The sequence below is a fragment of the Monodelphis domestica genome, chromosome 6 (genome assembly GCF_027887165.1).
Source record: "Monodelphis domestica isolate mMonDom1 chromosome 6, mMonDom1.pri, whole genome shotgun sequence".
Taxonomy (NCBI): Eukaryota; Metazoa; Chordata; class Mammalia; order Didelphimorphia; family Didelphidae; genus Monodelphis; species Monodelphis domestica.
The window spans coordinates 190,053,363-190,125,451 of NC_077232.1; the positions used below are offsets into that span (position 1 = coordinate 190,053,363).

General features: G+C 36.4%; 3 protein-coding genes across 4 annotated transcripts in view; 1 reads left to right on the forward strand and 2 right to left on the reverse strand.

The window, feature by feature from the left end:
* Positions 1-1,320: 1,320 nt before the first annotated feature.
* On the reverse strand, positions 1,321-27,861 carry PLRG1 (pleiotropic regulator 1). 2 transcript variants are annotated; one of them, XM_001375652.4, is made up of 15 exons: positions 27,717-27,861; positions 23,475-23,581; positions 20,454-20,596; positions 19,712-19,765; positions 15,824-15,917; positions 13,203-13,293; positions 10,122-10,223; positions 8,644-8,736; positions 7,687-7,836; positions 7,479-7,580; positions 7,060-7,162; positions 5,979-6,087; positions 3,055-3,194; positions 2,152-2,345; positions 1,321-1,534 (listed from the first exon to the last, which is right to left on the reverse strand). In XM_001375652.4, exons 1-15 carry the CDS (start codon positions 27,723-27,725, stop codon positions 1,475-1,477), a joined length of 1,551 nt encoding a protein of 516 aa, XP_001375689.2. In that variant the 5' UTR covers positions 27,726-27,861; the 3' UTR covers positions 1,321-1,474. The 2 variants fall into 2 exon arrangements, with proteins under 2 accessions (XP_001375689.2, XP_007496273.2); XM_007496211.3 differs by having other exon boundaries at positions 27,170-27,737.
* A 20,244-nt stretch (positions 27,862-48,105) lies between these two features.
* FGB (fibrinogen beta chain) lies at positions 48,106-62,380 on the forward strand. Its single transcript, XM_001375638.4, has 9 exons — positions 48,106-48,245; positions 48,511-48,531; positions 52,839-53,033; positions 55,259-55,442; positions 56,534-56,761; positions 58,080-58,193; positions 59,652-59,777; positions 60,082-60,367; positions 61,710-62,380. The coding sequence occupies exons 1-9, from the start codon at positions 48,177-48,179 to the stop codon at positions 61,939-61,941; spliced, it is 1,455 nt and encodes a 484-aa protein (XP_001375675.3). The 5' UTR covers positions 48,106-48,176; the 3' UTR covers positions 61,942-62,380.
* An 8,156-nt stretch (positions 62,381-70,536) lies between these two features.
* Positions 70,537-72,089, reverse strand: part of FGA (fibrinogen alpha chain) — a 10,399-nt gene continuing 8,846 nt past the window's right edge. The window contains exons 5-6 of the mRNA XM_007496210.3: positions 71,933-72,089; positions 70,537-71,472 (exon numbers count right to left, since the gene is read on the reverse strand). The exon at positions 71,933-72,089 is cut by the window's right edge and continues 1,053 nt beyond it. Coding sequence (XP_007496272.1) covers positions 70,754-71,472; positions 71,933-72,089 — 876 coding nt within the window. The 3' untranslated portion in view covers positions 70,537-70,753. The remainder of the gene's footprint in view (positions 71,473-71,932) is intronic.

A 72,089-nucleotide genomic window follows, 5' to 3' on the forward strand; every position in this document is an offset into this window, starting at 1 on the left:
TACTAAGCTTCTCCCAGTATTGTATCAAGGAAACTCACCGCCAAACCCAGACAATAGCTGCTGCCACGCCAAGATGCCAAGACACTCAGCACCCTGCCACCAGAGCCACCTCTCCACAAAAAGAGGCTAGAGAGAGGAAGTGACGTGAAATATGTAGACCATTGTTATATCACTTTCTTGCGTCTCACATGAACCAATGGTAGCTTAAGCTTGACTTAGGACAACCCAGGGGTCTGTCAGTTGTTTCTGATTTGTCATTTGCTAGCACATGTCTGTCATAGGCCATCCTCCTCAATTCTTAATCCTTAAGTTGGGGTATAGAGATTTCTGTTTTGTTAGACTAAGCAGGGTGGAGTAAATCTAAAGTTCACAGGATGTCAAATTACTATTTTTATATTATCTTTGTTCAACTTTGCTTCAATTTCTTACAGCTTTGATTATGAAGGTAGGGGTTATAACAACATCATTTTTTTCTTAATTCAATTTTTTTTCAAATTCAAAATTCTTTTTCCTAAAATTATGTCCTATGTGTTGTGTACAAAATTGTTAGGGGGATTTTCTGTTTGTTTTTAAAGTTGCATAATAGGATTAATAGCTTAGTGGTTCAAAATGAGAACATCCAGTGGTCAGTTTTGCTCCCATTTCCCAGATAGTATGTGCTACCACTTGAAATCTTTGTTAATAGGTTTAAAACCAAAAATTTTGTGAGCATTAAATTTATTTATTTACTGGTCCAAAGATAGGTTGTTTTCTTTCCTCAACATATTTTTATGAAACTGAGTAAAAGCTCATCATTATCAATGTTATTTTTTAGTCCCCCAACCCCACAATTTTTTTTCAGGTGGCCCTTTTTTGGTGAAGAGGGGTACATAGCTAATATTCAACTTTCAATCAAAATGTTCCAGAGAAAGAAGGTAACAACAATTCAATTGAAGCACAGGGTTGTTGAAAAGTCACTGGCACTGACAAAGCTCATGCTATATAGAATTTAAATGAAGTCTGATAATCCAGACTTTAAAATGCTTTAGTTCTAAAATTCTTTTCTAATTTATTAAGAAAAAACAAAAGGGCTATAGACTAAAGAATAAAAAAGTGTATTTTTATGACCTTGAATAAAATCCTAACCAACCTTTATGAAAAACCCAGCAATTTGTTCTGTGAATTAAAAATGAGTCTTTCAGTGAAAATCTGAGAAAATAGTATTTTGAGAACATAAATGTTCAATGAACCACCTGCACATTTGCCCTTTTAGTGAACTATGTATGCATAACATCTGCATCTTAGTTTCCTGGGACAAAATAAAAAAAAGAAAACCAAAGCCTAAGAAAAAGGGAATTTTATTGTAAAATGTGATGAAGCAGTAATGACTTCTGCCGAGTTTCTGCTTTATCATCTTATATAGAGCACAATGTGGTTGAATGCATTTATAAAAGCCAAAATAAAACAATGGCACAATTATGTACATGTTGCCACTTTAAAATCTTTTTCTCTTGATAATTTCCGGTTTCCAGCTGACTGGATGAGTTTCTTCCGTCTGAAAAAAGCAAAGAGTTAAAAAAAAAGAGAAATATTAGATTACAATGACTTTAGAACTAATGTAAATAAGGATTTAATTCACTGACTGAAATTGTTTGCTTTTTTTAACTGTTTCAACTAACCCATTTTGCATTTGTGAACTTTAGAAGTTAACTATTGATGTTTTTAAAGGATAAACAGAAGATATCTGATTCTTATTCCAATTTTAACAACTGTTTATTATAAGCAATTATTATTGCAAAGTTCCATAGAGAAACTAGCAGAGAAGCAAATATAGAGCACCAGTTTTCAAACAAATATCTTATCCTACAATAGCACTGACCTCCACGTTCATATATAACTGCTATTTTTTGGTGGTAGCCAATCTATTTACATGAATTCTTTGTGCTAAGATTTCCCACCAATAACTGAAAAATTAGGAAAATGAGCAAATAAGTGGTTCAAATGAAATCAGTATCAGAAAAAATCTAAACAGAGACTATTCAAAATTATGGTCACTTTAATGCTATGAGCATTTTTCTATTTCACTATTGCTGAAATTTTAAAATAGGAAAACATTAATACTATGATTTTGTGATGTAAGTTTTAAATGATAAATTTAAAGAAAAAACATACCGCTGAATCATCTTCTCTGTAAACCTTAATTGTTTTATCAGCTTCTGCAGTGAGTAATCGGCTTTCAGACTGGTCGAACGCACATGCAAAAATTCCTGACTCACTGTCCAAAGATCCAGGTTGCACAGCTGCATGTACTCTTTGGAAATTATATCCAGTTCTCCAGTCCCAAAGATGCATAGTGCCATTATCCGCTTGAAGTCAAAGAGAGAAGTGATATTTTAAGTATTAATTATGATGATATCTTTAAGGCAGTTATGCAAATAGAAAAGTACTTGTAAGAAATAATTTTCTACTTCCTTTTACTCATGCCCAGTTCAAAACTCTTTAATTATTCTCAATGCACATGGACCAACTTATCATCCTACTTCACAAATATTCAGTTCAGTGATCTGGATATTGAAACTATCTAGTTCTCTGCAGAGTCCCTGGGCTAACAACCCTGAAGTTATACCAATAAAATGGGCCTCCTAAACAGGTCACTAAACCACCTTCACTTTAAATATGTACAAAAAATTTTTTGAAAGACAATACTATTATAGCAAGCTTGGATAATTCTATAAGCTGAAAAACTTTGCATATGGGCCCTGGAGACTCTGTAGAGGGCCTGTTCTCAGAGACCTGTCTCCTTTATATTGAGAGAGGTTTATCACACAAGGGGCAATTTGGTGATTTTTTTTTTTGCCTAGAATGATTCATGAGACACTAGTGAGACATGCAACATTTGCAATACAGGTTGGTGGAGCAGGTTCCCTACAATGAAAGCATAAGCCTTTTAAAGCAGAAATGTATTTATTTTGTGATAATTCACTAAAATCATAAATGATACTATGATAACCATAATGAAAGCCTCTTAAAAAGTTTATAGATACAGAAAATGTAAAGAAAAAAGTTCTATTTTACCTCCAGATACCAGTACACCATCTGAATTCACAGCTAATGTATTTATTATAGCATTATGACCCGAAAGGTTTTGAATGAAGTTTCCATCAGGGAATTTCCACTGTTTAATATTATCTGGAGAACCAGATGCAAATGTGTAACTGAAGATTAGGGCAGGGAAGAAAAAAATGAAAATAAAAGTCAATAAAGTCACATACTGTGTTGATTTAGTAAATCAGATTAATACAGCTTGCTACCTACTACATATACTAGTATCTATAACTACAATTGGTAGGGGAATTTCTAGTTTTGCTTTGTTTTACTGTTTGGAGGTAGTGGGGAGGAGGGAAGAAAGAAAAATGTCACAAGCTCTGAAGCTAAAGGCATCTTTGTGAAAATACTGTTGACTATGATACTATATTTTCCCTCTTCAGAAAGTTTTCTTTTTATCTTCAAAAGTCCTTTCATATGTTGCTACTATAGTGTTTCCCCATGTTTATATTTCTCTCCTTAGGCAATGGGACTGTCAAAGACAAGAACTCTGTTACGATTATCGATAGTTTTCAGAGCTGAGTACAGTGTCATATATGCAATGATACCCTAGTAAATTCAATGAATTTTTTAAAATAGTATAAAAGTGAAATAAGATGTAGAAATATATTTTATAAATACATAACAAAAAATATAGTTTGGCTAACAGAGCCTTTAGAGGTCAAATCTCTGTGACATTCAATGACCAAAAAAAAGTGAAAGAAATCTTATTTTATTCAGCCATAATCAGCATTTAAATGGATGCTACCCAGTTCTGTTTTCTAGAGTAGATTTTAATGGGGAGGCACCTGAAGAGTGGGAGCCAGGAAAAAGTACAGAGAGGGTAGACTGGGATGGAAAAGGAAGACAAATGTCACATCACAATTTTGCTTAGAGCCAGTTGTGATAAAAATCTTAGTGTCTATTATAATCCCCATGCCCAGACATCATTACCTTCACTGACACTCACAATGCTCTAAGTTTACAAACTTTTATTATATATACTTATGAATATAGTTTAATATCCAACTATAGAGTTATAAGATTAGCAGAAACAAAACCAACATAATTTTCTCCATTCTTTTCCTACAAGTGATTACTCCAATCCTAGGAGCAAGAAATTATTTAAAATTCTAAGAAAATTTACTTCTGAGTCTTTTCTTTTGAAGTTACCCATAAATAATGGTAGTTTTGGAAATATGTTCAAATAATTATTTTAGTATGTTATGTTATTAAATAATTATATTTATTTAATTTTTACACACATACACAAAATCACATTAAATTATATTTGCTTTTAAAATAGTTCTGAGTTGTGACAACCCACAGTTCAATAGAATAGGATTTTTTTGGTTATAAATTAGGTATCCTCCCTAATTAAATGTTAATTTAAACTGATGATTCAAAACAGTTGCTAATTTCACAGGTATTTCATACAAATTAAAATTGAATTTATTCTAGAACTGTTGTTACAGTTTTACACTGTTTTACAGAATTCACACATATCAGAACTTCATAATTCTGGTAATTATAAGAATAGTCTTGGATTTTCTTAGTCTATAATGCATCAATGTATGTCAAGATAAAGGTCCCTGGTTCTCGATTAAGTGCAGAGCATCAAAATGAACACCGTGTGCATTTTCTGGTGGAGTTGTGAATTGATCCAACCATTCTGGAGGGCAGTTTGGAACTATGTCCAAAGGGCAATAAAAGACTGTCTGCCCTTTGATCCAGTCATAGCACTGCTGGGTGTGTACCCCAAAGAGATAATAAGGAAAAAGACATGTACAAGAATATTCATAGCTATGCTCCTTGTGGTGGCAAAAAATTGGAAAATGAGGGGATGCCCATCAATTGGGGAATGGCTGAACAAATTGTGGTATCTGTTGGTGATGGAATACTATTATTATGCTCAAAGGAACAATGAACTGGAGGAATTCCAGGTGAATTGGAACGACCTCCAGGAATTGATGCAGAGTGAAAGGAGCAGAACCAGGAGAACATTATACACAGAGACTGATAACACTGTGGTACAATCAAACATAATGGACTTCTCTATTAGTGGCAATGCAGTGATCCTGAACAACTTGGAGGGATTTACGAGAAAAAACACTAACCACATTCAGAGGAAAAAATGTGGGAGTAGAAACGCAGAAAAAAAACAACTGCTTGATTACATGGGTTGATGGGGATTTGACTGGGGATGTAGACTCTAAATGATCATCCTAGTGCAAACATCAAAAACATAGAAATAGGTTCTGGATCAAGGACACATGTAAAAACCAGCGGAATTGTGCATCGGCTACAGGAAGGGGGTAGAGGGAGGGGAGGGAAAGAATATGATTCTTATAACCAAGGAATAATGTTCTAAATTGACTAATTAAATTTTTCAAAAAAAAAATGAACATTGTGGAATTAGCTCCTTTTTTAAGATATAGAATTTAACTGCAACTGGCTTTATAATCCATTCTAAAATGTATACATTTCTTTACTATTGAAGAACAAAAAATGAAAACAAAATGGAATGGTAGGAAAAATGATGGTGAGTGATAAGTCTAGAGCCATGATGGCAAACCTTTTAAAGACTGCATATTGTGCCCTACCCCACTCCCATCAAGTGCCAGGCACACCCTGACCCCCTGTTATCCCACACAGGGGAGGGAGAAAGCACTCTCATTGTGCTGCTAGGCAGGTAATGTAAAAAAATGTCATCAGGCATGGTGGAGAGGGGGAAGGGAATAGCTCTGCCCTAAGGCCCTCTGCCCACAGAGTGCGCTCTGTGTGCCATCTTTGGCACCCATGCCACAGGTTCACCATTGTGGGTCTAGGGTGAATGCTAAGAGCATACTCCTGTGGATCTTGTAGTATAGAGACTATGTTTTAAAAAGAGATTTCAAATAGCCTGATAAACTTACTGTCTTGGATGCAAAACCACTGCTCTAACAGACTTTTTGTGATTCGTTAAGGTAACACGTGTTTTTCCGGCTACTAAGTCCCACAGTCGTATGGTTGTGTCATGGCTTCCTACAATTAAAATAAATACATAAGTTAAATATATGAATTGTAAGTAATATCACATCAAGTATCTTATAGACACATGCATGCAAAAAATTTAAATACAGACTTGCTGACCATATTATCTCAATTATGTCTCTTCTTGGATCATTTAAGATGAACTTCCCTACTGATACTGGTTTCTAAAGTGATTTTAGCCCAAGAGGACCTGCAACCCTGTCTCAAACACTGAATTCTTAAATAAGTAGCACTATTATTACATATTATTGATGAGAGATAGAGCAATATGTAATTGGTAAAAAAAAAAGAGCTTATGAATGTAACTTAATGGAACACAAAAATGAAAAAGCACTGTTTGAACTATGTTTTGTTGTAACACATTAACAAGTAAGACCATATCCATATCCATATCCATATCAGAAACATAAAATTTGCATTGTTCTTTACATCTACTTATTCAGGAAAATATAAAGTATGGAAATTAGAAATGATGTGAATTTGGCTGAGTATTCCTTAAGAATCTGAAGATGAGTAAAAAAAATTAACCTGTATTCTCACAAAACAATGATGGCATAAACAAAGGCATCAAGAAAGAAAAAACAGAGACTACCTGCCTCTCTACCTCTCCTACATCACTAACTTAGGCCTTTTTAATCTAATTTTTAACATTTGACAAAGACATGAACTCTATCAATAAAAAACTAGTTTTTAGAGTTAAAAACTGAACTGCACTAAACATGTTTTGAAAATTCAATTCGTTACAATAACAGGACAAAGAATTTGTTCATCTTAATTTCTACTATCATATGATTTCAAGTCTGACAACAACTTGAAATGCCTTTCATAACAGTATTGTAATGGTATTTACTCAACTTCTAAACAAAATTACAAATCAAGATTCAGTTAAAAGAAAATGTTCCATCAACATATGAATAAAAATTTAAAGTGTAATGAAGGTCGTCAGTTTAATAGCCATCAGACCTGTGATGATTTGTGGTTCTGCAGCTTGACACTTTACTGTAGCCACTGCATTCGTATGCCCTGCCAATGTGTGTACACTGGCTTTTGTCCGCACATCCCATATCTATGAAAAGTACAAAAAAAAAGTTAAAACATGGAATAAAAGATTTCTACTTCTTAGTTTTCTTAGTGTATGAATTATATGACAGAATCTTGAGATTATTTATTATATGCCATGACACTGGTATGTTGATACAAGATGTCATAGAGAATTTTGCAAAGTTGAAGAGTAAAGTCTAGGTTAAAAAAATGCTCTTCTCAACAGTTTTAAATAATTACAATTACAGACAATTACAATAAATGGTTTTAGAATTAGTAACTTTCATGTAGTATTGGATATAATCTATTTACAGATAAAAATAGAACATTGTTCTACTTACCCGTGCAGTTGAATCTCTACTACATGTCACAAGTACATCAATTGTTGGGTGCAAATCCAAACCATACACTGCACTTAGATGTCCATGATAGTGTCTGATGACCTAAACAAAAAGAAGAAACACTGTATCATATCTCAAGATTTTTAAAAGTCCTTTAGCAAAACTGAGAGGATATGAACATGTTTTAAGCCTACAAGATGAAACTTACCTTATTATATTCAAGATCCCAACACTTCACCTGTTTATCTTCTCCACAGGAAAACAGGTACGGACTCCTTGCACTTACTATCACCCCTCGTACAGTGCTGATATGTCCAGTCAGTGATAATTTTAATTTGCCACTAGCCAGGTCCCAGATCTACGTTTCAAAGGGGGGGAAAATCCAAAATCCAATATTCATAAAATCATAAGAGATTTTGCCCAAATTTTATGAACATTACATGCTAGGATTCCAAATAAAACTAAACAACAGTTAACTGCAAATAAACATGTTATGTATTTTTTTAAGACAAAGTTAAATCTCAATGGAATTAAATCTTTGGAATCAGATTTAAAACTCCAGAACAATACTCAAAAGAATTATTAATATAATAAAATGCATTAAGATAATAACCAAGCATAAAAAAGCATCAACACCATGAATGTCAGTTGTCCGACCACAACAGATGTTGCACTCCCACTATTACTATTTATACACACATATAAACATTTTTATGGCTTCCTGCCTCACCAACTAACAGAAACAGAAAAGAAAAAAATGAAAACAGTGCTTTAACAATCTCCAGTACTACCAAATAATTTAGGTTAATACTCTGTAGACACAAAATAAAATCAAATCCAGGGAATCTGTTGAGACCAAGACTAGCCAAGATCAAAAGGTGTGAAAAGGAAGTTAAATGGGAATTAGGAGGAAACAGAGCATTTAGTGTATAGCAAAAGCTATTAGTCAAATGCTAGGAATTATTCATACACTCATAGACTAGAAGGCATTCTACATTGCGGAAAAGCACTAAATTCTCTCCATATGTAAATATAATAAGTTGGAAGGAACTTTTTATTTTTTAAAGCATACATACTTTAATTTAGTAAAGTTAAAGTTTAGTTTTAGTTAAACCTTTAAAGTTAAAAAAGTTAAAGAAGTTTAGGCTTTTAAATTACTTTTTACCTTTATAGTCCTATCAGCAGAACCAGTAACAAACCACTGATTCCCAGGTTCTACTGCAATGCATCGAACCCAGCCTAGATGTCCACTGATGACCTTTAAGAACAAAATAAAAGTATATGTAATTGAGGCAAAATTCCATGGGTTTTTTTTTTTCAACTTTTAACCATCCTCATTTCTTCCTGTATTGCTTGTTTCTGGAATATGTACATCCTACTATCTGAAAATTTAGCTTATTTTCAATCTTATAAATTTATTATTAACAAAGAATAACTGGCAATACCAGAGAAAATTAGTTTTTAAATCTCCAGTTTATAAGCAGCGTTTACTAACCTCTACTTATCCAGATTAAAAAGCTAATACAACTTACTTTAAAGAAAATAAAGTAAAAGAAAATCATGATGTTTGAGGGGGAAAAAAAATCAAACAAATTTCCCAGTTTTTTAAAACCCTTACCTTCTGTCTCCAAATAGATATTAAGTAATAGTTTCAAGGCAGAACAGTAGTAAAGGCTAGGCCTGGGGTTACAAAGCTGGAAAGAATCTGAAGACGGATTGAACCCAGGTCCTCCCATCCCTCCTAGTCTTTATTTACCAGTAGTAAATAAGCACTTATCACAAAATTTGCAAATAAAAAACCTTAAGAGAAATATTTCAATAGCTAAATGGAAGATCAAAATGTCTTCCTGAAAATTAAATTACATTCTATTAGGCAGTATGTTTAAAGTTTTAAAATTTTTAACAAAAAGTCTCCTGTTATCACCATCTACTTTAGTTAATTTAACCTAATTTTTTTCATAATGTAATTTTTAGTGATGTTTTTTATTATTTATTTATGTATTTATTTTTCTCAGTCCTCTCCCCACCCCACATCATAAAAGGCATCATCTAGCAAACATACACTGATTGTGCTCTCATGTTTCCACTTCTCAGTTCCTTCTCTGGAGGTGAGCATTCACAAGTTATTCTTCAAATATTAAATGTGTAGCTGTATATAATGTTCTCTTGATTCTATTTGTTTCACTCTTCATTATCTCATGTAGTTCTTTCCAAGTTTATTTTTAAATTAATCTGCTCATCTTTTCTTTTGGCACAATAATATTCCATCACAATCATATACCACGATTTGTTTATCCATTCCCTAATTAATAGATATCCCCTCAATTTCCAATTCTTTACCACCACAAAGAGAGCTGTATAAATATTCCGGAACATATGAATTATTTTCCTTTTTCCCTGATCTCCTTGGGTATATACCAGGTTTTATATTTCTTTTGGCATAATTCCAAATTGCTCTCCAAAATGGTTGGATCAATTCCCAGTTCTACCAATAGTGTATTAGGATCTCCACTTTCCCACATCTAAACTAATTTTTATTAATCAACTGGTAATCCAAACTAAAGAAAAACTCGTTTTAAAAAAATCACCTCATAAAAGATTAATTATGCACTACTTATATAGAATAATAGCTTTTTAACTTACTCTGTAGAGTTTCCATGGTGGATGCCACTGTGGTTTAGGCATTGTAGGTGCCTTTTTGGCCATCATTGCAGCATTCTTGGTGCCCCCAGCTTCCATCATAGCCTGGACATTGAACACAAAAGATTATAGTAGTGTTACTTCATATTTCAGAGGTTTCACATTATCTTTAAGGATGGTCTAAAAGAGAGTGGACCAAGAGCTAGGAAACCTGGCATCTAGTCTCCTCATTCTCCCTATTCAGTATCTGCTCCCTTTATGACTTTTGCCAAATTATTTCTCTTATCTGAACCTCAATTTCCTCATCTGGAGCTTGGATGAGAAAACCTACAACCTTTTCTAACTTTAATACTCTGAAATGAAAAATGAGATGAGATTTGGTTCCTGAAAGGTACGTTAAAAAAAAAAAAACCCTTTACCTTCTGCCAATACACAGTATTGGTTCCAAGGCAGAAGAGTGGTAAGGGCTAGGAGATGGGGGTTAAGTGACTTGCCCAGGGTCACAGAGCTAGGAATCTGAGGCCAATTTGAACCTAGGACCTCCCATCTCTGCACCTGGCTCTCAACCCACTAAGCTACCCAGCTGCTCCCCAATGTAAAAAATAGACTCGAATACAGGACTACAATCCCCATGAGCCTTTGCTCCAAAAGGGGACTGCCCCCTAACTGGCTTTCTGTCAATGCGTCCAGTAATTATTGGTTTTATTCTTTTCTTTCTCTTATCCTCAATTATTGTAATCTTTAAATTGATTATGTTTTCATGATCCTTTGGAAAAAAATTAATTTTTTGCAAACGATGAAAGGGGGGTAGTAAAAAATAGACTAGAATACAGGACTACAATCCCCATGAGCCTTTGCTCCACTTCCCCAGAATGCCTTGTAATCTCACCTGGGCCGAGATCGAGAAGGTATTTAAGTTGATTCAAAGGCTTTTGAGGACTTTCGGCTGTTTTGGACTTCCGTTTTGGAGCAGAGGCCTCTCTTCCATGATGTGAGGTTATTTTGTCTAGGCCTCTAGCCTAGGCACATGTTTCTTACTTGTATATTTTTTTAATCTTTAACCTTTAATAAACCTCTAAAAAATATAATACTCCTTGCAGAGAGAAACTAATTTCTACCTGCCTCAGTCTCCCCATCTCCCCTAAATTTTAACTGTTACACCAAAAGGTACTTTTAAATAAATGAATGGAGTTTGTGAAAGAGCAGCAGTAAAAAAACTCTTCCTAGCTTAAGTAATAGATCACCAAACCTTAAATTTCAAATCTGATTTTCTTTGAAAACAGAAAAACAATTAGCATAACACAGTACAGTATTAAGATATTTTACTCAATTAAATCATATGTCAACAAGCTATTTTTCCAATCACCTATGTAATTAGAATACCAATACAAAAAATTAATTTCAATTTTGCCATTCCAAACCATATTTTTAAAGTTAATAACTGTACTGTCTTTAGAAAATCCAAGCAAACTTAAAGATCAAATTTTGAAAACTAAAATATAACTGAAACCAATTTTCCAGGAACTTAAGATTCATGCAATAATCATACTGACAGAATTTGATGATAGTTAAATATGTAAGCATAGTACCTAAAGTTCTTTAATCATTTAATTCAAAATTTAAATGCTTGCCTTTCAAGGTACTAAATTTAGATAATTAAATTAGGTACTAAAATTAGATTATTAAATTGTTAAATATTAGATATGAATATCAGAAATTCTTATATCCTCAGAAAGAAGCAGAAGACAAAACAGAAAAACTTGGGAATTCTTAGGATAAGGAAGGAGGAATAATGTTATAGGTCTAACCTATGGCAGCTGAATTCCTGGAAGAAAAATCACTGGAAGTAAAAAGGATTATGATAAATAAATCAAAGAATCCCTGAAGAAAGTATCTACTAAAAAGGGAGAGCAAAATTAATCTATGGATATATACACATATATAACTCACTAACACATTTTTTAAAAATGTTTCATGGGTTGTCATGGTCACCAAATTCAAATAGGAGCTAACTTGCTAATGATGTGCATCTTTGAGCTTAGCCAGATTAATTAGCCAGGCTAATCTTTATAGCAGAAAAAAGTCGTTTAACTCCTCAGTGGCCCCAGACACCTCTTTAAACTTATAAATTTTAAAACAGCCACCAATCTACATGGGTAAAGGACTTTTGGAATGTGGAACTCCTAATATATGTATCTTTGTATAATTATATATTTTTTTAAATTCAAGAGTTCACAAAACAGAAATTTGAGTACTGGGATATGCTCACAGATAAATATGAAACTGGCATTTACTTTAACATTACCAAAAGAAATTTCATATGAACACAGACTTCAAGTGTCACTCAGATACATTCTAACTTGAACATTCAGACTCAAAATCCATTATTTTTTCCACTACAGAATCCTCTGCTCTATTTTTCCACTTCTTAGCTATTTATAAGTAAAATTTGGAATCAAAGAGAAATGGAATATCAGTACCACAGATGATTATTATTGTTAGTCATAGTACACCATAGTTAGAAAGAGATACTTAGATATCACTTAGCTAACCACCTCTCATTTTATAGACAAGAAATTAACTAAGATGAAGAGGAAAATAAATCTTTAATATATTAACCATAAGACAAAATGTTCAGCTTCATGCATATTTTATTGAATTCCAGAGGTACATTTTAGGAAGGACATTAATGAACTGGAAAATGCCCAACAGAAGATAACTAGGATAGTGAAAGAACTAAAGACTATTTATCAAGCTAGGAAAGAAAATTTTGGATTGATCTGAGAATATCTTTTGAGCTGTCCAAAAGGCAGAATTAAAATACAAGGAATGAAGATAAAGATTTTAGTGGGAGATAAGGAAAAATATCACACCAGGGAGAGCTGTCCAAAAGCAGAATGGGCCACCTCACTATCTCTCAGTTCTCCAGGGGAGACTAAAAGACAATTTGTCAATAGATGGTATAGAAGAGATTCCTGATTAGTAACTGTTAAACTTTGTGGAATCTTAAGCTCCTTCAAACACTTTAAATTATGTGATTTCATAAATGACTTATCCAGGAACTTATGCAATAGGAAAACTCACCATAGCTAACCCAGGTGGCTGTGAACGTTCAGGAAGTCCAGCATGTCGGTAAATATCACCTACAGTAGCTGAAGTACGGTTTGCATCTATCCTGAAAAGAAATAGCATTTTAAATATTAAATTATTTCTAAAATAAATAAGTCATTTAAATATATGAGGAAGTAAACCATCATTGTTACTTCCTTCCTGGAGAAAGGAGATCATAGAATTTAGAGCAGGAAATTGAAATATACAAGAGATATATACTAGTTTAACCTCTCATTTTTCCAGATTAGGGAACTGAAGCCTAGAGAAGTTAAATGGTTTACCAAAAGTTACATAAGTAGAACAGGCAGACTTAGGAACTGAAGCAAAAACCCCAATTTCAAATACAGCCCACTGTACCATGTACCCAGCTAAGACATTCTTAACAAGACTAGCTATATATTGGCAGGTGGATTGTTAGCAAAATGAGTATTTGTACAATTGCATACAATCAGTTGTAAGAGCTTTAAAGAAACAAAAAACTTAACAGCCATTGCCTAAGAAAAACTTTCTCCAAGCTTAGGTCATCATAAATAAATCTAGTTTTTCAATTTTCATCAACACAAACCCTTGAGGTCACCTGCTAATAGTATTTACTACTTTGCTGAATTCCAAGTACTTTTTGCTCTTATGTACACCTATAATTCAGTAGCCATTTTGTTTTTAAAAATTAAAATTTTTGTTACCCAAGAAATTCCCCAAAATTAGGAGGACAGCTCAACTTAGGTCCATATTTTCTATCAGTCTAATTAGAAGATTTCCAGCATTATTCAGTATCTTATTTCAGTGCTGCGATCAATCACATTCATATAAAGAGATTTGCCAAAGTCCAATATCGTAAATGACTGTTAGACTAACTACAATTTTTGAGTATGCCACTTTCTCCTATATATTAGCATAGATGAGTGAACACTGACTATATTAGAATGAAAGGGACGGAATACATGTAAAACTCAGATTAAAATATTATTAAATTTTTGAAAGGACTATCATATTTGTGAAAGGGCTATAATACTTAAAATTCCCTGCCAACAGCCAATTCATAAATGCCTTTCCAAATTAATTTTTAAAAATCAGCTGAGATAGCTCATTAAATTGTAATAAGGGGAGGGGCAAAAGAGACAGAAAAATTAATTTAAAACAGCAAAGAATTTTCAAATAGGTACATAATTTGTATTACATGGAGTACAAAAATTATCACATGATTCAATCTATAATTCAGTGAACAATAACTGAAGACAAAGATAGAGACACAGTCTGGACTTGTAATGTCACTTAGCAACTTCTCTTAATAAAGTCTTAGAGAGGGGGCAGCTGGGTAGCTCAATGGATTGAGAGCCAGGCCTAGAGATGGGAGGTCCTAGGTTCAAATCTGGCCTCAGACACTTCCCAGCTGTGTGACCCTGGGCAAGTCACTTAACCCTCATTGCCTAGCCCTTACCACTCTTCTGCCTTGGAGCCAATACACAGTATTGATTCCAAGACAGAAGGTGAGGGCTTAAAAAAAATAAATGAATGAATAAATAAATAAATAAAGTCTTAGAGAATTGCTTACACCACTGAGAGATTAAGTGACATGTCCAGATATCACAAAGCCAGTATGTATCAAAGACAAAACCTGAGCCCAGGGCTTCCTACCTTCAAGGCTAAATTCTCTATCAACTATGCCAAGTTGACAGGTTGTCTAAGTTAAGGCACACTGAATTCAAATTACTATTCTAGGTGCTAGGGGGACATTTCCCAGCTGCACTGAACTTAATTCTTCAGAAAGGCCCTTCTGCAAGATAACTTTGCTTTAAGGATCAGAATTACCATCACAGAAAGAAATATATAACCCTGTTTCCTTTGTCAACTGGGTATAGCAGGAAATTCTTTCACATGAAATAGGAGAGCAGCAGGATTCTTTTTGCCCTCTTATGTCCTTGTTATAGAAGAATGGTCTCACTCATCTAAAATGATCTACAACATAACTCATTCATGGATCTCAGATTCAGAACACATAGAACCAAGTACAAAAACATAATAAAGTTCTAAGTAAAGGAAGTAGGAATACTAAACACCAGGGAGCAAATGGTGTTACTTTGGAAATACTTCAGAAAGACAAGGCTCTCAAGCTATCCTCAGCAGGGATAATCCTTTTATAACTTAGTAAGTGGAGTTTATCTTCAAAAGTTACAGTTGCTAAAAAGAATTTACTACTTATTCTATGACATGTGTGATAATGAACTATTCCAATAATAGCTTGCATGGATTTGAGACAATAGATGTGGTTCATTACCATATATATATATATAATTTTTTTTTAACCCTTATCTTCCACTTTAGAATCAATACTATGTATTGGTTCCAAGGCAGAAGAGTAGTAAGGGTTAGACAATGGGGGTTAAGTGAGTAGCCCAGGGTCACACAGCTGAAGTGTCTGAGAGCAGATCTGAACCTAGCACCTGTCTCTAGGCCTGGCTCTCAATCCACTGAGATACCCAGCTGCCCCCACCCTCACCCCATCAATACTTTTAAAAGAAATGTGAACAATGGGATATTATAAAATTCCTAACATTTATTTTGTTGCTACAAAGAGTAAGAAATATTTTCCATACCTGGATTGTGAGGGAGGTAGAGCCACAGCTAGAGACTGTGCTGCAGATTCACTTGGCATTCTTTGAATTTTGGTATCTGCCGTCAAAGCCACACCTTTCATAGGAAAAATTTTAAAGTTTAATTAAAGATAAAATGATGATTAGCATTTTGCTAATGTTTCTAAATGACTGTTGATAATGAGTGGCTTGTTAAAGAAAAAGAAAGTTTATTACAATAGATTTTAGAAGCTCTAGAAATTTATAGAACCAAAAAAATCTTGAAAACAAATTGTTTTCTCTAGGTTTAGATTTTAAGCTATACATTAATGACAAAAATAAAGCACATTACTCTCTATTAAGACAAAAACAGCACTTCATCCTCTAAATTTTCCTATATAGTATAAAACAAGCTTTAAAAGTAATTACATATTCTATGTTCAGGACTCTATCATGACATTTAATTTCCTCAGTTCTCATAGGTTTAAATAACATTTCTTTCTGCCAGCTTATGTCTATTCTAAACTTAGACCCATTGTCTCTATTAAATTTTAATCACCAGCTGTCTATTGTACATCTCCAAGAAGAGGACGTCCTACAAGCTTTTCAAACTCAATGTGTTCAAAGCAAAGCTTGCGATCTTTTCCTCAAAATTCTACTCCTAAACTTCTTAATTTTCTTATTTCTGTGAAAGATTAGAACCAGAAAGGATAAACTGTAAGAGTAAAAACACCGAGGAAAAGCAACTGCTTGACTACAGGGGGAAAGGGAATACGACTGAGGAGAGACTCTAAATGAACACTCTAATGCAAATACCAACAACATGGAAATGGGTTCGAACCAAGAACACATGTGATACCCAGTGGAATCGTGCGTCAGCTATGGGAGAGGTGGTGGGAAGGGGGGGGAGGGGGAGGAAAAGAAAATGATCTTTGTTTCCAATGAATAATGTTTGAAAATGACCAAATAAAATAATTTTAAAGTGGAAAAAAAAAAGAAATAAAGATTAGAACCAGTCATCCAGGTTTGTAATCTTAGTATTAACTGCCTCTACACTCTTTCAACACCCCCCCCCCCCCTTTTCAATTAGTTGCTAATACTAAGTCTTGTCAACTACTTCTGTGCATCATCTCTGCTATCTACCCTCCTCACAGATGGCTACAACTCTAGTCAGGTTCTTATTTCTTTTAGGCAAGACAACTGCAATAGCCTACAAATTGGTCTTCCTTTATCCAGTCTCTCTCCTCTCCAATCCATCTTTCAAACAGCTGACAAAGTGATAACTGATATTCTGATCATATCATTCCACTCTTAAGGAACTCCCTCTTGTGTCTGATAAAATATTAACTCCTCTGTTTGGCTTTTAAAGCCTTTTATAATTTGGCTTCAGCCTACCCTTTCTGGCTTATAAGCACATTATTCTCTTTCATGCACTTTATGTTCTAACCAAACAGGACTACTTGTTCTTTCTCACATACAACATTCTATTTAGGGTCTGTCCCCTTTGCTCAGGCTGTTCCCTTTATACCTGGAATGCTGACTCTCCTATACTTCCACCATGCAGAATCCCTACCTTCTGTCAAAGCTCAGTTCATGTGTCATCTTATACAGGGCAAGCTTATCTTTGTCCCATTACTGTCTCTTCCCACCAGAAACTATTTTGTATATATTAGGAATGTAATTTTATATCTAGTTTTCTGCATGCATGTTATTTTCCCCAACAAAGTCGAAACTTCTTCAGAGCACACGTGATTTTCTTTTTCTCTTTGTAACCCCAGCACCCAACACTCAGTAGGTGCTTGTGAATGATTGAAACCTATTCTCTAAGAAGTGACCTTTTTCTTATAAAACTCATGAGCTTCAGTATGTGCCATAACACCTACCGGGACTGGGGGACCCCCAGCCACCTTCCTTTCCCTACCTTTTCCCTCCTTTTTCCATCAACAATTCTAACCACTAACAAGACATTAAAATTTTTATTAAGTTGTTTTTTTCCCCTAGAGTACCCTGCCCATCAAAACATAATTTTTTAATTCATTCAGCCAATTCAAATAATATTGTATTTGAGCAAGAGACTTAAAAGGTACTAGGCATGATCTTGTTATTATACTAGGGCTGACAACCTCTTTGAAGGGAAATATGTACAAAAATGAAACTCTTAAATAATAGTCAAAATAATACATATGATTAAACACCAAAATAAATAAGAAAAACAAAGGCCAAAGGAACCCAGAGAACTGGAGAATCACCATGACCATCAGCAGCTAAGGAAATCCTGAATTAGTGGAGTTACAAGAAATCTATGAGATTTGCAAGTCCAACACTCCTTTTATAGCTAAGGAAACAGACTCAAGTAGATTAAATGACTTGACCGATTTCACATAATTCACGTGGCTAAGTCAGATCTGAATATGATTCTTTTTAATATAGCACCCTAGATCCTACCAGATTGGTAGGATTTAGGCAGAAGGGGAAACACTATGAATAAAACTTGAAATAAAATGGAAAATTTTAAAAAATTGAAAAAAATTATATTAAAAAATGAAAAAAAAATTTAAATGCACATGCATAGCATATTTATAGGTAATTCAGCAGACTAGAACAGAAGGTACATAGTGGAAAAGAATGGAAGATTGAGATATGTAAAAAGTCCAAAATTAGGTGAAAGCAATTCCTGAATGCCAGCTTGAAAAGGGTAGAAGGTATAGGGTAGTTCCCACAAACTGTAGAATCCTAGTACTCTACAGAATGAGAAAATTCTAGTGTTACCAATATTCTGCCCTCAATAATATTAAATGTGAAATTATATATTAAAAAATTACCACTGAAAAATGGCTTAATTTCTTATTTTCTACCAGCAATACCAGTGCCCATGGGTAGGGGCCAGGGTCCTTCCCTACCAACTGAAGTTCAGTGACAGTGTACTATCATGGATTGTCAGTGAAGAAAGTCGAAAACCTTTCCTTTCCCCAAATCAACCTTCACTGCCCAGTTGCCAATAGATACATGACACCCATTATCAGCTGGATATCCACATTCCTACATCTAGTGGAGGTATCCTACAGCTCTACTACATTCTGGCCCTTGGACCCATTTTCCCTTTGATTGGGAACCATCTATCTTGCCACTGGTCCCCAGAGTCTTCAAGACCTTGACATTTGCCCTATTTCTCCTACCAGAACCTAAAAGGACCTGATTTTTCTATCTGTCATGTACTGAAAATGAACATAAGTCTTCCCTTATGTGTTGACTCCCACAATTATAATGTGAACTTGAGAGTGGATGATGTCTCAATTTTCTCTTTGTATCGCCAATGCACTTAATACAGTGCTTTGCACATGGTAATTGCTTAATAAGTATTCTTCCATTCCAGTTCATCAATCTCTCTTTTATTTCCATACCTGACCACATCTCTCTCACCAAACTGCTATTTTGGGGTTATATTTTTCAATTTTTTTAAATATCTACTGGCCCAAATGACTTGGAAAATGCCATTATACTGACAGTCATGCAGACAATTATATGAAAATAATATACTTCCAATACTTAAAAAAAAATCTGTGTTCTTGTTGATAGAGGTACATAGCAAAACAATATAGACCACAATCCATTTGTGGTCATCCAATCCTATGCAACTCGAGTTCATGCCCAGATGTTATTCAACTAGGGAAGGACCAATATTAGACTTGTGATTTCACTAGTATAGGTAATTGTCAGCAGAGGAAATTCCCTTAACCAGTGCTGATCAGCATCTTCTGTGACTTATCATTTTAGAGTTACTTAGATCAACTAAGGAGTGAAGTGGATACAGAGCCTACATGTGACAAGAGTGAGAACTGAACACATCTTCTGGACACTTAGCAAAGCTTTCTATCCAAAATAATATATAAAATATTTCAACAGTTTACTCACCAGGTCCTGGTGGATATGGATGTGTACCAGTTACCAAATATTCAATTTCTTGTCCTAAAAGGAAAAGGTATTTTTCATTAAATGAAATTAATACCAATACATTTTCTTTACTGTATCTTCAAGTGGCTAAGTTCACATTTGTAGCATATTAGTTATTAATTAACAAACTCTGTCCCAGGAGGAAAGGATAGTGGCAATTTTCCCTTATTTGGAGGGATGAGGGAGGAAATAACTACATATATTAGTGCCATATTCTGCTACTTAAGCACACCTTTTATACAAAACTGGGGACTTTGTAGGTGTTGTTCAAAGGATGACACACTAGTCCCTTAACCAAGCAAGTAGGTCTTCCACAGCATCTTGGCATTTCTGTCCATATTAGGACACTCTCTAAAATGATTACATGCTAGTAGTCTCACTTTAGTCTTCCCAGGTGCAGTCAGCTTAGCTTCCTCAATGTCTACAAGCACTTTTCATTAACCTGTTTTCTCCTCTGAGAAGTCATCTTTCTAACTTACTGGCATCATCATTTACATTGACAATAGAAGTGAGTTAATTACAAAGAATCCCATTCTACCTTCCCACAGAAAACTAGATTTCAAACTGTTGAGTACAACTTGTCTCTGATGGTTACATCCAGAAAGGGGCTAACCAGATTAAGTTTCATATTTTTTTTATTGTCAGGCTTTATTTAAAAAGTTCTCACAAAAGTCTAAAAGCTTTTTATAAATGATATACTAACCTTGATTGGCAGGATACTGTTTATGCCCATATGCATCCACTGCACTCTGAGAACCTTTCTCTCTAAGATTTTCTTTCAAAATAGGCATGTGTAACACAGGACCATACTCTGTATGAAGTTTGACAGACATCTTTAGCTTGTGACTATTAAGAAAAAACAGACATGACACTTATCTTCAATTATTTTATCAAAAATATTCAATAACTCAAATGTTTCCCTTTAATCAATTACCTGGGAATATCTTATCCTGACATTCTTTACACAAGTTGTTAAATATTTAAATAAGATTTAACAAATCATCCATTTCTCCCTCTCTCTCTTTGCTCAAACATGCACACATGCAAAAGTATATGCACATATGAAACAGCTGCAATCTTTGTACACTTAATGTTTTTTTATATACACTTCCAATTCTTCCACTAAATTCCTATTGTAAAATTTCATTACAGTGTAAAGGTGAATATAGGTACCTAAAGACAATGACTATGCCAGGAGAGTATAAGCATTGGCAAGTCTAATTAAGCAGATAAGTGACTAATTGTCTGCAGACTAAGAAACAGTCTAACAAAGTTTCAAGAAGTTTACTAGCAAGCTTCAGGATGATTAATATTTCAGCTAAAAATATTCAAAGACTAAGCAACAGGCAGGTTGCAATATGCATCTGTGGAAAGTAGGTATTTATTCCAATAAAATTAAAAATCCTCAAAATATTGCAATATTATTGTTTTATTAGTATATTTCATATATTTTAAGGAAGGATCTATGAAAATTCAACTCATCACTTCCCACCCAGCTGCTTTTAAAGACTTCATCACCTCCAGAAACTAATCTTTCTGGAAGATGAATCTGAATCTGAAATATGAATCAAATCTGAAAACTCTCACCTCAGATCATCTCCCTCTCTAGCCACAGGGATTTTTATCACGCACCTAAGTCAGGTAACCTGCCCCCACCCAGACCCTGCTGGCACATAATAGAGACTTAATACTATTTATTAACTCTGACTCTTTAATATTTAGTAGCCTTATAATTTACTACTTGTTCTTGATTATTTTTGACCACTTACAAGAACAATGATACACATTTCTATTAATTCATGACTTTTATCATGTTTTATCATATCACATTTGATCAGGAATACCTATTATATACTTTCCCCTCAATTATGATTGAATGGCTACCTAGTTATTTCTTAACATTTATAATTTACTCTAGTCAACAAATTTAAGCTTTGAAAGTGGTAAGTTTTTTAAAAGTCAAAAAGTTTCAAAAATCCAATTCTATATTACTTATTTCTGCACATAATTCCCTATATAATAAGGCATATCACTCTTTCCCTTCACTACAAAGGTTCTATAAATAATCTACTTCCTCATGCCTCAATCTCCTGCATTTTAGCTTCTACCCCTATTACTTTACTGAAATACTTAATCAAGAGACCTTTTAATTGCCAAATCTAATGTCTTCTTCATAATCTACATCCTCCTTCCTGACCTTTCCGTAGCACATAACATAGTTGATACTTCCTCTTCTTTCCAGTTACCTCACAACTACTCTAGCTCAGGTCTTCATTATTCTCTTGCCTAAATTACTTTTGTAATTTTCTCACTGTACTACCTCCAATCTCTCCTCTTTCTATTTCTTTCCCTACAGAGTTGTCATAGCTTCTATGAAACTGGCACCTCTTGATCTAATTGCCTTTTCCTTATTCTCACTTATTGGCTCTTCTTTCTCCTTCAACTCTCTAAATGTAGGTATTTTCACAAAGTTTTAAGTTCTTGAGATTCATTTCTCTAGAAAAAAAGTAAAAAAGTGGAAAGAATAAGAAGTTTATACAATAAGCCTGAACTATGGTTCTTCATGTCAAACTGTTTGAAATATTTCTCTTCCAGTTGTAGAATCACTATTATATACAAACTACCTACAACTCAGTAACAATAAAAAGAAACTAGAGATAAGTTAATCTTCAGATAAACTTGGAATGGGGTCAACAGCAAATGCATTTTTTTTTTGTTTGGTGGTTCTCAATTTATTTGATCCTACTTCACTAGATGCTTTAAGTTTTAAATAACATTTTATTATTTATTCTGTATGTTTATTTGGGGGGGAGTAAAGGCTGTGATGGCTATTAAGCTTCAAGACCTGGCTCCCACAAGAAACTTCAAATTTTCCTACTTCAAATTTTCTTAAAAACTTTTTCTTATAGGCAAGTGGGTGGTTTCATGGACAGAGTACTGTATATGGAAACAGAAGGATCTGTGTTCAAATCCTGCCTCAGGAAAAATTGTTAACTGTTGATCCTGAATAAATCACTTAATCAATCCCTCCGCACCTCCCTTCCTACCCATTCCATCATCTATAAAAAAAGTAAGACCAAATTCTTAGGGTTATTGTGCATATCAAATGAAATGAACTTATGTGAAACGTTAGGTGACTATAAAAAAAGATAATTATTACAATATTATCCTAGATCATTTCATTTTTGTATTATATTCTACTTGTTTGTACGCCCACTTTTTTTCTATCAGAACGTCAATTCTTTAATGGAAGACTTTTATGTAATCTTTTTTGTATGCCTAGCACCTTGAACAGCTTCTTGCCCATGTTTAAGTGCTTAATAAATAGTTGCAGTGAATATAATTTTCAGCTTAATAATTTATATGGCTACAAAACTCTTCATATATGCAAGAGTAAATGTAAAAAATGTTAAAGATGAACAAACATTTTCTAAGAAACATTTTTAAAGTTCCACACATTTTCCTAAATCTAAAAAAATTTATAAATATCTAAAGCCACATAACACATTCTACTGTTATTAACCTAGAAAGTAGGAAGAGAATAGTTTGAAGTCTGACTTTTAAGGAAAATACACTATTTAATTTTGAATTACAATACTTATAATATATAAATGAATTCAAGAATTAAAGGGAAAGGTTTTTTAGAAAGGGGGAAAAAAGCAGAATGGGAACTCAGAATGTAGCAATTTGAGGCCAGAAAGATAGGCAAGAAAGTTATAGTTACCTCTCTTCATCTAACTGTACTGGCTTTGCATTATCAGCCACAAACATGTCATGGGTTCTCTTCAATGATCTGAACACAAGTGTGTGCACAGAATGTTTCTGTACCTCCTAAAAAGAAAAATGTTAATTATACATCTAGCAACAAATTACAAATAGGAAAAGCTACAGTGGAAAGTCTGAAATAGGAATTTTCAAAACATCAGATTAGAAGATTAAATAAAGAAATCTTCTGAAAAGAAGAATAATTCCTCCCAACCTGGCAATCTAACACAACTTTTGTTCTTATTTCTGACTTCAGGATAACTCTGCAAATTGCTTTGTGTTTTAGAAAATGGAAACATCTCTAAGATGTACCCCTCACCAGTCTAATTCTGACTTACCCACTATATTTCTGGTTGCAAGCGTGAATTGAAGGGTAGAGTATAGTCATGCTTATCTGTTCCATATTTATACAGTCTAAACAGTCTATTTGGTCTGAGAAAGTACTCAATAAAGTCAACATCATGGGCTCAACCACTTCATAACTAATACTAGCTTCAAATGCTGCTATAACCACAGAATATACTCCTATCCAAATCAGTTGTTATAAAAATGTCTGGCACAAGAGGTGAGCTAAATATAGCCATATAGATCAACAGGAAAAGATACATCACCAACATTAGAAAAACAATAAAGCACATTATGTTTCTAACAATCAGTATGTATGATCATTAAGTATTATAAGACAGTTTATAAGTATTTACACAGAAGTAATACACTGCTTCAGTGATGTACATTTCAGTAGAATTATAGCTATTGTTTTCTTAGGCAAAAAAAAAACAACAAATAAACTTGGGAAACAAAAGTGAGTGATGATATCTGCAATGCCATAGAGAAAGGTTCCATTTTTGGTTTGTTTTTTAAAAATCAGCTCCTACTACAATAACATTTCAATTACTCAATAATCTCAACTACCTAGAAGATAGTTAAGTATCACATATTTTACTCATGGAAAAGTCATCCCTCATAGACTCCCCTCAAAGTCCTTTATTCTCAGCATTTACACTTAAAACACAATTCTTACAGATCTTATCTGTTTTCCTAGTTCTTTGAACACTGGAACAAGATTCCTAAAGATAGATCTATTGAGAACAACAAGAAGTTAACAACTAACAATAAGGGAAGAGCATCCTTTTGGAAGGCAAATTGGAGTAGGGAAAAGTGCACTGGATCGGGGAGGACCTGAATTCAAATTGAACACTATGTAACTAGACTAAGGTCCAATACAATTCTAAATCCACCATCCACTGAATGGACAGAAAAATTTTAAAGCAGATATAGGAACCAAAAGAACCCATCTGGAGTCTTTTTGGAGCTTGTTTTACATAATTCAATTGGTCCTGATGTAGTCCAAAATACTTTAATATAATAACTGATTTCCATGATTATTTCAAGTATGCAAGAAAAAAGTTCAGTTTTGTTCATAATAAGGTTCTCATGTAATAAGGTTTCAGTTTAAGGAGAAAGGGCAATGTGCAATATATTTTACAAAGATATGCATGCAAAATGCTGGAAGTTCAGAAAGTATATTAATGTTTAAAAGAGTAAATTGTCCGTTATTGGGAAAATAACTATCCCAAGGAAAACAAAAATAAAAAAACCCGACAATACTGCATAAATTAGATATGTGAAACCACATTCAGTGCCTAGCATTTATTAAAAGGGATTTAGATACAAAAATAAAAAAAGGGACACCATGGTATGGTATTGTAATTTTGTTTCAGTGTATATAGCTTCGTGTAGTCTGACGGAACTTTTATCAATTGAATAACTGACCAATATTGATCACATCAATTTATGGGATATCATATAAAGATTATTTTTAAATTAACATGCAAAATATTTTGTCTATTTAAAAATGCAAGAAGATACAAATTGGAGGTAGGCTAAGGAAATAAGGAAAAGTCATTGATGGGATGAGGTTGTTCTAAGTTATCTAAGAGGTATTGGCACCAGAGTGGCAGCTAAAAGCTGCAGATGATTAATGCTGGCCATAAAATTAGGAAAACCTGAATTCCAATTTGGCCTCAGACTCTTACTAGTTGTATGCCTCTGGGTAAGTAACTTAACCTCTCTTGACCTCAGTTTCCTAATCTAGTTTACAGGATTATTTCAAGGATCAAATGGGATATGATATCTGTAAAGCTTTGCAAACATTAATGAGTTATATAATACTACTATTATTTTTAGGCACTTGTTTTCTAAAAGCAAAAATAATGTAAAACTACTAAACAAGGCTACCCTGCTATACAAATGGATCAGTTCTAATCCAGGTCACCTTCACCAATATTCTGCCGTAAATTACAAACAGTCAAAAGAACCTCTGAAGTGTTTTAAATTACTCACTTCATTGCTTCCTTCCATTACCACTGATAGCCTAAAGTTATAGCCTTCACATGAAGGCATTTAATCGTTTGTTTAATTGAACTGATATAGTTCTGTTTACGATCCCTTTAGTTGAAGTCTTCTTAAATTTACATTTGATTTAAAGTTGGTTTCATAAATACAGCAAAATGTCAGAATTTTGTCTGATTTCAGGAAAAAGTCAGCAGTAAACAAATTCCTTGAAAAATTTGTCCTGTTAATATATTTACAAAAAATATCACATATAAAATGAGAAGGCAACATTTTGGAGTGCAAAGGTAAGTGAAAGTAACTCATGATGGAACAACTAAAAGAAATATTGGAAGTTTTACTGGGAGAGGTTGAATCCCAAATTTCTACTGAGTAACTTGCAAATTTTGTGGATTTCAAAGATTCTCTCTGAAAACATTGCAAATATTTGTATCATATTAATTTGTGTTATTACAGGTTATAATCACATGCAATAGAAAAAAGCCTTTACATGTGGAGACTGTAGTCATAAATGGGACTCAAATAGAATTACAAAAAAGTTTCAACTTGGCTTTCAATAAAAAATTCTAATTGAAACAAAAATTCTTGAGATCACTTTTTTGTGATTTATTGATATGTAGATAACTCCAGGGATTCAAGTTTAATCACATACCTAAGAACTATAGCAAAAAGGTAAAGAATTTATTCTATTTCACAAATATGGCATAAATTGTAGAATGTTATACTCTAAGGACCACTTTATGAAATCATATTCCAAGCATGTTTTGCTGCAAATGAAAAAATCTCGTGATTGCCCTACAAATTAAATACCTTCTCTTATTCATATTTTGCTAAAATATTATACAGCACATTTCAAACAACCAGGAACCAGGCTATCATCCCCAACACTTGTGATAAGATTGCAAAAAGTAAAGGTAGTCTTCCCTCCAATAAAGCCTCTCTAAGTAGGAGTTCTCTGAACTGCGGTTTCCAGAAATCAACCTATTCTATAAATCAAGGATGTCATAGTATTTACATGCTCTAAACAGCAGCCAGCAATGCATTTATCTATGAATGGGGAGTAAAGGGCAATGTGTTTCTAAACTAGGGATGACAATCGAGCCCCTTTTACAGTCACTAAGGTGTTCAGTAATGCACCTATCCCAGCGATTGAGGGGTTTTGCAGCTAGTGTTTCACACTAACCAAAAGCGGCAAAGCCTAGCCAAGAGGGATGCAGCGATGCATTGAAGCATCCTACAAAGGGGGCAACTCGACACAAGCGAACTTCCCGCTGCAGTACGACCTACGCTGACACCACTCACCATGCACACCTGCAGAGAATGAAGAAACGGCCTCCAGAGAAAGGAGGTACAATTAGATGAGAGGAAGGCCCAGTGTGTGTGGGTGTGGCAGGGGTCACAAGCGGATCCCTTAGGACACGGTAGGAAGGCAGCATCTTCCGAAGAGTAAGATGTGATGTTCCAGATGGAGTTGATCTCGCTGCTATCCCGAGAGGTACCAGGTGGAGCGTCGCCCCAAGGAGCCCAGGCTCCCACGACCCATGAGAAGCCAAGCCCCGGGAGGGACCCGGCCCAAAGGAGCCCCGCGGGCTCAGGCCAGGCGCAGGGTCTCGCGGAGCCGCGCATGCCCACTCCTCCCGCTCTGGGGCTCCCTACTCTCCACCACCACTACCCCACCACCCCCTGGGATAGGCCTAAGTCACGGCCTCCTCTCATTTTCGGATCAAACCGCAGCTCCTGGAGAGAGGAGGAACCATAGGCGGACAAACGGCGGGCCAAAGTCCCATTTCACCGGCAGAACTCTCGCGCTCCCAGAGACCGGCTGCCCTCGCGCGCGTCCGTCACTCACCTCCACCATGACGCCGACCACGTCGCCCGCCCCGCCAACGGAGAAAGGAGGCACTGAAAACCAGGTGGAGGTCCCGCCGCCACAGCTGCACAGACACTTCCGGTATCTGGAGGCGCAGGCGACGGATGTGTCGCAGGATGACGCATGCGTATTAAATAGCGAGGTGATTGCCCCGCCTATGCAGTATTAATAGCCGGTGAAGCTTTCTAGACTTGTCAACTCTGGCAACTGGCAGAAACCTCAAGCTTAATTAGCGGCTCCAACAAATTGAAATTATATTTTGTTGTTGACTTGGAAAAAACACAGAACTATTAAATAATCAGAAAAGTCACTTTTTAATCAAGGAAAAGAGGTTCAGTGTAATAGTAAGCCTCCACACAGGGCTGCCCCCTAACAACCACACAAAGTCCAAGGATTGAACTCTGGATCTCTGGACGCTGACCCACTAGATTGGACAATTCCAAGGAGCAATTAAAGTTGGGGAGCTTAAATACCTTTCTAGGTGAAACATGGGGGTTGAGGATGAGAGGGACAGTTGACTGACTTTACAATGTTAATAAAGGAAAATAAGGAGTTCCAGACAGGAATAAGTGAGGAGCTGATACTTTACAATGGACACAAAATAGAAGTAGCCAGCCAAGGGCTGAGCCATCTTGGTAATGACTTTGGCCTAAGGGGAGAAACCATAGGGACAAAAGAGATACTTAACATCTGATGGGATTAGGTATTCTCACTCCAACTACTTTATATTTTTGTTATTGTTAGTTATTGTTATTCTGAGACTGGTGAAGTAGGATTTTCCCTCAGGAAGAAACTCTTATGCAACAAGGTGAAAGCCTCAGGTTTAAATCTTTCTAGGCTACAAGTTTGGGGGCTTCTATTGGCACAAGCTAGTCCTAAAACTGGAGGTTCATCAGATCTTACTAGGCTACAAGTTTGGGGTTTCTACATTCCATGTTGACAATACCTTAAGTATTCTAAGTAATTTAGGTACCTTAGGTCAATGTGGAATCTAGAGTTCCCTGGATTTGTAGCTTGGAGGGATTTGTTGATCCCCAGTTTATTTAGTTTGGAGGAAGAAACCCCAGGTTTTAACCTTCACTGGATAGTCCCTCCCTGAGGGAAAGTCCTACTTCACTGGTCTTGGGCTGACAATAGACCTCCTGGTAGTTTGGGTAGGAATAGCTAATCCCATCAGATGTTAAGTATTTCTTTTGCCACAATGGTTTCTCCCCTAGGCTAAAATCCTTAACCAAGGTGGCCCAGCCCTGGGCTGGATCTTTCCCTTTTGTGTCCATTGTAAAGTATCAGCTCCACTAGCTCAGTTGGTAGGGTCTGAGTCTCAGGGTCCTGGGTTTGAGCCCCATGTTGTGCAGAAAAATATGATTGGCTCTCCTAGGGGTCGGTGTCCAGAGTGGCCAGAGTTCAGTCTCCATGAGGTCAGTGTCCAGAGTGGCAAGAGTTCAGTTCTCGAACTCTGTGCAGTCCTGTGGCTCACAGTTCTGTGTCGAGGCCTACTATTGCATTGAACCCCTTTTTCTCTTGATTAAAGAGTGATTTTGACTATTTAATAGTTCTGTGTTTTTTCCCAGGCAACACCTGGGTACTTCAAGTATAATAAATATCTAAAGTATTTTAGTTATCACCTTATGTAATAATGCAATCAGTTTATCCCCATTTTCCCTTGATTACCTTAAGTATCCTAAGAACCTGTTTCAGAAATATTTTAAATATCTTAATTAACACATTCCTATGTAAGAATGTGATCAGTTTAACACCATTGAGACCTTAAGTTTTTCTTTTCTTGTTCTTTTTTTTTAACCCTTTCCTTCCATCTTGGAATCAATATTGATTCCAAGGCAGAAGAATGGTAAGAGCTAGGCAATGGGGGTCAAGTGACTTGCCCAGGGTCTGTTAGATTTAAAATGGTTGAGGTCTTAAACTGTAGTGAGTTAAAATGGTAGAAGATATAAATTGTGATAGATATAAGAGAGGGTGAGTAAATTTGACCACAGAAATAAGTTTCACTACAGTGTCTTGGTTTTAAAATCAAATATAAGGTGGTCGCCAGGGAAATATTCCCAATTATTCAATTACCCAAGTCAACTGGGTTTATAGAGATTTTAATTAATACAAATGTGGAATTAAAGGAAAGAAAGAGAGAAAGAGAGAAAAAAGAAATAAGTATGAAGGGCCTTAAGCCAACATGGCCTAGACCTGAGTCTTAAGAGAGAGAGATCAGTCAGTCAGTCTTTTAACACTCACCTCAAGGTCTGTCTAAGCAAGGATTCTAGTGACACCAGGCCAGCTCCATCTCAGCTGACTTCACCAGAGAGAGTTCCAAAGGGCCTCTCTCCAGAGCCTCCAGAGGGACAGAGTCCCCTCAGAGGAACTCCAGCAAGATCTCCTTAGAGATTGTCCTCCAAGAACTTCCCTTCTCCAGAGCCTCTCTCAAAAGATTCTTCCCAAGCGATCCTCATCAGAGATCCTCCAAAAGGATTGTTTCCAAAAGGATCTCCCTCAAGAGATTCTGCTTTTTCTTATATAGGGGTTTTTCTCCTATGTCACCTCCCCTAAGTCCTTACATCTACCAATCACAGTAGTTGTTTTCCAAAGGACTGCCCATCTGAATTCTTGCTAAGTCGAAAAATCTCCTCAGTAAGTTTGAACCAGAAAAAATGCTGCTGTGTCGACTAATCTCCTCAGTAAATCTGAACCAGTGAAAACACAGCTGAGTCAACTAATCTCATTAAGAGAAAACTTGCCCGACCCTTTTAGGTACCTAGCATCTCATTGTATCAATTCTAAAAAACAGGCATGGCTCAAAGAACTCCTTGCCTTATTATAAAAATGGGTCCAAGTACTTTCATTGTTTAGCAAGGAGTTTTTTCCCCTAAAGCAGTCTTAAGTATAGGTGGAGTAGAGGTCCTCCCATAGCAAGGAGTTTTCTCATCAAAATGGGGAATGTTCCCAGTCCAATGGGGAAATTTTTAACATTCACAAGTCTGAGAAATTTCAAGGTTTACAGGTCACACAGCTGGGAAGTGTTTAAGGCCAGATTTGAACCTAGGACCTCCCATCTCTAGGCCTGGCTCTCGGTACACTGAGTTTACCCCCTTGTTTTTTTTAAATGCCTCTTGTCAAATTTGTTGAATTTTCTTTTCAATTGATGATTTCATTAGGAATGTCTGAAAGTCCTCTATTTCATTAAATGAAATGGAGTACTATGCTGTTTCCCTGAGTAGGGGATTCTTGGGTATAGCCTAGATCCTCTATCTTGGAATATCATATTCATACCTTTGGATCCTTTAATGTAGAAGCTACTAGATCCTATGTAATTCTGAATGTGGCTCCATAATATTTTGGTTTTTAGTTTATTTGTTTTTCCTGACTGCTTACAGTATTTTCTTCTTGATGTAGGAGCCCTGGGATTGTTAAACTTGGGATCTCCTGTAGGTGGCGATTGGTGGATTCTGTCCATTTCTGTTTTATTCTCTTGTTCAAGAACATCTATGTAGTTCTTTTTGAAATTTTCTTGCAGTATGGTGACCAGGCTTTTTTTTTTTTTTATCATGACTTCAAGGCAATTCAATGTTTCTTAGATTATCTTTCTGGAATCTGTTTTCCAGGTTATTTGTTTTGAGAAGATATTTCAGATTTCCACCTATTTTTTTCATTCTTTTGAATTTGCTTTATTTTTGTCTTCTGTCATATGGAATCATTAGCTTCAATTTGTTCGATTCTAATATCTAGTCAATCAAGAAAGCAAAAATGATCTTGGGCTGAATGAAGCAAGGCAAGATACCTGAGAAAAAAAGGAGTTAGTTAGTTAGTAATCTTGTTAGGATTTAGTTAGGAGTTAGTAATCTTGCTGTCCTATGCTCTAGTTATACCATTTCTTAAGTATTATATATAGTCCTGAGTAACTCATTTTAGGAAGGACATTAATAAGCTGGATTGTGCCTAGGGGAGGACAACCGGGATGGTGAAGTGGTTTAAATTCATGCCATATAAGGATCTGTCGAACTGAGTATGTTTGCCCTGCTAAAGAGAAAATTTAAGAGGATCGAGATAACTATCGAAAACTATTTGAAAGGTTTTCCTTGTTGAAGAGTGATTAGATTTATTTTTCTTGATTCTATAGGGCAAATCTAGTAGTTTTAAGTGGAGGTTTCAAAAAGTGTGAATTTCAGATTTACTCCACCCTGCTTAGTCTAACAAAAGAGGAATGTCTATACCCCTACTTAAGGATTAAGTATTGAGAAGAAAGGCCTATGACAGACTTGTGCTAGCAAATAACAAATCAGAAACAACTGACAGACCCCTGGGCTGTCCTAAGTCAAGCTTAAGCTACCATTGGTACATGTGAGACGCAGGAAAGTGATATAAAAATGGTCTATGTATTTGGCGTCACTTCCTCTCTCCGGCTTCTTTGTGTAGAGAAGTGGCTGGCGGCAGCATGCTGAGCATCTTGACGTCTTGGCGTGGCGGCAGCTATATTCCGGGTTTGGTGGTGAGCGTCCTTGATACACTACTAGGGGAAGCTTAGTAACCTAGTTCAGGTGAGGCATCTTCACTGAGCTCTCTCAGGGGTTTAGGCCAATTCTTTTCTCCTTTACCTTCCAAACACTATCCTCTTAGGAAAGCCTCTAATCTTCTGAATCTTGTGGCGGAGGTCTTTGAACTCCCCCTGGCACAGGCTAGGCCGAAGAAATCCTATACTCTTTCCCTCTCACTTCTTCTTAATTCCTTCCCTCTATATTAATTAAACCACCATAAAATTCCCAAACTGACTTGGGTATTTATTTTGGGATTTTCCCTGGCGACCAATTAAATTTAGATTGCTACAACCCTAAAATTTATGCTTACAAAAGGTAAATTTAGGCTTTAAAAATAAAAACAAAATAAACAAAATTTTTAAAACCTTCCTAACAACTAGTGACATGAAAAAGCAGAAAGTGAGGAGCTTTTCCATACTACATCTTTATGCAAAGGGTGGATGGCTACCTTCCGGGTATTTTGTAGTAGCTGGACTCTGTCATCCCAGCTCTGATGTTCTTAGATCCAAACCACTTATTCCTGTTAACTGCAGTCGTCTGTTTTCAAATTTTACCAGTAGGTGTCACTGTAACTATTCACAAGCTCACTGAAAAGTTTTCTTTAAGTCTGGTGGTATTAATGCTTTATTAAAATAAATATTTTGGAGGATTACTAAAAATCTAGGAGAAGGAAAGAGTGCAAGCTGCTCAAATCAGACTTTCTGTAATTTTTATCCAAATTAAACTACTCAGTTCCACCACTATTGAATTTCTCTTAATTCTCAAAAATTCTTGCCATGTTTTAGTTTCAGGCAGTGGTAGTAATAGAAGACTACCTGAATATTTGTTTCAAGGCAATTTTCTTCAATATCTCCTCAGGGAATTTTTGCTTTTTTATATGGAACTTTATATTATTGTGGTAAATTGAGGTCACAGAATAAAATGAAAAGGGCACTGGACACGCTTTCATGACTCTTGTCCTGATCCTTAGTCCTTGTTGCCCCTTGTGCAACACTCAGGATGTTAGGTCATCTCTGTGAGCCTCAGATTCCTCAACTATAGAAAGATGGATCAGATATAATCTCGTCATATCAGGGGAGTTAAATGACTCAGTGAATAGAGAGCCAGGCCTGGAGATGTGAGGTCCTAGGTTCAAATTTGACCTCAGACACTTCCTAGCTATGTGACCCTCAGTGAGTCACTTAATCCCTGTTGCCTGCCCTTGTTGCTCTCCTACCTTGAAATCAATACATAGTAAATATTTAAAAGGTAATTTTTTTTTAATCTTGTCATATAAGGATGCTGACCATTTCTATCCTTTTCCTCTAGAGTTTTCCAATTTTAAGTAGTTTTGATTCAGGATTTCATAATCTGGGATCTGTGGATATATTACAAGAAAGGGGGCCAATTAGGAAAAATATCATTATTTTTACTAACTTCTAAAATTTAACATTTCTTTCAATATTAACTTTTTTTTTATTAAATCACTATTCTGAGAAAAGGTTCATAGATTTCACCAGATTGCCAAAAAGATCCATAATATAAAACAAGTTAAGAATCTCTGGTTTAATATAACCTTGAATATTATAATGCCTCATATTGCTTTTCAGATTTGCTTGACACAATATTTCTTCCTGCCTATTGTATTAGGGAATTACTCTGAGAGAGAGATGATGAATTAAAGGTCAAATTTGCCAACCTCCTCCCTTTCTCCTCTCCTCCCTCTTCTGCCTCCCTTCTTCCCTGTCAATTAGTCTACAGATGGTATCCCTGGAAATCTGCTTTGAGTGAGTATCTTGATATAACAGACAGATAACACTCTCTTTGATAACTTTAAACAAAGGGTTTATTTAAGAGAAAGGGAAAAGTGGTGGAGTTGAAGGGAGAGAGGGTTTGAGGTTTCCCTAATCCTAAAATAATTCCTAAATTGGAGGACAGTGGAATAGAGTCTAGGTTTTGGAAAACTGGCCAACAGGTTTGAAGATTCAGTCACTTGAATATTGTAAGGAGAAACCAGAGAGCAGGACCTTTCTGTCCCAAGGGCAAGAGACCAAGGTTTTCAGTTTGGCTTATCCTTCCTTCAACTGTCATTCCCCAGTTACCATTCCATGTAGAATGTCTCCTTGATTGACAGTTCTGCAGGTCTTGCTTCTCCAGCTCTGCTGCAAGCTTTTCCAATTTTCTCTCATCCACACTGTTAAGCTGGGAATTCCTGCCCAGTTACCGATATAGGATGGCTTGTATTGCTGATAGAATAAAATATAAACTTCTTACTCTAGCATTTAAGACCCTCCATGATCTGACTCCAGCCTAGATTTCCCTTTTCTCATAGTATTTCATGTGATTTGCATTCCTGTTAAATTTTGAACTATTATATATTTCCCAAATTCTATATTTTTAGCATTGCTTCCCATTTATTCCGAAATTACTAGTTACAGCTTTATTCCTCACTTCTGTGTAGTGTTTGAAATTCATGTTTTTAGATTGGGTGATACTCAAGGTTACTGGAATGAGCCCTGGACTAAGAATTATAAACATTCTATACCTAGTTTGGCCACTTAGTAGCTAAGTAACCTGAACCCTTTGGGCATGGGCATTGTACCCCTAGAAACTCAGGCAAACTATTATCAGGGAAATTCCTCTGCTCCCTAAGGCCCTAGTGACTCCCAACCCAAAATATCTGACCTTGGAGATTACCCTCTGTAAAGATTAAAATTTAGGGGAGACTGAGGTAGGTAGAAATTAGTTTCTCTCTGCAAGGAGTATTATATTTTATGAGGTTTATTAAAGGTTAAGGATTAAAGAAAATACAGAATAAGAAAACACATTCCTAGGCCAGAGAGGCCTAGACAGGATAACCTCACATCATGAAAGAGACGCGTCTACTCCAAAACGGAAGTCCAAAAGAGACCGAGCCTATTCACAACCAGGTTTAAATACCCCATCTCGCTCTTGGCCCAGGTGAGATTACAAAGCATTCTGGGGAAGTGGAGCAAAGGCTTCTGGGGATTGAAGTCCTAGATTCGAGTCTATTTTTTACACCTCCTTTGATTGCCCCATTGAATTGAGATGGACAAAGAGACACACTTTATTCATTCATTCCCCAAATCTCAAGAACCACCCCCATGTCCTCAGGTTAACCTTTCCCCTCCCCAACCCCTTGCTCCAGAGTCATGTCCTCACTGCTGTAGAAGAATATAAAAACCCCAGAATGGAGACTGTCTGGGAGCAACCCCCCAAGTTGTTCCACTCATGCTGTCTTGCTGGCCAAAAATTTAACATTACTAATAAATCTCTCTCTTTACTTTTAAGCTGTTTCAGATTCTTGCATTCTTGACAAAGGTATCCTTCTCAAACCCCAGGGGTATACCTCTGCACCCCATGACATCTGGTGCCCAATTTTTTTGGCTACCCCAGATTGTCCATGAGGATACAGCTTTTCACATAGGAAGGAGCCTTTCTTGGACTCCTGAAACCCCTGTCTTTTGGGTGACATCTTTGTAGGACCTCTTTCGTGCTCTCTTTCCTATTGGCTCCAGAAGTCAATCTAGTCTGGCCACTGGATCTGGGGTCTATTGGCTCTCCTTTTTCATACTAGAAGATGTTCTGGTAAAGGGGAGACTCCTAACTAATGTGAGCGCTATAGGTCGGGCAACCCCTGTAGACACACAGTTGTTGACCCTCAGTGTGGAACTGGTCATTCTGCATCAAAATAAGAAAGACAGAATGTACCCTTAGATTCCCCTTTAGGGTATATACTTGAAAATTGGGGAAAATTGGATCTATACTACTTGAAAAAAGAGAAACCAATTTCTTTTTGTAATGTTAAATGACCACATTATACCCTTGATACACAAGAGGAATGGCCCATCTTTGGCACCCTAAATTATACCATCCAACAATTGGACCTGTTTTGCAAGAGGAAAGGGAAAAACATAGCACAACCCTATATTTCAGCATTTATTAAACTTAGTCTGAATCCTGAGCTTAGCAGGGCTTGCCATATGTACCTTACTGCACCCTTGCTGACCCCTACTGAGAGAAGCCCTCAAGAGGACATTCTGAATGATTCAGCACTCACTGGCAGTTTTGCCTTCCAGAGGGTGTGAATTTTAGGTTTACTCCACCCTGCTTAGTCTAACAAAACAGGAATGTCTACACCCCTACTTAAGGATTAAATATTGATAAGGATGGCCTATGACAGACTTGTGCTAGCAAATGACAAATCAGAAACAACTGACAGATCCCTGGGCTGTCCTAAGTCAAGCTTAAGCTACCATTGGTACATGTGGGATGCACAAAAGTGATATAAAAACGGTCTATATATTTGGCATCACTTCGTCTCTCAGCCTCTTTGCATGGAGAGGTGGCTGGCAGCAGTGTGCTGAGTGTCTTGGCATGTTGGCATGACAGCAGCTATTGTCCGGGTTTGGCAGTGAGCTTCCTTGATACAATACTGGGAGAAACTTATTAGCCTAGTTCAGGTGAGGCATCTTCACTGAGGTCTCTCTTGGAGTTTAGGCTGATTCTTTTTTTTTCCTTTACCTTCCAAAACATTATCCTCTTAGGAAAGCCTCTAATCTTCTGAAAAGACCTCGTGGCGGAGGTCTTTGAACTCCCCCTGGCAAAGGTCAGGCGGGAGAAATCCTATACCCTTCCCACTATATTAATTAAACCACCATAAAATTTGCAAACTGACTTGGGTATTTTATTTGGGATATTCCCTGGCAACCAATTAAATTTAGATTAAGTCACTAAAATTTACTTTTACAAGGGGAAGGGAGATAACAGCTCCCCCACCACTTGGGGTTCTACCACAGCCTTCCTCTCCCCCAACCTCCTCAGAACTAACATTCACTTCAGGATCCCGTCCTCCAGGTTCAACTGTTTCCTCTTCTCAACTCTCTGCTCCAAAACCCCCACCTTACTCTCCAGGCTCATAGACTGAGACCATTCCTATCTCCCAAACCACTCCCAACCTTAATATCCTTTTGTACCTGACAGGTCCTGATTACCTCACCTATCCTCCAACCAAGCCCACTCCACACCCAGAGCAGACTGAATTATTGTGGCAGGGCTCACCTCCTCCCTATGAGAGAGGTGCCCTTGCCAGATGGACTGGCTCAGGTACATATCCCTTTTTCTATGACAGATTTAGCCCAAACTAAGGAGCAATTAGGTCTCTATCAGAGAATCATTCCAAATTCATTGACAGTTTTAAATCCTCTACACTGCAGTTTGACCTGTCCTAGACAGATTTACACATAATTATCTCCACCTGTTGCACCCCAGATGAGAAAAAAGAGGATCTGGGATTTTGTTGTAGAAATAGGAGATGAGAGGGCTCTGGGTGGCACATGGGCAGGAGTCCCTGGCACTAACTCTGTCCCAGGGCAAGATCCCAGATGGGACTATATGAATGAAAGACAGACAGTGTAGAGACCACATGATTGACTGTCTCCTTGAGGACATGCAGAAAGGTATTAGGAAGCAATTTAACCTAGGGGTTGTAGCCCAGTACTTAGGACCTGATCTAAGACCCTTGGCTTACTTCTCAAAAAAATTAGATCCAGTTAGCCAAGGGTGACCACCATGCCTAAGATCAGTTCCTGCCACAGTCCAAATGGCAGAAGAGGCATCTAAAATAACTCTGGGCCAACCCCTAGAAATTCTGATCCCCCATAGGGTCCTTAGTATTCTAGAGACTAAAGGCCACCAATGGATCACTGGAGGCTATCTCAATAAATACCAAGTTCTTTTACTAGACACACCTGGCCTCACCATAAAGGTATTTAGGGCACTGAATCCAGCTACGCTCCTCCCTCTTCCAGGAGACTCCATCCCCCATGACTGTGAAGCATTGATAGACCATACCTTTTCAAGCAGATCAGACCTCAAAGATTATCCTCTCCCTGAGGCAGAGATGGACTGGTTTATAGATGGATCCTCCTTTATGGAAAATGGGATGAGGAAAGCAGGTCACTCAATAGTGTCACAGACAGCCATAAATCACTGTTGAGAGCACCAAGGTCTAGATTCCAACATAGCCCAAGGGAACCACAGGGTAGACCTAGCCACCAAGAGAGTTGCATGAGCCACTTCCTTGACTGCTCTAACACTAACTCCACTACACCCCACAGTACTGATGGACATTTCCCCCTCATATACTAAGGAGGAAACTAAACAAGCAGAACTTTAGGGATTTACACTTGAAGACACCAAGTGGTGGCATTCTCCCTCTAGACCACTGCTCCTCCCAAAGAACTTAATGTGGAAATTGGTTATGGGGTTACATAACTCCACATTTGGGCAGAGAAGCATTAACTGTTTTGATGAAGCCACTTTTCACAGGCAACGGCATCTCTAAAACCATCTAGGAAGTCTACAGATCCTGTGCCCTCTGTGCCCAAACTAACAGCACTGAAGCTCTTAAACCTCCCCCTTTCCTTAAGCCCATCCAAAGGAGAGAGGAATCACCAGGTGAGAATTGGCAGATAGATTTCACCCACCTGCCTCCTTGAAAAAAGTACAAGATCCTTTTAGTCTTTGTTGACACCTTTACAGGTTGGCCTGAAGCATTCCTCTCAAGATCAGAGAAAGCACAAGATGTTACAAAGACCTCACTTAATGAAATCATTCCCACATTTGGCCTTCCAAAAATGCTCCAGAGTGATAATGGTCCCGCCTTTATTTCACAAATCACATAGATGGTTTCCAAGGCATTGGACATTACTTATCATTTACACTCAGCCTGTAATCCCCAATCTTTGGGGAAAACAGAACATATGAATCAGACCCTAAAAAGAGCCCTTACCAAACTATGTGAGGAGGCGAAGATTGACTGGGTCCTAGCTCTCCCAATTGCCCTAACCAGAATCAGGATGGCTCCTTGTGCAAATCTAGGGCTAAGCCCATTTGAACTGTTGTATGGGAGACATTTTCTAACCTCTGATGTTCTTTTAGATACAGAAATTCACAGCCTTGTTAGGTTTTCTAAGCAACTTGGCCCGATCCACCAGGTTCTGAGAGAATATGCTAATCATATCCTTCCCAAACTCTCAAGAGAGGATAAGGAGGAATCCTTCCACCCAGCCTGAACAGGACATGCATGGAGTGTATCAAACCAGCTAATACCTCAATGGGAGGGGCCCCATCCAGTCATTATCCACCCTTTTCCTCCTTGTTATTTTAAATCTCTCTTGCTCTAGCCATGACTATCCTTTTTCTTACACTTTCTGTATTTTCCTGTTTTTAATCATGCATGTCCAGCCAACTGGACAGATAATCTTCTGATTTGTAACCTTATCACTCCTCTAGATGCTTCTAGGGTGAAAACTCCCATTGGCGTCACTGAAATGGCATTGCAATCCTGCAACCATCCCAGCCTTAACCCTTGGACATCACCTACAGCCAATACCTCTCTCCCCTGACAATAGGCAGGGACAGCTCTACAACCATTCTCAGCTCTGAAGAAGCTACAGGATACTGCGACCATTGCCCCCTTTTACCTTAGATATTTGGAGTGGGGGGGGGATGGCAAGGGCATTGTACCCCCAGAAGCTCAGGAAAACTATTATCAGGGAAATTCCTTTGCTCTCTTAGACCCTTGTGACTCCAAACCCAAAACACCTGACTTTGGAGATTACCCTCCTGTGATTTCCCCATTGAATTGAGATGGACAAAGAGACACACTTTATTCATTCATTCCCCAAATCTCAAGAAGCACCCCCATTCCCTCAGGCTAACCTTCCCCCTCCCCAACCCCTTGCTCCAGAGTCATGTCCTCACTGCTGTAGAAGAATATAAAAACCCCAGAATGGAGGCTTTCTGGAAGCAACCCCCCAGGTTGTTCCACTCATGCTGTCTTGCTGGCCAAAAATTTAACATTACTAATAAATCTCTCTCTTTACCTTTAAGCTAAATTTCAGATTCTTGCATTCTTGAGAAAGGTATCCTTCCCAAATCCCAGGGGTACACCTCTATATCCCACAACACTTTGACCTCAGACTTCTCACCTGTCAATAAAAGTTAGACTATGTGACCTCTAAAGATTTTCACATCTCAATAATTCTACAATAATAAAATGATAGTATTTTAAATGTTCCCAAAATCTTACATTCCATTTGATGCTCTTTTTTTAAAAAATAAAAAAAACAAGTATCTCCCTGCAAAATGTCACAGAATGAAATTATGGAAAACTGCATTGAGAAAAGTATATGTGATGAATAATTGAAGTCCTCACATTTTCTGCGGGTAGATCACTGTGGCAATCTAATATATGTAATAGTTTTTTCACTTAATATGATTTTTCCAGGTGTTTAATGAAAAATCATTAGAGTCCTAGTATAATTCATAGTTCATCCCTCAACGATTACTAGCCTTGTTGAAGTATGAAAAATGAATCCCTAGTCTTTTAGCATTTGTTGATAAGATCTCCAATATATAAGAATATATTTCTGACTTTCAAAATCATTGTAAAAGTAAATTAAACAACATATTTTTTTCAGAAAAATAAATATTTCAAGAAATTTGCTACATTAAAATGTATTTTGTTTCAAAAATGCCAAACACTAATTATAAAAATATCTATATGTACAGCAAAAAAATTAGGCTCTAGCAATCATGGTAGTAATATTAAGTGATGCTGATATTTAAAGAAAAACATCTTTGCTATATTTATATGCCTTCTAAAAATAACACTTCAATTCATTTTAAGCAGTCTTTGTATATTTAGTCAACAAACATTTATATAGAGCTTACCATGTGTAGATATGAGCACAGAAAATAGAAAGAACAACAAGGAGCTTTTCTAATGGGGAGGAAAGCAACAAATAAAACATATATTGTCAACATGGAATCTAGAAACCCCCAAACTTGTAGCCTGTAAATCTTAAAATTTCAAAGACTTATGAATGTTAAAAATTTTACTCCACATTTGAGGAATCCCCCAATTCCCTACTTGAAATAATTCCCTACCAGATAGTGAGAACTCTACTTGAATGTGAAAACTCTTTGCTATGGGAGGATCTCTACCCCATCCCTACTTGGGACTACTTTAGGGGAGAAAACTCCTTGCTATGGGAGGACCTCTATTCCACCTGTACTTAAGAATGCTTTAGGGCAGAAAACTCCTTGCGAAACAATGAAAGTACTTGAAAACCATACTTATAAAGGAAAGGAGTTCTTTGAGCCATGGCTATTTTTGGAATTGATACAATGGGATGCTAAGTGCCTATAAAGGTGGGGCAACTTGTAAACTACTTAGACCTAAAAGGTGAAAACTTACTCAGAGGTTTTCTTTTAATGAAATTAGTCTACACAGCAGCATTTTTTTTCTGATTTACTAAAGAGATTAATCTACTCAGCTGTGAATTCAAAATGGGCTGTCTTTTGGAAAATATCTACAGTGATTGGTAGATGGAAGAACTTAGGGGAGGTGACATAGGAGATTTTGCCCTTAAAAATAACAGCTCAGAGAAGAGCTGGAGTTCATTCTGAAACATTCAGATTGAGGAGGACTCATTCTGAAACATTCAGATTGAGGAAGGACTGATTCTGAAACATTCAGATGGAGGAGGGAGCTGGTGAAAGCAGTTGAGATGATGCTGGCCTGGTGTCACTAGAATCCTTGCTTAGGCAGACCTTGTGGTGAGTGTTAAAAGACTGACTGACTGATCTCTCTCTCTTAAGACTCAGGTCTAGGCCATGTTGGCTTAAGGCTCTTCATACTTATTTCCTTTTCTCTCTTTCTCTCTTTTCTTTAATTCCACATTTGTATTAATTAAAATCTCTATAAAACCCAGTTGACTTGGGTATTTGAATAATTGGGAATATTTCCCTGGCGACCACCTTATATTTGATATAAAAACCAAGACACTGTAGTGAAACATATTTGCTGCAGTCAAATTTACTCACCCTCTCTTATATCTATCACAATTTATATCTTCCACCATTTTAACTCACTACAGTTTAAGACCTCAACCATTTAAAATCTAACAAGCCTTGTGCCAGATTCTGAGTAAAGGGCCAAATATTGGACTTATCCCTATCCTGATTAAACAGTAGTTTTTCTGATTAGTTTGGTAATTCTGTGTTATTTCCAAGTTAACAAAACAAAATTGAATGTGCCATTTTCTTGGCTCAGAACTTTACTATTAGTACCATCTCTGTGGTATGTTGCAAGCTAGGAGAGCTACTAAAAGAGACTTTCTGTGATTTGAGATTATAATCCCTGATGTCATCATACAATTTATATTCCAAATGAAGGATAGCCAGCAAGATATATGGAATTTAGGGCTGGATTTTCCTCTCTTATTTAGGAGGAAGCAAAAAAGAAGATTGTCCTACTATTGTCTTTACCTTTGGACCAGTTCATCTCTTTTACACCTAAATGAATTTGAAATGTAACAAGTAAGAATTTGAAAGAGATTTTCGGTATACAATTCATGCAGAGTGAGTGAGAAGAAATATGAGAGCAATTTATATGATAACAACACAAAGACAAACAATTGGATGCAGAGTAAAATAAGCAGAACCAGGAAAACATTGCATACAATAACAGCAATACTGTAGAATGATCAAATGTGATAGACTTTACTATTAACAGCAATACAGTGATCCAGAACAATTCAGAGGGACTTATGAAAAAAGAATGCTATTCACTTTCAGAGAAAGAACTGTTGGCATAAGAATGCAATAGAAGCACAATTTACCATTTGTTTATTTAGTCATATGTTTTAGGGTTTGGAATTTATAACATTATTCACTTACAAAAATGAATAATATGGAAACGTGTTTTGAATGATAATATATGTATAGCCCAGAGTGAATTGCTTGCCAGCTCTAGAAGTGGGAAACTTCAGAAAACAAAATTTTGTGGAAATTTGTTTTTTAAATGTTATAAAGAAAAGAAAAAAAGACATTTGAAAGATGTCATAGTATCTTATATAGAGGACTCCTATCTCACATATTTAGAGAAATTTGTCAAATTTATGGGTTTAAGAGTCATTCCCCAATTGATAAATTGGCAAAAGATACAAATAGACAATTTCCAGATGAATAAATCAAAGTCATATATAGGCATGGGGAAAAAATGCTCTAAATCACTAGTGATTAGAGAAATGTAAAAGAAAACAATTCTGAGGTATTATCTTATATCCATCAGAGTGGCTAAAATAAAAAAGAGTAAAATGATAAATGTTGGAGAGGATATGGAGAATTGGGGATACTAATACACTATTGGTGGAACTGGAAACTGCTCCAACCATTTTGGAGGTCAATTTGGAATTATACCTAATGAGTTATAAAATTGTGCATACCATTGCTGGGACTATTTCCTGAGGTGATCAGGGAGAAAGGAAAACAACCTATATGTTCCAAAATATTTATGGTAGTTCTCTTTGTGGTGGCAAAGAACTGGAAACTGAGGGGATGTCCATCAACTGGAAAATGGCTAACCAAATTATGATATATAATTATGATGTAAAACTACACTGTAAGAAATGATGAGCATATTAAATGCTTTTTGTTTTTTTAAACCCGTACCTCCTGTCTTAGAACCAATACTATGTATTGTATGTATTATGAATTACATTTTGTATTATAATAGTAATGCATAATAACAATAGTAATGAACTATGTATTGTTAAGGGTAAAATTTAGGGTTATTGACCGATTACATTATATTAGTGGTCGCCAGGGATTTAAATTCAATCTCAATAAAATACTCAAGTCAGTTTGGGATTTTTATGGTGGTTTAATTACAATAGTAGGAAGAAATTAAGAAGAAGAGAAGAGGGTAAGGGGAATAAAAACTGCTCTGCCTGAGGTTAGCCAGGCAAGAGTTCAGAGGCCTCAACCAAGGGGCCTCTCCAGAAAGCCAAGGGAATGGGGAGCAAGTCTTATAACTCACCACATGACTGTCTAAAAGGAAGCAATCTGAGGAGCTCCTCAAGGCTCAAGTTCCAGGGCCAACTCAGCCAAAGCTACAAATGCCACTGAGCGAGCCCAATGCCCCCACGAGAGAGAGCCTGGAGAGAGGAAGTGAGATGAAATAAATCGGCCATTCTTTACATCACTTCCTGAGTCTCACATGCACCAATGGTAGCTTAAGCTTGATTTAGGACAGCCCAGGGGATCTGTCAGTTGTTTCTGATTTGTCACTTGCTAGCACATGTCTGCCATAGGCCATCCTCCTCACAGTTAATCCTTAAGTGGGGGTGTATACATTCCTGGTTGCTAGAATTCTAAAGACTAAGTAGGGTTGAGTAAATCTAAAATTCACAACATAGATTCTAAGACAGAAGAGCAATAAGGGCTAGGCAATTAGGGTTAAATATCTTGCCAGGGTTACACAGCTAAGGAAGTGTCTGACATCATATTTGAACCCAGAACTTCATTTTGCTTGACTATACTTATCAGTTATAATTGATTTTCCAGTATTTTTTAAAGGTGTATATAAGGAGGTGCAGAGAAAAGCCTTTGGTAATTAACAAAATTAAATTATATCTATATGCATATGTGTATATATACATATTTACACACAGACATGCATATATATGCTGACACTCATATAATTAATACATAGTGACAAATATAGCATATACATGCACTTACATTTATACATTTGGGTATATTTTCACACACATTTTACACATATATACAGATATATACATGTGTCATGAGCATATACATTGTCTGTCACTTTTTGGGCTATTCAATCACTGGAGTAACCAGTAAAGGAAACGTTTGGAGATATACTTTCCTCTTTGCCAAAGAACACCAAGTGCTGCTCTAGTAGTCTTTATTTGTAATGGTACCACCACAGCCCTTGGAGTTGCCAACCATAACCCAAGAGGCTTTGACCCCAGGAGTTCTTGCTCCTCCCATGGCAGTAATCACACTGGATGGATTTATCTTTTTTTTTTTTTTTGGTCACTGATTTACTGCCCTTGACTTGTGTAATGTGTGGGCTAATGCATACATACACTGCACTATTGCCCTATTGATCAGAAACACAGTAAAGCAAACAGTACTCCCATTTCTAGAACATCCCTTTTATTTAATTATTTCTGTAAATGCAATTCAGCCCTTCTATTTCTGTTTGAGAACAAAATAAGTTGCTTTGTCTTTTTGTTAACATGTTTAATATAGTGGGATGTAACTACAACAGACAGTACAATTGGATACAAGCCAGTTCTGTAGACAAAACAGCCACTATTACACCATAGGAACCTGAAAAAAGAAGCAATCATAGATAGATCAGTCAGTACCTGAACTTGCACTTCAAACATATACGGGATTAGTCTAAATTATTTCTAAGACCCTTTCTAATGAAATTTTAGCACTTTATACTCCTTTACTTTCTTTAATATTCTCATGATGTGATTATTCTCTTTTACTCATGTACTTATTTATGCTGGGTTTGAGAAGAAGCATGGCAATGGAATAAAGTGCTTGCCTGAGGAATAGATACATAGAGAGAGAAGCAGTGATAGAAAGAATTGGTATATAATATACACAACATCAGTATATTATATATGTGTATATATATATATATATATATGTGATTTGGCACCTCTAAACTTCATTTACCCTTTATATACTATTTTTTCTCACTCATAATGTGGGTAACAATAAATAATTTATAAATAAAATAATTTATATTTCAGAGTTAAAAAGATTTTTTCATTACCCCAGGGAAAAACCAGTGAAATGAGAAATTTTGGAAATCAAATGATATTTCTCCATTCCTACCTGATAGGTAAAAAATCAGGGTTCATATAACCAATTAAAACATGTAATTAATGTTCCACAGAACCATAGCTGATCTTAAGGTAACTTATTTAAAGTAAAACAATGACTAGATAACATTATTGTTGGGAAAAGACTTTAGTTTTTACCCCGGCATATTATATCAATATGAATATGTATTTTTAAAAAATAAGAACCTTTATTTTACAATCAGTTAACACAATTCATTTATGTAGGGTGGGTTATTTTTCTTCTGTTTTAAAAGCAATGTCTTGTCATGAAATATTTTCTTGTGTTTTCAGTTACATTGCTAAATAAATATATAAACATAATAACCCCCAAATCATGTTTTAATGTAATAATCACACAACTACTATACAAAGCATAGTTTGAGAAGAATTTCATGAGGTTTGAAAACTGACTTTTGATTTCAGTGGACATTAATTTAAAAGACTTGGAGATAAATTATAAAATATAAAAAGAAGAAACAAATTTTGTGTTTTTCTGATATCATTATTATATTATCTTTTTGAAGTAGTTTTTTTATATCTATACTATCACCCAAATTCAAATAACATACTCTTATTTAAGTTTTAAAAAGCAGAATAACTTTTTATTAACTGCCTTTTTCTACTTCCACAAGAGAAGTCCTGTATTATTGCCTACAAAAATAAACATACAAACTTAGATGTTAAATATGTGTGATGTAATATGTGATATGAATATTTCATAAAGACTGCATCATTTACTTTTACTTTCTAGATTTTAGTGTAATTTACTTTTTTGTTGATTTGTGTCTGTAATTAATAGCTAATATTTATATGATGCTTTAAGGTTTACAAAGTGCTTTACATATGTTACCCCATTTGGTCTTCACAATAACCTTGTAACATAATTTTACAGATGGGAAAGCTAAACCTGAGAAAGGTTTAATGACTTGTCCAGGTTTACACAGTGTTGAGGCAGAATTCAAACTCAGGTCTCCCTAACTCCAAAGTGCAGGATCTGTTAATGTGCCATCTAACCACCTGTTAATTCTGATTATAACATTTAAAACTAAAAAAGATGTGGCTGATTGGAAATCACCAAGGTAATCATTTTTATTGTGAGAACCATGTGAGAACCATGACAAGTGGAATGGACAAAAACACATGATAATGCCAGCTAGAAAAAAAAAAGATTAAAAGGCTCTCAAGGCAAACATTTATCCCAGATGTATCCTATTTTCCACCAATTTTTTACTGTAATCATTATCTTGAACTAGGCACTGGTTGTCAACCAGCTATTTTCATAATAATATAATTTCATAAAGCTTTAAGCTTTTATATTGAACCTTTTCATTTGCTTCAAGAAAGGATAAAATAAGACATTTTCTAAAGAAAACAGAACCCTCTTAACCTTTCCCTCCATAATATTTGCTGATTAATATTAAGAAGTGTGTTTTCTTGTAGAAGAATCAAATATTGTATTTGTAATGCATCATTATTAGGGGCTAAAAATGCAATGTGCAGAATCTTTGTTCTATTCCTTACTGGTATTGTTTAACCCACTTCTACTCTCCAGCCTGGATTTACTCATTTGTAAAATTGGAGGGAAGGGCATGAACTATGAACCCTGAAGTCTCACCTAGTTCTGGCATCCACTAGGGATATTTAAAACTTAAGAGGTAGCCCTTGAAAAATAAACATTTATAGAATAGAAATAATGAACTTACTATTGAAACCACTGCCTTATGGATAGCTTAAACTTCAGGGAGTTGATTTGTGAAATTGTATACATTTGGGGAGAAAATCTGTAACTTTTCTATTTGCATATTCCTTTCTGCACATGTGCCTGAATCCAGATTAGGATAGCTAGAAAGTGACACACACTGTTTTCGGGAAACCCTGGATTTCCCTTTATCTTTCCAAATTGAAGGATTTAGAGAACTTTTTGTAGGGCATCTAAATGAGGCCATCAGGTATGACAGAAAATATGGGTTGCTGGGAAGATATTGCTCAAGTGTTTTAAATGGTTCAACCAACGAGATTAAATATTAACTGGAGACCTGACTAGTTCTAATCTCAGGTCTACCAAACTACCCAGTGTATATAAATAGGATTGACGATCTCACTCTCAGATCCACTAGCAAAGGGTAGTTACTCTTTGGATCCTCTCAAAATCTTCTGCCATGAAACGTCTTTTGCTGCTCCTGCTCTGCGTTTCCATAGTTAAATCCCAGTTCGATTATGATGAAGAGGTGGTTATTATAAAAATATCAATGATAGTTATTGTAACAGAATTAATATAAATTCTGATGATAGTAATTATGTATGTATATTTTATAATAACTAAAAATAATTCATGATTGCAAATTTTATAAATTTGGTTAAACCATCAATTTGAGGAATAATTTTATTATGACTTTCCATGGAAAATGTAATTAATTTCTTTATGTAAAAGGAAGGTCTTTTTCTTACTGTTCTATTATAACTTTTTTGACTTTTCATTTTTCTTTTCTTTAGGGAGATGACAATCCACAAAAGGTAAGCTATATGTTTGTCATTTACTTGTTTTACTGCATATAAAATTTAGTGTGTTAATATTAACAAAACAAGAAAAATATCATGAAAATAGTACAGAATAGAAATCAGAAAACTTGAGGACAAGAAGCAGGTAAAATGTGATCAATGGGTATATAAAAAGCTTACCTGTCAAAGAAGAAAAACAGTATTTAGAAACTGAAAGAAAGGGGGTGGTTGCAATAATCAGCAGTGATTTAAGAAAATAGGCTGTCTTATTAGAAAATGAATGCTATAATTCTTATTGTGTTTCCCTGTAGGTATAAGGAATATTATGAAGCAAATAGTCTAATTGATCTATTTGAAAAAATATATTTCATTTAAGCATCATATCTTAAATTATCTTATTTAAAAATTAAAGAACAGATTAGAAGGAATTTGTAAAGCTAAAATAACATTTGTAACAAAACCTCTTGATATAAATTTAAGAACTGGTTTTATTAGCCTTATTTTATAGATGAAGATAATCAGTGATAGAGATGAAAAAGTGACTCCTTTAAGCTTCTTTAATGAATGAGCATTAGGATCTGGAGGAGAGCCAAATTTTTCTCCATCATTCTATAAAAAGACAGTTTTCTGATTAATTTGATTCATGGAGATAGAAGATTTGGAGTTCAGGCTTCAAAGTGAATTTTTTTTTTACTTGTATTATTTAGCTAGGTCATATTCATGGTTAAATTAACTGACGCTATAATTGTGAAATCTCTATTTTGTACTCTGCCATTGCTGTCTCAATCTCACTATACTATATAAAATATTTCTTTAACATAAAAACATAAAATTATTCCCACTCAAAGTCTATAAACTGATTAGATAAATCTTACCACACTGCTTTGAACAGGGCCACACGGTTTCTTTCTACAAGACTTTTAATTATTTTGAGAGCAGAGTTCTTGCCTCAGTTTTTTTTTCCATACAGTACCTAATATGTTTTGTTGAATAAAGTGCTGAAAAAATACATGCACAAATGCATTATAGAAGTGGCTATTCCATGGCTTCTGTGGTCAACATATAATGAATTCAATTGATATACTTGATATCTTTAAAGATGCTTTTGTGGGATGATGTGAACTACCAAGAGACACAGAATTGATCTATATTTTGAGACGTTCTCTATTTTTCTTCTTTTTTATTACCTTGAGAAACAATTACTTTTTCAAAATTAGCAAATACTTTCAAGTGCCGAATACATTCAGAGTTGCTTTAAATAAGAAAAAAATCATGGTCTTTGATCCAAAGAAAGTAACTAAGTGAAAGCAGATCCTGGCTACCATGGGATGGTTTAGGAAAACAATTTTGATGGTAGACTAAAAGAGCCAAGAAATCAGTGACTGAGAATTCTAATAGCTACTTTTAGAACATGCAGTGCTCTATTACTCTTCTGATCTTGTTATACATATTATGGCATTCATAGTTAATACTTTCACCTTAATACATAGATATATTGTGTTGATACCGTTGGAATTTACAGGGCTTAGACAGCCTAATTTTAAATACATAGAACCTGTTCCAAAGAATGGTCAACCAAGGGTGGGTACTTAGTAAATAAAGTGGGCTAACTGACATTAAGGGCCACTAGGTGGTGCAGTGGATAGAGGACTAACTGGAGTCTCATCTTTTTTTAGTTCAAATGTGCCCTCAGACACTAGTTGTGTGATCCTAGGCAAGTCAATTAACCCTATTTGCCTCAGATTCCTTGTCTGTCAAATGAGCTGGAAAAAGAAATGGCAAACCACTCAAGAAAACCCTAAATGGGTCCCAAAGGGTGAAATACGACTGAAACAAAGGAACAACAAAATGATACCAATCCTTGTTGAATTGTGCCACCACTCACTGGTAGATTTCTAGTGTTTTAGATGTAAAGAGTTGGTCTCATTGCTTTCGTATCTAGAAACACTTTCTGTTTGTAGATGGAGGGACTATTTATACAGGTTGCTGATGGTAGAGACTCTGCTTGCTTGATTCCTGTGCTGAGGAGTTACTGAGCAGTTCCAATAACTTATATGCCCAGTTGGTCTCCGTAACTTTGAGCTGATCTCTTAATTTTCTAGGCCTGTTTCCTCCATTTCAAGAGAAGGAAAGTCAATTCAGGAGATATTTATTAAGCACTGTTAAGGGGCTATACGGGGCATTCAAGAGAATAATAGAGAGCTTGATCTCAAGGAGCTTATAGGTGAATCGAAGGGAAACCCTTGTTGACAAGTAACTATGATACAAAGGAACATGCTCTCTGGGCAAAGGGGAAATCCAGACAAAGTTCTCTAAGAAATCTGAAGGGAATTGTCAGCAAGGGTTTCTTGAAGGAGAGGAGCATGAAAAAAAGGAGGAAGAAAGGGAGAGGGTAAAGGAAGGAAAGAATGAGCTTCAACAAAAAGTGATAGATGGATAAATGGTAAGAAGATAAAGGAAGTCTTAGTTAATCTTTTTTTTTTTTAGTTAAATAAAATGATTGTCTCTCCTTTAAGGGGAATCTTGTTCTAGACTGGGGTATGGCATAAACAAAAGCATAGGGGCAGCTAGATGGCTCAGTGGATAGAGCACTTAGCCTTGGAGACAGGAGGTCCTGAATTCAAACCTGACCTCAGAAACTTCTTAGCTGCATAACTCCAAGCAAGATACTTAACACTCATTTCCTCCCCCTTACTGCTCTTTTGCCTTACACGCAATGCTTAATTCTAAAATGAAAGATAATGGTTTAAAAAAAAATAAACAAAGGCCTAGAAAAATATGAACAAAGACCCAGAGGGCAAAATGAGAGTGCAAAAAAAAAAAGAATTACATTTTGGCTGGAATTCAAACTACAAGATAGGAAATAGTATAAAATAATATTCAGGAGATAGATTAGAACAAGATTGTGAAGGGCCTTGAATGTCAATATCAGAATATTTTCTGCAGTAAACCTTCCATTAGAGCCTCTAGAGGTTTTGGAATAGAGGAGTGTGACATGATCAGATACTTTGGGAAGATTATTTAGTCAGTGATGTAAAAGGATTGCCTGGAACCATGAAAACCGTGGAGGAGGTTATTATAGCCATCTCCAGGAGAAAAGATTGCCCAAAACAAGGGTTTATTGCAGAGGAAGAGAGAGATCTGCTAGCAATATTACAGAAGTAGAATAATCAGAGGCTGGATGTATGCAATAAGGGAATGAGAAGAGTCAAAGACAACTGAGGAAAGGAATCTTAGTAGCTGAAAGAGTTTTAGTGCTTTGAACAGAAACAGAACAGTTAAAGAGAAGAACACATTTGAGGGAAAAGATTAATTCAGTTTTCAACACATTTAATTTATGGAACTGGTAGAACATTCAAATGAAGTGACCTAGTATGGAGTTGTAAATATAAGACCAAAACTCTGGCGAATGTTTGGTGGGGCTGGAAAAATAGATTTTGAGGAGTCGTGAGTATAGAAGTGATCACCGAAGTAATAGAACTGGGTAAAATCAACAGTGAAAAGATGGAAAAGAAAAGAGCCAAGAAAAAAGAACCTGGGGAAATTCTTATATTAAGGATCAAGAGAAAATGGAGAAGCCAGAAAAAGAGACAGAAAAGAAGTAGGAAAAGAATGAATCATGAGAGTAGTGTCAGAGAAGCCAAAGGAAAAGAGATTATCAGCAAGGAAAAATTCATTCAGGTTGAATGCTATAAAGAGGTTGAGGATAGAATAAAGGTCACTGGATTTAGCATTAATGAAGTTGGTAGTGATCTAGAAAAGAACTGTTTCAGGACTGTGGTGGAGACAGAAACCAGGGTGGAAAAGGTTGAATAGCAATTGGGCAGAGAATAAGGAGAAACGTAAACTACTCTGTATCAAAACTGGATAGAGAAGGGATATGAGGTAGAGGTAGAGGAAAAGAGAGACAGAGAGGATGAGGAGAAAGAGACAGAGACAGAGAGACAAGGAGACAGAGAGAGAATATTAATTTAAGAGAGTCACAGGGTCAAAGGGAGAGTTTTTTTTAAAGGTCTAATTAGATTAGAGTAGGAGTTCTTGTCATCTATAAACTTAAAAAACAATTTTAGAAGTATAATTGGCTTTCCAGTATTCCCATATAATCGGTTTCCTTTTGTAACCCTGTGTATTTTGTTTTGGGAAATTAAAAGCATTATTCTGAGAAGGGGGTCACTAAATTTCGTCAGATTGTCAAAAGGGGTCTCTGACACACACAACGTTAAAAACCACTGAACCAGACTATCAATCCCTAAAAGTCTCTTGCGAGTTTAAAATGTTATGGCTCCTGACTATGAATCTTCTCTTTCTCTTGTTCCATGAAGCCTGGAGTGGGTGCTCGGGGTCATCGGCCACTAGATAAAAGATGGGAGGCAACTCCGACTTTGAGACCAGCTCCACCTCCCATCAGTGGAGGAGGGTACCGGGCTCGTCCATCCCAACCTCAGGCTTCTCATCTCAAGAAATTGGAAAGAAAAGCACCTGATGCTGGAGGCTGTCTCCATGCTGACCCCAATATGGTAAGTGCAATGAAATCACTGGCAAAATTGGTCATAGCCAACGAAGACAGTCAATGCTTGGAAGAAGACTCAGGGCTATAGAAATATCCTCATGACCCGCATTAATTAAGAGTTTTGCTTCATTTCTTTGGTTTTACTATTAAATGCCATAAATGTACTCATTTCTGGTTCAGGGTTGCAAGAGGAATTGTAATTGAGTGACACAACACAGCAGGAACCCAGGAATTCAGTCCTTAGGATTTCCTGGTTTTGCCACAGTGAGCAAAACACCAACTTGGCTGAGGGGAAGAGGAGAGTGAGAGAAGAAAGTGGAAAAGAAGAAAGTTTCAATAAAACATTTTTAGAATAACAGAAAAGAACAGAAGTTTTATTGCCACCAGCTTAAGTTTCATACATACTGAAGAAAACTATGTTACGGCAAGTTTACAGTTTCATATAGAGGCTTCTGTTCTTTGTATATTGAAAAAGTCATTTGTTCAGTTCATAATAAAAAGAAAAAATTTTAAAGCAAGTTGAAAATAATCTATGGTAGCTTCTCCTGCTGTGATATATTGAAAGGTCTTTACTCTTATAACCTGGCCTTTTATACCTATACACATTTATTTTCACAGATTTATATGATATGAAGAAAGCTTTGTTCTTGATTTTAGAGATAGGTATGCCTTAGGAGGATGCGTTGAAGAAACTAAACTTGGGATGGATATGCTGGAGAAGAACAAAGAGAAGGAGGCATGGCTGTTATAAAGATGTATTTAAAGAATAATTGTCTCAGCAGGAGAAGAGTTTTGGTGGGGGCAGAAGGAGAGACCAAAAATGTTGAAACTGTTTTTAGATGTAATTGGGAAAAATAAAATAAAATTTAGGAAAAAAAAAAAAGAGTAATCATCTGAAGAAGGAGTTGACTTATTCTGCTTGGTCCTAAAGAACATAGCTCAAAGCAATAGGTGGAAGTCCTAGAGATGGATTTAGGTTTAAAGTGACAAACTTCCTGCTAATTAGAGTTCTCCAAGATTAGAACAGGCTTCCCTAGGAGGTAGGATGCTCTTTCTCCCTGGGTCTCTGTCTCTGTCTCTGTCTCTCTTGTCAAGGGAGGGATGGGTGACCACTTCTTGGAGAGAGGGTAGAGAGGAATCTGTATAAGTACTATTTGGACTAGATGACTTCTGAGATTCTGTGATCTTGAGAGGAGAAAACTAATCAGTTATTATTCAGGGAAACATGGAACATTCTAATGGGTTCATTTTATTTATTCATTTTTTTAAACTCTTACCTTCCATCTTAAAATCAATACTGTGTTGGCTCCAAGGCAGAAGAATGGTAAGGGCTAGGCAATGGGGGGTTAAGTGACTTGCCTTGGTCACACAGCTGGGAAGTGTCTGAGGTCAGATTTGAACCTAGGACCTACAGTCTCTGGGCCTGCCTCTCAATCCATTGAGCCACCCAGCTGCTCCGGGTTCATTTTATATCTACTTTGCATAAAATATTTTAAAGAGTCAAACTTAGAAGTAGTAATCATATTTTTAAAAATTTGTTATTTTATTTTAATAACAAATTTCCACACAAGTTTTCTGAAGTTATATGATCCATATTGTTTCCTTTCCTTCTTCCCTCCCCTCTCCCAATGCTGACAACCAATTCAATCTGGGTTATACATACATGTGGTCATATTTTTTAAACCATTGTACCCTGCTGGTACCATGTGGTGAAAGCAACCAGGAAAGTGTAGAAGCAGAGGCCTCTTTGTCCACATATTCTTATCCAACAACTATTGAATTTCCTTAGTAAGTGAGAAATCCAAAATGTACATTTCTATTATCCATATTTAGGATAAATATATAATGTGAAAACTCTAAAGATTTTTTCATTACTTAAGACTAACTTCCTGACTTACAAGTCCATACGGTAAAAATCTGCCACTTCCTTAGAGAGTACTTAAAATTAGCTTTGATGGTAAGACAGTTTTTATTTCTGTTATTTCCAAGCAATACCCTTCTTTGGAGATGAACGAGAATGGTCTGCAATGGTGGTAATATTTTCACATTGCCTCTGCATGAGGTCAATCTTGTGTTTGACTTTTTTATTTTTTTAACTAAAAATGAAATTAATGACTACCAAGATAACTAGATTAAAACTGAACTCTTATTGTATTGTTTCAATAAAAGGACTTATTTCAAAAACTTCTGAATTCATGTTGAAGGTTTCTAATGCCTATCTTTTTCTTTTAGGGAGTGTTGTGTCCAACAGGATGTGTGCTACAAGACACATTAGTAAAACAGGAAAGAAATATCAAAACCACCGTAAGAGATTTGGGTAATGAAGTCGATGAGCTTTCTCAGAGTACCTCTACCAGCTTTCAGTACGTAGGGACCTTAAAAGAATTGTGGGCCAAAAAACAGAAGCAAACAGTAGGTAAGTACCATTTCTCTTCCATCTCACACTAAAAAAATTAAGGTTGTGACGCAGTGATGGTTGAGCATGTTCATAGGTATAGAGAAACTTAAAACCCAGAGAGTGACTCACCCAAAGGACTTAAAATAACTGACAAAGCCCAGTTTCAGACTTAAGCCCCAAGAACCATTTGTCTGGAGATGATGCTCTGATCCCTTCCACTAGTGATCAGTAGTTCTTGACCATTTTACAGAACTGGACAGGTTTACATCTACTGTGTCCAGTTACTAGTATCTTGTCTCCTTTCCAGGTCTTTTCACTTATGTTCTCATGTAATTTTCAAATTGGTTTCCATCCCTTAGAGGAATGGCTATGCCAAACTTTATCTTTTCGTTTGTTTACATGATATTATAGTAACTTAAAATTGAGTAACAATTATGTAAGTTTTCTAAAGCAAGAACAACTTCATTTCATCAGCACTTTGATTGCTCAGGGATCCTGCCTGAGCTGTTAGCAGCATTCCACAGTTTGTGATGAATATGCCTTTCATCTCATCCTCATACCCAATTAGAGGCCAGACTTGGTATTTTCTATAAAGAATTTGTTTCTGATTTCATGTTATTTTATTCTCAGTCAAATAAAATTTCCATTCTAACTCAGAAGATGTTACATATATCGTCTTCAAAGGGGAAATATACCAAGTTCTGCAGTATGTGGAAGGTTGCAATCCTAAGGCTGAAGATACACATTCTGCCTTTTCCATGTTTCCTAATAAAAGACAAACCTCAGCTAATTCTCACAGATCATCATTTTTATTCAGACTTAATCCTAATGACTCTATTATAAAAGCTCAATATTACATGGATTCATATATGACACTTCTCTTCCCCTCAACATTCAACGTAACAACTATGTAATACACTAAAGCCAGGTTAAGTTTATGGGCAAGTTTTAGTCACGTCTCTTTACACCCACCTTCTACAAGATTTTAGTGTATTCAATGTTGTAACACAGTGTCTGGCACATTAGTGCTTAATAAATGTTTGTGCACTTGTATTTAGAATCGGAAATCAATGGCCTTTCCTATCATTTTCTTTCTTTCCTTTTAACAGACAATCAAAATGCAGTAAATGGGTTTTCCTCTGAACTGGAAAAGCATCAAATTTATATCCAGGAAACTGTGAACACTCATATCCCAAATAACCTCCGAGTACTTCGCTCAATCCTGGAAAACCTAAGAAGCAAAATACAGAAATTAGAAAGTGACGTTTCAGCCCAAATGGACTACTGCCGCAACCCATGCTCTGTCAGCTGTAATATCCCAGTGGTTTCAGGCAAAGGTATGGTAATAGCTAGCATCATGCCTTAGTCTTTGATAGAAACTTCCATTCCCTTAACAACCAGAAGGCTACAAAGGAGCTTAGGAAGCCTCACTTTTCCTCAATCGATGATGATCTGGGGTTATGTTATCTCATCTCTAGCCACAGAAATGGGGTGCATTTGTGGCAAGTTGGGTATGAAGGCAGTGGCAATAATATGGAATAGAGAAGAAAGAATGGTAGATGTGTGTGTTTGTAGTATGTTTGTTACAAGCTTAGATGTAAGTTATAGACTGAAAAAGATAAAAAAGCTTTGACTTTCAAGGGATTATTTAAAGTAGGAATTTAATTAGCTAGCCTATACATGTAACATATATGTAAATGTGTACATACATGTAAATATATTTGTACATACATACATACATATACGAGACTGAGTTTTCCTATCATGCCCAAGTTGGCCATGCCAATCATGGTCCCATTCTCAACATCAATCAGCTTGGAAATTTTAACCTGTGCCATTTTCCTGACTTGGGCCAGCTTGTCCTCACACAGCTTGATGGCCCTCCTCTCCTGGGGATTTACTATCTTGGTGCCCCACTTCATGAAAACACCTGATTGACTTTACTTCTATTACACTTCAGAACTCCCAAAATCAAGTAATCTCCTCTCCCCCAGTAGTAAAGATAGCAGGTATATGACACCAACCCTAGCTTGTATTATATTATTATTTTTAAATACCAACAATGGTAACAATTACCCACGTTATGGGCAAATTTATCTTATTATAATATTGAAAATCATAAAGACAGATATGCTGTTAATTTGTTGCCATGAGGACAACACCTCACCGAGATACTACATATATCCACTTTTTAATAATAAAATAATATATATATTATAATAATATATATTATTATTCTATAATATAATATATATAATATATAATATAATATAATAATAAAAATAATAAAATAATAAAAACTTGTTCTTCTAGATGTATTGTCTTTATGAATAAAAACTGAATTGTGGCATTATTGATTTAGAGGTAAAAGAGACCTTAAAGGTCACCTAGTCTGCTTCCCTCATTTTATAAATAAAGCATTTCCCTTATTTATAAAGGCTCAGGGAAATCAAATGACTAAGGAAATTTATTTTTCTTTTTAATATATTTATTGATAAAGATTTATAAGCTAAGGTATTGTGAAATCAAGCCAATATCTTTCCTTTATAATTTTTCAGAATGTATATAATAATCTCTACCAAGACATTATAAAGTTATACATTTTCTTAAGATAGCAAAATTCCTTGGATAACCTGATTGCTTTTATGTTTGCAGAGTGTGAAGAAATTATTAGGAAAGGAGGTGACACATCTGAAATGTATCTCATTCAGCCCGAGGGTTTTGCCAAACCATATAAAGTTTATTGTGATATGAAGACAGAAAATGGAGGTGAGTACATGCTTCTGTGAAATTTTTTCAAAGTAATAATGAAATAAAATACATTTACATTAATAATATTGTATTAATAATTAATAAACTACATTTACATTAATAATATGGCATTAATATTTGTGGAACCTGGACTTCAGAATTGAAGAAGTTTGAACTATTATAATTGCTTTGCTGAATTGTTGATATATTAAATAATTATGATATTGTAAAATTTCTAATTGCAAAGTATCATTTTTTTTAAACCCTTACCTTCCATCTTGGAATCACTACTGTGTATTGGTTCCAAGGTAGAAGAGTGGTACAGGCTAGGCAATGGGGGTTAAGTGACTTGCCCAGGGTCACAGAGCTGAGAAGTGTCTGAGGCCAGATTTGAACCTAGGACCTCCCATCTCTAGGCCTGGTTCTGAGCTACCCAGCTGCCCCCTGCAAATTATCATTAAGTACATTTTAAAATAATTGAAAAGTATCATTAAGTACAACTTTGATATAATGGTAGGATCAGGTCGGTTCACTTTTGCCAAAGACCTTAAAATTTATTTTTCTTTAAACATTGCTATAATACTGATTTTTAATATTTACTAGCATTATGTCCAAAAGAAATGCAATTTCCTCAAAGTGGTTTTAAACTTACAGAATGACAACTCATCCACCTGTGACTCAGATAAGTCTAAGAAACCCTTAAAGACGAAGTGATTTGTCTGGGTTACATAGTTAGCAAGTGTCAGAGAAGGAATTTGAATTCAGGATTTTGTTCACTACTCCATGTTATCTCAACTATTATTGTCAAAAATAATCTGAGTATTATATAATTATGTACTTATATCTGTCCTTTCTTCAAGAATTTTATAACCTACTACTTTGAATCTAATTATAAAGAAATCATTACAATATTTTATTTTTGCTTATAAGATGATTTTATTAGAAAGAAAAAGAATTTTATCAAAATTTTAGTTTTTGCAGACAGCTGAGTGGCTCAGTGGATTGAGAGTCAGGCCCAGAGATGGGGGGTCCTGGGTTCAAATCTAGCCTCAGATACTTCTTAGCTGTATGACCCTGGGCAAGTCACTTAACCCCTAATTGCCCAACCCTTACCATTCTTCTGCCTTAGAACCAACACACAGTATTGATTCTAAGACAACAGGTAAGGGTATTAAAAAACAAAGGGTATTAAAAAACAAAACTTTGTTTTGTTTTATACCAGTTTCCCCAAAGATGTAAAATACCTATGGGTTTTTGGAGACTTTGGGTAAAGTTGTACACTTGATATTTTAAAAGGATTGGAGCTTGATTTTTAGGTGTGTATTATGTTTTAAGCATAACTTTTAAATTATTTTCAAGAATGTTTGAGCACCTACTCATGGTGACCTTTAGATATCAATTAAAAAGCACACAGACTGTGAAGTAAGATTATTTTAACAATCAATGAACACAATCTTGGTTTCTCTCTCATCAAAGGATGGACAGTAATCCAGAACCGTCAAGATGGTAGTGTTGACTTTGGGAGAAAGTGGGATGCATACAAAAAAGGATTTGGAAATATTGCAATCAATGAAGATGCAAAGAAATACTGTGGTTTACCAGGTACATTTAAACTCAAAGACCTTTTGAAAAAGACCTTTTGAAAAAAACGTTTCTTTTTTATTTAGAGAATATATGTGCTTGTCAGCATTTTTACTACTCATCAAATGTTACTTAAATATTGATCTCTGCAACATTAGGTTGGCCTTTTATAAAGCATCTTAATTGTCAGGCATTTACTGTGAGTTTGCCAGTGTTGGAGAAGTTAAATAATCAGGGGAGGAGGAAAATTATAATCAGCTGGAGTAGGAGCAGTGGTAGTTTTCAAATATTTTAATGGGGGGGGTGTTTTATTTTTTTCTTAAAGGTGAATATTGGCTTGGAAATGATAAAATTAGCCACTTTACCAAAATGGGACCCACTGAACTTTTGATTGAAATGGAAGACTGGAAAGGTGATAAGGTGAAGGCTCATTATGGAGGATTCACCGTACAGAATGAAGCAAACAAGTACCAGATCTCTGTTAGCAAATACAAAGGAACTGCCGGCAATGCCCTTATGGATGGAGCATCACAACTGGTGGGAGAGAACAGGACCATGACCATTCACAATGGCATGTTTTTCAGCACATATGACAGAGACAATGATGGCTGGTATGTCCACATTTTCATTTCATCTTTGAAATATAGCACTAAGCATGTCCCTCTGAGTCCTTAACGGTGAATGCGACACATTCTCTGGATATAGTGGATCATTCATAAGCTTGGGTTTCTGATACTTTAAGAAGGTATTCCTATAATAAATGGACAGTTACAGTATCTCTGATAACCTAATTCTTGCACTCACCTTTCTGGTAACCTAAATAGTTCTATACTGACCTGCAATTGATTGTTCCTTTACAAAGTGATGAGGTTGCTACTCCCTTACTGAACTTAAAACTTTAGCTTCATCAGGACAATGAGGGAGAGCCCCATTTTATTATGGAACAAAAAAGATCTATCTCTGTTTCCTCATAGTAGGAACTAGAGAAAAGAAAACATCCCACACATGCCTAAATAGAGCAACCTTCCAGGGTATTCCTCTGCCCATGAATTATTTTATCCCTAAAGCAGATACAGCTGGGGAGAAGCTGGGCAGAACCAACTGGTGCCATGCGTAGACAATAATTTTGCAGCATAATTCATGTGCAACTCCTTTCCATGTGGATAAAAGAGGGAGAGTTAAAAGCAGAATCTAGCATTATGGAATATTTTAACATCAGGGTAAGGGAAGCTATTTGAGGTTGCCAGCAGAGCCATAACTAGGATGGAGTGAGAGGGATATTACCCCAGAGCATGGAAATTCCTAGAGGATGGACAGCAGTTGTGTAGAAAATAATTAGCATGAAGCAAAAATAAAAAGTTAAAGCTCCCTAACTGACCTGGCTCTATTGCTTCTCTAGCACTGGCCTCAGAGTGTCCTGGAGTCTTTTCCCCAGAGGACCTCATATGCCAGCTTCTTTCCACCTCCTTCCCCTAAATTTGTCTTTTAAATTGACTTCGGGGCCCACTTTATGTGGCTCATTCTGGCTTTTTTATGAATCTGGCTCCATCCAGGTGCCAACACTACTCACTGTGGCTTTGATTCTATAAATTTTGTTCCCACTCTCTTCCCAGGAGCAATAAACAGTACACTCCAGGAAGTCACCAGACCTGGAGTGCTCATCATTTAGATTCCAGATCATGCTCTTACCATATTTAGTGAGCTAAAAAAGGATATGCAAAATATTACCTAAAAATCAGATGCTTCTTTGTCATTACTATAAAATGGAGGAAATTCTTAGAATTGTTTCTTGATGGGAAAATAATTTTACATCTAAACTTTTTGACACATGACACATTTTTTTTCATACTGAATAAATGAACATGGAATTTTCCTTCTTTCATAAGATTTATATTTAATATGTGTAATTGATAGGATTCATGTATTATTAACTACTAATATTTCTCTTTTCAGGGTAACTGCAGATTTGAGTAAACAGTGTTCTAAGGAAGATGGTGGTGGATGGTGGTACAACAGATGTCACTCAGCTAACCCAAATGGCAGATACTATTGGGGTGGGCATTACAGCTGGGATATGGCAAAACATGGTACAGACGATGGAGTAGTGTGGATGAATTGGAAGGGGTCATGGTACTCATTGAAGAAAATGTCTATGAAGATCAGACCATTCTTTCCACAACAGTAATTCCAAAAACCAACAGATTTTTTAAATCTTTCCACATGGGACAATGGATTTTTTTATACATTGTTATTAGAATTTTCCTTCACATATTGGAAGCAAACCTCCAAAAGGTGATTGGTGTAACATAAATTGGGAAAGTTATTCATGATAAAAAACCATTAAATACCATCCATATAACTTTATTTTATATTTTTGATTTGTATTTTTTTCAAGAAACTACCATAAAGAAAATTGGGATAACAGAATCAATAATAAATTTCAACTCTGCCTAGTCATAAAAAACATTAAAATAAGTGGAGGAATGTTATATGGTTATGAAAAATCTGAGGCAAGCTAAAAGCTGATGTTTCAAACTCCATGAACCATATTTATTTATGCAAGTTCTGTGAGAGAATGTTTTCCAAAAATGTGTTAATTAAATAAATACCTTTCACTGCAATAAGTTAATGTGTTCTTATTTCATAGCAGAGTATCATAGATTAAGAGCTAGAAATGATCTCAAACTAAGGCTGAAGGAGGTCAAATTATTGGCCAGATTACACAGCTAATAACTGACAGAATCCCATTTTATACCTACATCCTTTGAATCCAATGTGCTTCCCTTTGTACCAAGCTAGTGCTTCCCTGAATTTATTGACTCAGGTTTAAAGTATTCAAGAAAGTAGAGAGATTTAAATTTGCCACTACCCTGAAAGTTGCCACTTTTGTCATTTGCTCTGGGCAGGGGGTAGGAGCAGGATTATAGATCATCAGGGCAAATTGTCATGAAGCTTGTAATTTTTGCATTTTCTAATGAAGATAGGAGAACCAGTGGTAGATAGCTGCCTGGGACACAGTAAAGTAATCTGTCTTAGAACTTCGCTGGGTCTGTGGTTTGTACATAGTCCAGACACGGTAAGTCTTAGACAAAATTGAGAAACAAAAGATTTTCCTTCTTTCTACCAGTCTTATTTTCATTATTTAACTTTTACTGTTCCCCTACCTTTTATTCCCTGCCCCCCCACATTACCCCAGGTATTACCTCCCTGACCATACAAGATCTTAGTACTATTAGACTCCCTCCTGTAACCCTCAAACTCATTGAAATGTACTTGTTCTATAGTTCCTTGGAACCATAGTATGGGGCACAAAAGCAACTGACCAGCCACATGGCCATAGTCACTGAATTAGGCACCGATTACTACTCCAGATAGTCTAGATTTATAAATCAAACACCAGCTAAGCCCACAATCCAGAGTTTAGGATTTATCAGTGACCCTTACAGCATCAATAGCTACAGTTGGTAGGACCAGCTGTGCCAGCTAGCCCATAAAAACAGCAAAAGTTGAAATAGATCATTATTGACAAAGAATGGAGGATGAGAGAGGCTTTGGATGCAGCAAATTTGACTTCATAGTCTTTCCCGAGTTTGTGTTTTAGTCTTTCCTGTTACCAAAATAGCTTTCTTCATTAAATTTTGTTGTTTGCTCATTTTCCAGCCTTTTTATTGTCTTCTGACTTTACAAAATGGCTACAGGTAGACTCAGTTCCTGGGGTGATGCTGGGGATATCCCAAGCTTCAGGTTCTTTAGGCAGCTTTTTTCTTTAGAATTAGCTCTGGGAATCTCCAAGTTTTCAGTTCTAAGGTGGTATGATGAAAGGAGAGCCAGTGCTCTGGCTTGTGAGCAACCACAAGCACTCTTTTCCATGCTGCATCCCTAACCAAGGTCCCCTCCTCCCCCTCTGGTCACAAGCACTAGTGTGGGCTCGTACTCCTTCTTGCCCTGGGACTGTGACCTGGATCTGAATATGGGCAATGCAACAACAGAGTCTTACACGCAGAGGTGGCAAAAGGATCCCTGTGACCCTCTTCTGACTAGTTGCCAATCGCCTCACTAGCTTGGGCTGAGAATTCTAGAAACTATCACCACTGATTTAGCTAGTCGAAGTCCTATGCTGGTTTGCCACAGTGGAGTCTGCCTTGGCACACTGTGCTCAATTCCCAGGTGAGTGCAACAGAGACTTCCTGCCAACCTTCTATGCTGTCTTTTTTTTTTAACCCTTACCTCTGCCTTAGAGTTAATACTGTGTATTGGTTCCAAGGCAGAAGAGTGGTAAGGGCTAGGCAATGGGGGTCAAGTGACTTGCCCAGGGTCACACAGCTGGGAAGTGTTTGAGGCCAGATTTAAACCTAGGAGCTCCTGTCTCTAGACTTGACTCTCTATCTATTGAGCTACCCAGCTTCCCCCCTTCTATGTTGTCTTGGACTGAAAATTTTATTTCCACCCATCCTTTTGAAGGTTCTGTCACTCTAGAATTCATTTTGAGGGATTATATCAAAGTTTTGGGTAAGTCATTTGGTAGAGAACAGACAGATCCATGTACCTTCTCTGCCATCTTAGCTCTGTTCCGTTAAAACAAAACAAAATAAAACTTTCAACAATTAGAAATATTACAAAGTGGAAATGGGCTTATTACTACTTCAGGAGTAATTGGCATCCTAGTTCATTGGAAGTCTTTGGGTCTTCAGGTAAAGAATGTATTACCATTTGTTGTAGAGGAGGATCATTTTAGGACTAGAAAGTTTCTAGAGTCCCTTCTAATTCACATATTCTATAATTTTGTAATTTGCCCAGTTTACACAGTAAATAAATTTTAGACATAGAATTCCCACTTAGTTCTCCTGTCTCTGAATCTGATGTTCTTCTACTATGCCAAACTACTACTCTTCATCTATGCTATTGGGAAAGTCATTGACTTTCTTAATATCTTAATTAATTAATATCTTAATGGAAGATCCCCAACTTTTACCCCTATGTAAATGAACATAATTCGTCTCTTTCCTTTTGGGGGAAGAAATCAATATTCCTTGAATAGTCAGAACTTACAACTCAGACTTTTTGGATTCTCAAGACAAAAATACTCAAAACTTTTCAGCTTAATAGAGCTTTTTAAAAACCTTTATGCCACAAAAAGGCATTGGAATAGAACTTTAGTAGAAGATTAATACAACAAAAATAACAGGTTTGATTTATTTGGTATAAGGCTCAAATGAGATGATGTATAGAAAGAGCTTTATAAATATAAAATGCTATTATGATTTTTTATTTTTAGGGCCATATTAATAAGGAAAACACTTCTTTAGCATATTCCTTTTTTTTAGTTCAACCCCTCTTCTCCCTCCTCATACCATGGAAGACATTATCTGGCAAAATATATAGATTATATCTTTTATCTTTCCCCTTCTCAGTTCATTCCCTGAGGGTTAACATTTACAAGTTATTCTTCAAATATTAAATCTGCAGCTGTATATAATGTTCACTTGGTTCCACTTGCTTCAGTCTTTATTATCTCATGTGGTTCTTTCCAAGTTTTTAAAACATTAATCTGCACATTATTTCTTACGGTGCAGTAAGATTCCATCACAATCACGTACCACAATTTGTTTAGCCATTCCCCAATTGATAGACGTCCCCTTGCTTTTCAGTCCTTGGCCACCACAAAGAGAGCTACTAAAATATTTTGGAACATATAGGTTCTTTCTCCACCCCTCACCCCTAATGTCTGGGTAATAGACCCAGCAATACCATTGAAGATATACACAGTTTTATAGCTCTTTGGGCATAATTCCAAAATGCTCTCCAAAATGGTTGGATCAGTTTGCAGTTCCACCAACAAAGTATTAGAGTCCCCACTTTTCCACATCCCCTCCAACATTCCTCATTTTGATCTAATGGGTGTGAAATATTATCTCAGAATTGTTTTGTTTTGTATTTCCCTAATCAGTAGTGATTTAGAGCATTTTTCATGTGCCTTTTTCATCTGTACCATTTCTTATCTGAAAACTATTCATATATTTTGTTCACTTATCAATTAGGGAATGGCTCATATTTCCATAAATTTGACAAAGTTCACTATGTATTTGAGATATGAGACCTCTCTCTCTCTGAGAGTCTAAGAAAAAATTTCCCCAAATTTCCTGCTTTCTTTCTAATCTTATCAATATTTGTTTTATTTGTACACAAACTTTTCAATTTAATATATCCAAAATTACTCATTTTACAACTCACAACACTCTCAAACTTTTAGCATGTTCTAAGACTGATTTGTAACAATACTCTAGGCCTGTTTTAACCAATTCTTTGTTAGATCAGTATATTATAATTGCTTTGCATTCTAGTAGGTAACCACCTTTAACTTGAAGAGCAATTAATTCTTTGTTACTCTATACCAGTATCTGAATATAACCAGTTAGAGAATGACAAAATTGATAGATAGATAGATAGATAGATAGATAGATAGATAGATAGATAAAATGATTTTCTATATATGAGCACTAAGAAATACATTTATCTGAAATGATTTTATTTATCAAGAAGTTTTATTTGTAAAGGTGGGTAAGTTAGCTTTGCCCTTTTCCAAAAATTGCCCACCAATCTCAGCCTCAACTGGTAAACACATTTTGTTGCTCACAAGGAAAATTGAGTTCCCCTCACAAATTTATCAACAGTCCTGGAAAAATAATTCAAAGCATGTGGAGTAGTCATTAATGTCATCTTCCCATGAGAAAGTCTTTACTTTCATAGGAAAAATAACCTGGTTGTTTCTTTTGGTTCAAACAGGGTGCCAGTACCACCAACGTCGTAGGTCTTATCCACAGATGTGACGGTAAGTTTCCCAGAGAGAAAAACAAATCCTGTTCCATGGAAGCAGAGATCACTCTTAACCCTAGCCAACTGTTTCACAAAGGGATGATGTCCTTGGATATGAGGAGAGATTGAGCAAATGAATTCAGATAACTCAGTGGGATTAGAAAAACAGCTGAGCCTGACTCCATGGAGGTGAACAAACTTCCTTATCTCCCAATCCGAAGGACAACTGATGGGTGCAACAGCTTACTTGGGTTTTATTGTAATGGACTTTTTGTGGGGTTTTTTCTTGTTCTTTGTAACTAACTTTCTGAACCTCAGTGAGAGCTAAACATTGAAAAGGTCTACAAAATGTGGAATAAAACTGCATAATATTTTCAGAGTCCATTTTTTAAGATTGCCTTATAATATCTAAAAGTGAACACTTGAAGGTTTTCACAGTGCTTTGACATCTCATTTGATCTTCCCAACAACCTTGTAAGATGGGAGCACCTAATTTATCCTCATTTTATGAATGAGGGGCTGGAGGGTGAGGATAGTTTTATTTAATTGCTCAGCTACCAAGTGTCCCAGGCAGGATCCAAATAGATTTCTCTACCTTTGAGACCAGTGTTGTATTTGCCATGCCTCTTAACAATTATGTATTTTATCTTAGCAAGGGTATGTTTCCAAGTATATACTAAAATTTCCAATAATTCTACTATCTTCCTCCTCAAGTTTTAATAATTTAGGAAAGTCCTTTGGGTTTGACGTTTAAATGACTTATAAGCCCATATTTTTCAAAGTAATTTGGGTATCAACTAAGAAACACACTCCTGGAGCACCCTGCTATGCCTTTCTTACTAAAAGACCTTGAATAAAGTTTATTTCTGTTTGCCAAACACTGATAAATGAAACATCTGTTTTACAGAAAGAAAGAGGATTTAGACCTGTGACGTGATGTTTTTAAAGTGTTTTGTGGCCTGCGGTTGTAAGAAAAGCCTTGGTTATACTTAACAATAGAATGCTAGAAATGGGAAGAATTGTCTAGAAATGAGATGAAATTATCTAGATTTCTCTCAAGGTCCAGAGAGTTCAAATGGATTTTCTAGAAAGAGAGAGCAAGTTAGAAGTGGGCACAACATTAGGATCCAGTTCTCCTGGCTGTCTTTGACTATAGCATACCACACTGGCATTAACAGGCAAAACTAGCATGGAAAATCCACTAATTCAAAATATGAGCCAAGACCTCCTAAATTATATTGTTGTTTAATTGTTTTCAGTTATGTCCAATTCTTAGTGACCCCATTTGGAATTTTTTTGGCAAAGATCCTGGACTGGTTTGTCATTTGCAGATCATTTTACAGACGAGGGAACTGAGGCAAACAGAGATAAAGTGACTTGTCCAGGGTCACAGAGCTAGTAAGTGTTTGAGACTCAATTTGAACTCAGGAAGATGAATCTTCCTGACTCCGGATCTGACGTTCTGTCCACTACACCATTGACATGCATATCTAAATTTTACAAATGAGAAAACTGAGGCAGATATAGGTAAAGTGAGTTGTCCAGGGTCACACAGCTAGCAAATGCCTATGGCTGGATATAAACTCAGGTCTTTCTGACTCCAGGTTCAACCTCTATCTGCTCTCTAACTAGTTGTCTCATAATGAAAAGTAATGCAAAACTAAAAGTTATTAACAAAAATTTCAACACAGAGGAGCAAAAAATCCTTCCCATTTGAATATTTGTAAATATTTCAAAGATTTTTACATCCTTTTGAATATTTTTCCATATTACTAAAGGACTAGAATTTTATGACTTCAGGACTTGTTAGTAATAGGGATGTATTATGGAGAAAGCTGTGCAAAGCACTTCTATGGAATATAGGAGGAACATAGTTCCATCTAAACTTACATAGTTTAGATATGGTGGCAGGGTGGCCAGTTAGATGATCCCCTTCAAGTTCTTCTCTTCCCTATGAAGCCTTCTCTGATCCTACCACTATCACCAGCAGGCACTGAGCTCCCAATCCCCGCCCCAAGGTGACTCCCCACCTCAAATATCTGGTAGGACTTTTCTTAGACCTCTCTTTTGTATCATAACTGTTTGCACCCTTGACTTCCCCCTGATGGCCACCCCTAGAAGAGTACCGGTTCCTTCAGGGAGGGCCACTGACATATCCATCTTTGAATTTCCCTCATCTACCACATCGGAATTTAATGCTTGTCAGAAGTACAAGTGAAATTGGTCCGGGTTTCTCCACTTCAATGATCTGCCAACCTAAACTATGGTCTACTAACTTGGATGTTAATCTTTCCAGTTCCATCATTGGAACTCCTAATTGACAAAGACTATTCTAGGGCAAAGTACTGGTAGACTTAAACAAGATTTTTGACTGTTCCTTTCCTCAATCTCCTTCCCCTTTTTATGTTTGAAAATAGTGCCTTCTGTGTCGTTATACAGTGAAACCTTCCATCATGTGAAAAGAACACTGAGGGGTACAAATGCCAGAGACCCTAAATAGCGCCTCACGAGAAAGCAAATGGGAGGCATAGCCAGGGCAGGGCAGCGAGGCTTTCTCCGAGGGGATTAACATCCTGCGGAGGAATATGCTTCCTCCATCTGTTGCCTCATTGCCCTCCTGCTTTCTCTCCACGGATTTTTCCATTCTCCAACACAACCTCTTACTCTCCATGTCCTTACCTTCACTGTTCTCAGGTGTTCCCCAGATTCACTCTACCCAAACAGGGTCATCACTACAGAACTCATAGATCTCTGCCAGGGTTCCATACTATGCCAGCGCAAACCTGTGCACACACACACTCACACACATCACTTTCACCGTGACAACAACTGAATTTGCCAGAGGCCCTAGGATGCCTGTTGCAGAGGAAGTCATGAGGCAAAGACCTGCCCTGAGGGGCACCTCTGCCAAGGGCTTTGGGAGATCCACACACTGAGAAGGGGGCTGCCATATTTGCAGTTTTCTGTGTGTGATGGGCATGGATGTTTGTGGAGAGTGAGTGCCAGGACTGGTGAGGCTGGAGGGAATAGGTTCCGGAAGGTATCCTGTGTTTGGTCCTGGGTCTTTCTCCCTTTATGTCTTCAAAGTGTTTAATGAGGGTATTCTGGGCTTGGAGTTGTGACTTGTGCTGTATCAAAATCTACTTAATATTCATCAGAATTTGGGAAATAGTTACTGATAAAACTATGGCCATTTGGAACCTAGAGTTTATTTCTCCAAATTATGCCAGATGAACTCACTCCTAACTTCCCATCTCAAAAAGCCATATGCAATTTGATGTGTCACTGAATAATACCTGAAATGCCCTGGAAAGCAAGCTTTTCTGGCATTAAAATTGGGCACATTCATTTTAAATGTAGCATTTAAAAAGAGGTCACGTGGCATAATAGATTGATAATAGATGGTCTTAGATTAAAGAAGACCCAAGTTGAAGTCTTGCCTCTGAAACAACCTGAATCTATGACCACGATCAATCCTCTTAATCTCACAATGTCTAGAAGCTACATAAGGCTACCAGAGAATATTCTGACCTATGTTGACAAAGGAAGCTCCCTTTATGATAATAAGTTCTTCAAAGTTTGCAAAGTTTTTTACCTATGTTTTATCAGTGGACCTTTATGACAACTCTGGGAGATGGAGGCTGCTATCACCCTTATTTCACAAAGGAGGAAACTGAGACTGAGTGAGGGTAAGTGACTTTCCTGAGGCCACATAGTTAGTGTGTGTCTGCAGTAGGAATCAAGCTCAAGGCTTCCAAGGAGGCTCCATAACTGGTAACCCTCTGTTCATGGTGCTATCTATCTGCCTCTCAGTAAAACAAGAGGTCCAATCCCTTTCCCTAATATTTAAAAGTGACTTTTTACATTCATCATCATTTCCTAGAAGGGAATGAGGAATGAGCGAAGTGAAATGGTTCCACGCACACTTAGGATTAAATGGGGGGAAAAGAAAAAGAAACTCTGAAAGTTATTTTGGGAGTGAAAAAAAATCATAGAACTTTATTTTTAGAAGTACAAATATATCTCAGTTGCATTTTACTACAGTACGATGGGAAATCAAATAGCACCTGGGATTTGTTGGGACTCAAAGACCCATTCCCCCTAACTCCTCTGTCCCTCTGCCTCCTTCTTTTCCAACTTCAAGACACAAACATAGCAACAAAAGAGTCTTTCTTTTCTTCCTCCTATTCTGACCAGTGGGTCTCTAGGGGCCTAATTTTCATGCGAACACTCTTGAGGGAATAGTCAGAACCTCGGAAGGGGATCCAAACCACTCCATTTTCAATCTCATAAGGACTATTGTCTCTGGGGTCATAAGGCCCCCCAGGGTAGTAGATTCCATTTAGATTGGCCCCCTGACAGTTGTTGTACCACCAGCCACCTCCATACATTTCAGCACAGTTCTCCTCCCACTGGTCATTGTCCCTATCGAAGGTGCTGAATCTCATGTTGGCATGAGAAGTGTACTCAGTCCCTTCCTCCACAGAACCTTCAATCAGAGCATCTCCAGCACTTCCTTCATAAGAAGAAATCCGTAGAACATACCCTTCTGCCTCAGAACCAACATGGATGTTATACTCAGCATAGACTTCATTCCCATCCCAGTCCTCCAGTTCTACCCGGAGGACAGACTCCCTCTGAGTCAGCAAGTGGAGATACTCATTACCCAGCCAGAATTCTCCTTCCCCTTCATCATTGACCTTGCCGAAACCTCTCTTGTAGTCTTGCCATGTCCGGTTAAAATTCAAAGATCCATCCCTTCTCTGCTGGATCAAAAGCCATCCTCCCAAACTGGTCTCTTGGTCACAATAAACAGAAACAAACTTACTGGATCCTGCTGGCTTGATATTGAAAAGACCACTTGGGGCACCTGAAGGGTGTATTTGCAGGACATCATCACAGTCTAAAAAGAAAATTTGAGCTGGTTGGCAGAAGTTATGCTCAGTCAAGGTTCTAAAGTCAGGTCTGGACCCAAATAGAATTAAAACAGATCCTGGCCTCTCAGGACGTATTGGACTAGAATCTATGTAAAAAAAGGACAATTCACATAGGGTTTTTTTTCTCAGAGAAATACAGAGCTTTATTTGAATATCATGGTAAGTGGTAGGCGACCAGCAGTGAAAATATTTAAAGATCACTTATTATTACTGTTTAATAACTTTTTTCCCCTCCTATTTTCCTACCTATTCTAAATGTCAACTGAGATATATGCAACAGACTGATCAGTGAAATGGGAGAGGAGGTACAAGAAGGGGCACTCACCAACTGTACATTCTTAATGATAGATATATCTGACTGGGCTAGCATGGGAAGTATTTGATAAGGCTAGCTCAAAATTGGGTTTCAGAAGAATTTATGGGTACCTCGGGCACTGCGGTCTCTACTTTGACTTCTTTTGCTACTACGGGCTTGGATGAATGTGCCTTCCTCTCTCAGAAACTCCCCTTCAGCTTCGTCCGCCATTTTGAAGTTCTTGCTACCTTTGCTGAAAATCTTGCTACTGGATACTGATGTTTTGTG

Coding starts and splice junctions, on each gene's coding strand:
- FGB (XM_001375638.4), top strand. CDS start 48,177: ATGAAACGTCTTTTGCTGCTCCTGCTCTGCGTTTCCATAGTTAAATCC. Junction 55,443..56,533: donor AAAACAGAAGCAAACAGTAG/GTAAGTACCATT, acceptor TCCTTTTAACAG/ACAATCAAAATGCAGTAAAT. Junction 59,778..60,081: donor GAAATACTGTGGTTTACCAG/GTACATTTAAAC, acceptor TTTTTCTTAAAG/GTGAATATTGGCTTGGAAAT.
- PLRG1 (XM_007496211.3), bottom strand. CDS start 27,493: ATGCGCGGCTCCGCGAGACCCTGCGCCTGGCCTGAGCCCGCGGGGCTC. Junction 2,346..3,054: donor TGGTGTACTGGTATCTGGAG/GTAAAATAGAAC, acceptor TTTGACTTCAAG/CGGATAATGGCACTATGCAT. Junction 1,535..2,151: donor ACAGAGAAGATGATTCAGCG/GTATGTTTTTTC, acceptor TGCTTTTTTCAG/ACGGAAGAAACTCATCCAGT.